This window comes from Chelonoidis abingdonii, chromosome 3 (assembly GCF_003597395.2).
Source record: "Chelonoidis abingdonii isolate Lonesome George chromosome 3, CheloAbing_2.0, whole genome shotgun sequence".
NCBI classification, from domain to species: domain Eukaryota; kingdom Metazoa; phylum Chordata; order Testudines; family Testudinidae; genus Chelonoidis; species Chelonoidis abingdonii.
The window spans coordinates 164,470,655-164,542,743 of NC_133771.1; the positions used below are offsets into that span (position 1 = coordinate 164,470,655).

The 72,089-nt window shown below is 45.6% G+C and overlaps 1 protein-coding gene across 1 annotated transcript in view; it reads left to right on the forward strand.

Moving 5' to 3' along the window:
- Positions 1-70,382: 70,382 nt before the first annotated feature.
- The window catches only part of PARP1 (poly(ADP-ribose) polymerase 1), a 57,947-nt gene continuing 56,240 nt past the window's right edge, over positions 70,383-72,089 (forward strand). Inside the window, exon 1 of the mRNA XM_032766505.2 lies at positions 70,383-70,678. Coding sequence (XP_032622396.1) covers positions 70,559-70,678 — 120 coding nt within the window. The 5' untranslated portion in view covers positions 70,383-70,558. The remainder of the gene's footprint in view (positions 70,679-72,089) is intronic.

Below are 72,089 nucleotides of genomic sequence, written 5' to 3' on the forward strand. Positions count from 1 at the left end.
GTTCTGAAACTCAAGAACCTGTGAAACTGAGCTGGAGAGTTTGGATGCTTAGTCAGGGGCAGATCTCAGAAGTTCTAATTGTTTAATATCTGTTTGGGGGTTCTGAGCTTTTCTGACCTAATTCACTATGAACATCAATCCAGCAAGGTACAAGGGTGGAGGCAGTTAATATCTTTCCATCTCTAAAGACAAAACCAAATTAGAAAAGTATAGGGGGAGTGGGTAGAGAAAACACCCAATCAATATATAAAATAATATGCTTGGAAGGAATAACCTTTGGTGTGTTTTAAATTTAACAGCCACTTTACTGTTTCCATAGAAACACTGAGACGATTTAATAACAATTTGCTATTCAGTCAATTAAATCCATGAAGCCCTAAATACAGGCCCCCTGATAGTTAGATTTGAAGGTAGAAGGTGATTTGACTTAGTTTAATTTGTGTCCAAGAGTAGAAGTTTGTACAGTTCTCACATGGAGCAGAGGTGCATTTAGCAGGAGCAGAAAAATGCATTTAGCAGAATGACTCTCGGTTTTTGTGTTAATAGGCCCTTCAGGATGGAATCATTTGCTACAGAGCTTGTCCCCCAATGTCTCCGCATGGCTCAATTAAGAGAAGCATGAAGTGTGTCCATTTGGAGCCCTGGATAATTTCCTTACCATTGCAGGCAGGTCATACTTAATCTAGAATATTTAGACCCTCCAAATTATTATTATTTTATTACTTGTATAGTGTCAAGGGCGAAAAGGGCTTTGACAGGCTTAATAATAAGATTGTTGCCCCCAGAACCTTGCAGTCTAGACAGATAACTCACAAATGCAGAAGAGAGGTGAGAAGCAACAAACACAATGAAGTTCTGCATGCATTTCTCTCTGTGTCATATCAGTCCTCGCCCTCTCTGCTGAGACTGTTGACAAGAGTGCCTATGTGTGATGGTGTTTTTTTGCGGTGTGGACATATGTCCACTAGGAACTGGACTGAGATCCCCAAACTATTTCATATTGACCATTGAATAGATGGTTATGACTTTCAGCCATTCTGTGATTTATAATGGTACTGCATAGTGACCGACTAAGATCAGGGCCTCATTGCACCACGCCCTGAGAGTGGTAGATAGTCCCTGCTGCTCAGAGTTTGTAATCTAAATAATTACTGACCTGGGATTGATTTAAACCAGTGATGTAGAAACAAAAAGGTTCTCCATCCCTTTATGGCATTGACAACTCCTTGAGTCCTCCAGTCCCCCACTTTTCACCCTACCTTCCCTGCCGCACTCTATTTAAGGGACAGCAGTCATGTCCCATGAGTAGAGAAGACAGTAAATATCCTTGGTGAGCAATTTAAAATGCTCAAGTGAAGCTGAGGAGCCCAGTACCACAAATATTATTCCTGACAGACAGCAAGATGGAGTCAACAAACAGTTAATATATAAAAAAGAAATAATATTTGCCCAGCCTCACCAGGTTTTGACCGTGCAGAGCTGCTGCTTTCTCTGGCTTTCCGTTCTCTGGTTTCGAGGGTTTGTAGGAAAAAAATGATAAATAAATAGTCACTTTTTCAGCTGTGTGTTTGATCATCACTATTTTCCAGGAAAGGCTTGTGCCATATCTCAGCACTGATAAACTATTCTACTAGCAATCAGCCAAACAGCTGTATAAATCCATGCCACAAGCCTATGTCCCCAGTGGGTAAGAAACAAACAAAACCCATTATGTTTGTGGATGAGAAGAGAAGCCAGGGTTGACTTTCATGGCTACAGTAATAGCCACGTAATGAAGCTGTTGTATATATTCTCTGAGCCATTGTTTTATCCTAATCCCACTGAAATATTACATTACAGGAGCCACAAGAGCAGGCTCCCTGGACAAAACTGTGTCATACATACAAATTAAAGAATAAATTATAAATGCACCATACAGGAGCAATATAATACTTCTCATCAAAGCATTGAATGAACAGAGGACTATATAACTCCTACGGCTTACACGGATACTTAAGAAATGAAGGTTAACATTTGTCTGGCTGAAGCAGTAACAAGGAAATATTTCTAATTGAATTAAGCTTTACTGGGTGACAAGAAGGAACAGCAACCTTGTCTCTTTACACTAGTAATGTGGAAAAATAGAAACGACTCTTACTTAAAATCCTGAATCCAAAAGCACCTGAACTTCAGATGGAAGCTTTTAGATCCAGCTGCAGACCCACCTATTTCAGCTTATTGGGAATCCTATGGGGCCAGATTTACAAAAGGACTCAACCCAGTTTCCAGAGGTGGGCATTTAGAAGTATGCAGCTGTATTTTTGTACACCCACTTTTGACATCTCTTATGTTCACTTTGGAGCTTGGCTGTGGGTATGGGACTTATTTGGCTGTGTGTTAGACGCCAAAGCCTACATTTAGGTGCCATAAAGTGAACACACAAACATAAGCGTACCTCTATATGTGTGCAAATTGGAAGGTCATTTCTGAGAATTAGTCCCACACCACGGGCCTGCTTCCAATCCTGCTGATCTCACTGCACTTATTGGGAGCAGAAGGTTCTGTAAATGTTGTAAGGGGCACTCGGCACCTTCCAATACTAGCTCACCTGTGGGCCAAATCAAACGGTGTGTTGGGCCTCTGTATCTCCCACTGGGTATTATGGAAGTGGCAGGAGCTCATCAGGTGTTCAGGATTTGGCCCTATGTTAATCGTTATAATTCGTGAATAACCGGGAGAAATGAAACCTTTAACAGTACACAACTGTTCCAGGCGGGCAGTGGACAAGAGTACTGTAGGCCTGTGAAACCACCCTCAGAATGTAATTAGTTAAATTGAGCTAATTACATGAGTAAGAGAGCAGAGTTAATACTCTTACTCTTGTGGGGGGGAAAAAACAAACCCACAGGCACTTGAATGACCACCAACCATAAGAGCTACAGCTTAACATCTTTTAAATGTTGGCCATTAGCAAAATGATCCTGAACATACAGCTAGGTCACCACTTCAGAAAGGATTTGGGAGAAAAGCGGGGATTCAATAGGCAAAAGTTTACATCATACAGCGTGTAGGCATTCTTCTAAGGCCTCCATCCAGGGATTGCCCTTGCCTAGCTATAAAATCTGGCAGCTGTAGGCTGTAAAAATAAATTAAAAGTATGGCATTCATTCACATTTGCCAGACCTCCCATTCCAAATAAAATATACTGGCAATATTCAGATTTCTTACTAACCCTTTGGCTTTTTCAACAATATAATGTAAGTAGGAGAGGTGGGGAATAAATCCAAACTGTATGTTAAAAGTACGCTTGAAAACATCCCCCAAAAATATAATTGCAGGGCAATTTTAGCAATACCTGAGTTTATTATCATAGTAATTAATAATTCATACTTCCATATATAGCATCCCCCATCTGAGAATGTCAATACACTTCACAAATTTTAGGTAAGCCTCCCAACCAACTCTTCTTTGAGACAGGTACAATGTATTACCCCCATTTTATGGATGGATAAACCAAACCACCAAGAGACAGAAGTGATTTGCCCAAGGTCACGCAGTTAGGAAGCAGCAGGGGCAGTAACAGAACCCAGGAGTCCTAACAGTCTTTGTGCAGCTGGTCATTTATGGAGAGATTTTTCTATGGTGTCTATTACCACTAATTCATTTAGCCTCACAATACCTTTGTGAGGTAGGGTTATATTATTATTCCCATTTTACAGTTGGGGAAATTGAGGTACACCAATTAAGCAACCTGCCCAGGATCACACAGCAAGTCAGTGGCAGAGGCAGGAATAGAAACCAGTCCACCTGAATGCAGGTCCAGCAGTTTAACGTAATCACAAGACTGTCCTTCCTTTCTGCAGATAAAGGTAGACATCACTATCTAAATACTATAGACAGACAAACTGATTCAGCTCTACTTTTTTTTCCCTACCAGTGAAGATTTCCCTCCATAATTACTGTAGGAAATCTCCAGGTGGGGTGACCCTCTTAACATTATGAAACAGAGGTTGTAGATGGACACAGCTGCCACCAGGTTATAATTTCATGATAACTCTGCTGTATCTAAACCCTTTCTTCCTAGCAACTGTCCGGTTAAAGCAAGCTGTTTTGGATAAACACTGTGGAAACCCACTTCCAGGAGATGAAAGTCTCTGATGGAAACACACAGCTTATAAATGAATGTACTTTTGTGGCACCAAGGGTGCCTATAGAAATTCTAACAGCAAGTTTTTAACAATCATTATGATACCAGTGTGCGAACAATTTAATTGCAATAGTAACAAGGTGATTTCTCAAAAGAACAAATTGTCTCTGCAGCAAGCTATGCCTTATACAAATAACATATTTGCAGAAACCTCAGAAACAATTACTTGGCACAGGAATAACCCCGTTAGCAAGTACATATGGAGCCCAATGACCAAAAAGCTGGGACATGCACAAATAGATTTCCTGTTCTTTCTAATTCCTACCTCAGTGACCTTTTCCTTTGGGGAAAAATATTGGCTCTGAGGAAATTGAGATGATTTGTGATTGGTTATTACACTGCAAAATGGATTTTCTCTGAACATCTGATCTAGTTCTCTTTCAAACTAACCATCTAATGGGGATTAGTAATGGGATTTGAATTCTTTCACTGCCAGCCCGCCAGCTAGGATGGCGGTCACTGAATGTTACCTTCTGAAGGTGGTTGGGTGGCTTGGGTGGTTGGAGTCTCTCAGCACAGCTGAGTGATGGGTCTATAACAAAATGATCCCCCTGATGTGTAGGCATAGAAAGGTAAAGCCTGCAGAGTCCTGTACTACACAGGTGCCAGGTACTGTACTGTAGCCCATGAAAGCTTATGCTCAAATAAATTTGTACAGACTAACACGGCTGCTACTCTAATGACAGGCACTCATGTACTTGGCTGATCTGTTTTAGCCCAGTGCTTGTCTTCTTAAAATGTATTAACCGTTAGCTGTGACTTTTGCCCAGATATGCAAAATGTGAGGGAGGGAAATAAGGGGACAAAACAATAAAATTGTGCAGTCTGCAAATACTCACATTTCTGCTCTCCTTTTCTCTCCCAGTGTTTATTGTGCAGCTCAATGAATTTTGATTGCAGTTGTAATTTTAAATAATAGAAAGCTATGGGTTGTAGTTGTGAGGTGACAGGTTGCTGGAAAACAAAGTTTAACTGAAGGATATACCAGTTCAGAGCTGATTATAGTATATAGTTATACCTTGTAATAAGACAGGTGTCACATTTTGGACCAAAATTTCTCTTTCCCTACACATAAGGCTGGTATTTTCTTCTTGTTTACTTCTGTAAACTATTGACATCCAGAATATTGTATTAGCAAGAACCAAGTAAATCACTGAAAGTGGATAATTTCTCTGATGATGTTTTGCCTCTTTTTTTATTTATGAATTGAACATGTTACCGAAATGTCAGGTCCGCCTAGCTGAGAGCCAGTGACAGCCAGACAGGGATAAGGAAAGGTTGCTTTATTCTGCAGAAGAAAGGAGAGTTTTGTACCTTGGTACAAAGACTCTACTCCATACAAAAACCAAGAATCTTTTATACACACACACACACACAGGCTTCGGTCGTGTTAGCATTTGATTGGTGGTTAGCAAACCTTGCACTTCTGCAATCTGTTCAGCAAAAACCGGCTTAGGACCAGCTTCAACTGCCTCAAGACCAATAAGGGAAGACTGTTCAAAAGTTCAGGCTACTGCGTCCGCGAGGTGTCCAATTTCCCCTAATGGTTGCCAGCTATTATAAGGCGACTAGTTGTTCGGGGGTCGCTGCTAACTGTCACAAACAACAAATACAATTGAGAAAAGTGAGGTGGGGGAGTAAAAGTGAGGGGGGGGTTGTTGCGACTTATTCACTGATTATTTCTTAGACTGATCCTTGGTGCAGAGATTGCTTGTAAGCAATTCTTAGCAAGTATTCAGTATTTGAAATTCAGATGAGCTAGTTAGCTCTGACAGGGTGCACAGGTCACATAGCATTTTTGTTCCCTGTCTAGATAAGCGTAACTCTCGGAATCAGGATTCAGGTGCAAGTTATTTCATTTACTGGGTCAAAATTCATTTACTGTGAATATTCTCTAATATTAATTTAAAATTTCTGTTTCCATGAAAACACCCAACAGGAAGCTTGTTTCCTAGAATATTTGTGGTAAAAGAATGAGTCATGAATGCAACCAAATCTAATTTACATTTGTATTCAAGCATATATTTAGGTGACGTTTCAAGCAATTCGCCAAGCGCTCAAATTAAGGATTTACACAGGGACTAATATTCATTGGCTATATTCCTAGGCTGTACAGTGCCTGGCACAATGTTGGTGCTCAATAATCAATGTCTGGGATTGGTACTGGATATATAATGAAAAGAGTATGACTGCAACTCTATCAGCCACTGCAGATGGCATCAGCAACAACTTTATGTGTTTACATAAGTGGGGAAAAGGCTTTCAGGCTCTAAAGCAAGATGGAGCAACTCATTTTGCTACCCCCACCACTGTAACAGTCCAACCAATTCTTCAGACCCAGATATCCCTAAAACTTTGGTGAAGTTTGGATTTTGATTCACATCTATCTCTGTCTCCAAACTTGAGCTTCTGTCTAGTTTAAATACACCAGTGTAAATCCATTGAGTTGCTCTGGTGTAAATGAAAGCAGAATTTGGCCCCATGGCATTACTGTACAATGTATAGAAATGAACTGTGATCTTTCACTTACTCTAATAGCAACCAAATGATTTCACAGCTTCATATTTGCCATTGTTTTACACTGCGAGTGTTAAATAGAAAGGGTAGGTAAGGGTTTATTTAGGGCACTAGTGTAGCACTTGGAAGACGTAGGTTCAAATTCTTGCTCAGGCATGAACTTCCTATGTGATCTTGAGTGAGTCACTTAGCCTCTCTGTGCCTCAGTTCCTCAGCTGTAGCACAGGGATAATAACTCTGCTCTACCTCATACGGTGATTTGAGGATAAATACATTTAAAAACTGTGAGGTGCTCCAATATTGTTATAATGGGTGCAATATAAGTACTTTAGGGCTTGTCTTCACTGCAGTGTTAACTCCAAGAAGAACTCACATTTTGCCTCAACATGACTCCTATCCACACACAAAAATCTCTGGTTTGAGTTATATGGTACTGCAAGCTCGAGCTGGCTGGCCTATCGGGTCGGGAGTGAGTTGAAGTGCAAGTGTTGCAAATAATGCAGTGGAGATTGTGACATTTTCTCAGGCCTGTGAGTCACCTTGTTACTCACCTGGCCTCCAGCAAGAATAAGACTTGCTGATGCTTAACTGGGTGTCAGCTCCCTGACACCATCAGTCTGTTTACTACCCAACCTCCTCAGGGCTCTGCCAGCCCTTACTTTGCCTTGCTGGTTAACAGTCGGTGCACCACAATCCTGCAGTCCTGTTGAAGTGTTCCCCTGCAGTGTCCAGTCACTGGACACTCACAAAAATTACCAGGTTCGCTACTCCTAAGGGGATGATGTACACACAAGTTTGTTTGATTCAACTCAGGGCAGCACCTATGTAAAAACATAACACTTGGGATATATTTATAGTGAAAACAATCAGAAGTTTATTATCCAAGATTAAGATTTAAAAGCTAATAAGTATAGTTACAGACAAAATGGTTACATAAAAATCAAAATATTAAAACACAAACCTGGGTCTGCACAAACCAGCAGTTACTTTTCTTATACAATAAAGTACATTTCCCACCGTCTCCCGATAAGTTCAGTCCTTTGCAGAGCTAGCTCGTTTCAGACACACCAGGATTCAAGCACTCATGAAGCATCTTCCTCCACCAGGTTATTCGTCAGTGAAGGATAAAGAAATGTCTCCTTGCATTCTTCTCTAAGTTCCTGTTTGCCCCCCCAGAGACAGGACAACCAGCTGTGGTTTAGTCTCAGGTGTTTTTCCATCTGCCTGTTGACTTCATAAGTTGGACTCCCATTGTGCTGACTTGCAATGCTCAATTTACCTGTGAATTGAGATAGATGGGTGACTATACCTCCTACTCCTGTCTGGAAGAAACCTGTTTTTCTCTTTGGTGATAGACTTTAAAACATATTTTCACTACATATACACAACTCCTTAAACATCATCCATATATACATCTTATGACAGTATTCGTAACCAGTGTGACACCAGCTTTCATTTAAGATCTCACATGATATTCTTTATGGATAAATACTGTGAAAGTGGTGTACTAGGTAGAGTGAGTTTGTCAGACCAGTTAGGAGCTGCTGTTGCAGAATAGTGAACCCTTTGCCAGCTGATGCAAGGATCTGTATGTCCTGAACCCAGGCCTGCAGACTACTGCTGCATCCCCAAGGCCACCTGATGGCTCTACTAGTGACTGAAGAACTGGGAGCCCTAAGGCCTTCCACTTCACCAAAGGTACCACCAGTGCATAGGGACCTGGTTGGAGGAATTCCAGAGTCCCTGATTGGGCTGAGGACTCTATTTAAGTCAGAAGGAGGTGCAGGAAGTTGTCTGTGAAATGTCTGGCTGCTACATTAGACCCTGCCTTCTCACCTGACCTCCTGAGCCCTGCCTTCCTGACTTGTCCCTGGTTCTCTGCCTTGCTCCTGGTTCTGGCTTTCCTGACCTGCTCATGGTTCTCACCTTCCTGCCTTGTTCCTGCCCCTAGTCTGTGACTCTGACCCTTCGCTTGACTCATGACGCTGACTGCTGCTCCAACCACTAGGTCTGACCACCCAAGCCCCCGTTGGTCATGACAGTTAGCACCAATGGGCCTCTGGGATCACAGGGATGCAGCAGTTTGAATGACAACAACCTGTCAAGTATCAGAGGGGCAGCCGTGTTAGTCTGGATCTGTAAAAGCAGCAAAGAATGCTGTGGCACCTTATAGACTAACAGACGTTTTGGAGCATGAGCTTTCGTGGGTGAATACCCACTTTGTTGGATGCATGTAGTGGAAATTTCCAGGGGCAGTATATAGTATGCATGCAAGAAGCCAAGCTAGAGATAACGAACGTTAGTTCAGTTCAGGTAGGATGAGGCCCTGTTCTAGCAGTTGAGGTTGAAAACCAAGGTGAGAAGAAACTGGTTTGTAGTTGGCAAGCCATTCACAGTCTTTGTTAACCCTGAGCCTGAGGTGTCAAATTTGCAGATGAACTGAAGCCTCCAGTTAGTTCTCTTTGAGTCTGGCCCTGAAGTTTTTTTTGCTGCAGGCATGCGCCCACTTAAGGTCTGCCTATTGTGTGGCCAGGGAGGTTGAAAAGTGTTTCTCCTTCAAAGAGAAACTGCTGAGCTTCAGTTCATCTGCAAATTTGAACACCATCAGTTCAGCGATTAAAGAAAGAACTGTGAAGGCTGCCCAACTACAAAACCAGTTTCTCCTCCCTTGGTTTTCACACCTCAACCTCTAGCACAGGACCTAATCCTCCCTGATTGAACTAATCTCGTTATCTCTAGCTTGCTTCTTGATTGCATATATATGTATACCTGCCCCTGGAAATTTCCACTACATGCATCCAATGAAGTGGGTATTCACCCACGAAAGCTCATGCTCCAAAACGTCTGTTAGTCTAACAACTTGTCAGCTGCTAATGCAATCACTGTGTGTAGCTGTAGTGCTGTTTTGCACAGTGATCATGCTGAGTATGTCTACGGTGCAGTTAGAGGTGTAGAGAACAATCCTCTCCTACCACAGCTACATTTGCTATTTTTACCCCTCTAACTCAATCAGAAACAGCATTTGTATATCTACCTAAGCTGGAAATTATATGTCCAGCTGCAGTGTAGATGTACCCTTAAACTCAACTAGGCTGAGATCAAGTGGAACAACACAAGTGTAGTAACATGAGCTTCAGAGCTAACAGTTTCACTGAAGACAAGCCCTAGACAGCAAAACTTAGCTTCCCCCTTTTGTCGTCCTTCTTACTCATGGAGTTAGTAAGTGAAGTATTATTCTTTATGTCCAAAGGGAATGGAACGTATAGTGCCTATCAATAGAAAGTGACAGAAAAGCCATTGAGGCAACTCAGTGCTGAGGGAGAGATTGATTTTCTGCCAGGGTTTTCATTGTTCTGTAAGAAATACAAAGGCCTTCTCACATTTAGTTCTGCTAGTTTCCCTCTGGATTGAATTAAGCACCCCATGATACTGGATTAGGTTTCAGGTACACCTCAGTTGGAATGATGGCTAGCAAGTCTTTGGGCTACAAACAGGAAGTTCATTTACCATCATAAATATACTGATCCTCTAAATTATGGCATTGATTCACTTACAAAAACGTTGTTAAGGTTGCTGCTGTGTGGGGCTTTCTGCCCCTGCATCCTTATGGTGCATGGGACTTCTAAATCACACCGTCAAACATTAGAAAATCAGGACATGCCAGATTAAAATCTTGCCACTTTAGCCCTGAAAGGGTGAGTGTTACAAGAAAAAACAACCTGCAAATTTATGAGAATAAAGAAATGGACAGAACCTTCACTCTGCATCGCTCTGCTTAGAAGTTAGCCAAGAAAAATTCATTGATGTTAAACATTTGTATTGCTTACCACCTAGAAGCCAACTACGTCAGGCCTCATTGTGCTAGGTGCTGCACAATCACATATAGGGCATGGCAGAGCATGCCTGTCATGGTACAATTCCCCACTCTGAACCTTAGCGTCCACAAGATGGGGTACCAGCGTGAATTCCTCTAAGCTCAATTACTAGCTTAGTACTGGTAGCGCTGCCACCAACCAGGAATTCCAGTGCCTGGTACACTCTGGTCCCCCCAAGACCTTGCCCGGGGAACCCCAAGACCCAGACCCTCTGGATCTTACCACAAGGAAAGTAAACCCTTTCCACGTTGCTCGCCAGGCTTCCTCCGGTTACCCTGGGATCCTCTGATTCACTCCTTGATCTTACCGAGATGAATGCACCTTCCCTCCTACTCTTTCCTCCAGATCTCTCTGAGACAGCAGTAACCATCAGAGAATTGCCTTCCCCTTCTCCTTCTCCCCACCTTCCTGTGATCACACCCAGTCCTGGGTCCCAGATAAAACTCAGGTTTTTAACAAGAACTTTTGATTAAAGAGAGAATCAGTAAATGATCTTTGTAAATTTAAGATGGAATAGGTACAGGGTCTTTCAGCTATAGACACTGGGAATACCCTCCCAGCGTAAGTATACAAGTACAAATTAAAATCCTTTCAGCAAAATACAAATTTGAACTCCTTCCAGCCAAATACACATTTGCAAATAAATAAAACAAACATAAGCCTAACTCGCCTGATCTACCTAGTACTCACTATTCTGAACTTATAAGAGCCTGTGCCGGAGAGATTGGAGAGAAAGCTGGTTGCACATCTGGTCCCTCTGAGCCCCCAAAGAGAACAACAACCAAATTCTAACAGCACACACAGAAACTTCCCTCCCTCAAGATTTGAAAGTATCCTGTCCCCTGATTGGTCCTCTGGTTGGGTGATGGTCAAGCTTACTGAACTTGTTCACCCTTTACAGTCAAAAGAGGTATAAAGTACTTCTGTTCTATTAACTCCTACTATCTATTTATGACAATGCCGCAAAGAGGTTGCAGTTTAAAAGAAAAGATGTGACAGGTGGATGAGACAAACAAGCAGGCTGAGGTTGGGAGTGGGGGAGATAGTTTACCAAAAATAATACTGTAGGATGTGCATAGTTCGTAGCAATTCCGCTTCAGTAAAGCTCAATATGGTGTTCCCTAAATGGCAGGGCGGCCAAGCTTAAGAATTAAAAAATCAGAACCATAAACTCACGAGCAGAGGCGGATCAGGGATTTGTGGGGCCATGGGCCAGAGCAAGTGGGGGCCCCTCCCCATTCCACCCCTGTAGGGGAAATGGAGTTGGGGCATGGGGGTTTTCTCTGCCCGCCTGGCACTCCAGGTGGAGAGCAGGGTCGGGGTGCAGGGGCTTCCCCTGCATCAAAAGTGCCAGGCAGGTGGGTGGAGTGAGGCAAGCCCCTGTACCCCAAACCCGCTCCCCGGCAGGAGCTCTGGACAGGCAGAATGGCTTGTGGTGTGGGGGCACCCATTTTTCCAGGGCCCCGAGGCATGGGCCCCATTAGCCCAGTGGCTAATCCGCCACTTCTCATGAGAGATCATTTCCACTCAGAATACCCATCCCTGGTGCATTCAGCCTTGCTCCATACCTCCGTTTTATATGTGACGCATTCAGTTCTTAGCCAGCGCTGGAGAAAGCAGAGCCATGTTATCCAGCCAGCTCCTTGGAACATCACTTCTTTTTTTTTGGTTTAACTTTCCAATGTTTTGCCCATCATTTCAAGCTTAAATAATTCCCTGCGGGCAATGTGAAAACCACAGCCCTTGCTTTTCTAGACCACCTAACAACCCCTTGGTAAAATGCTGAATTCTACAAAAGCCTTGATTCTCCCTATGTTAGTGCTGTGAATCACAGGAAGAAGCCAGAAGTATTTTAACTCCTGGCAGGCAATCCAGGCTTTTATTTACATATCCCATACTGTCCATACACGGTGAGAGCACACACTTGTTGGCATCTGTAGACATCATCGTTTTGTTTCAGCTAGCTTATATTTATACTGCTTGTTTCACATGTTCATCCTTTTGCGTTTCAGCCTCTTCTTAAATTAAATGTGTGGTGATCACAAGGGAGCACCAGGCTGTTAACAAGAGAGGCTAATGGAGCTAGTAGACCGAGGCCGAGTAAGCTTCCTCACACTGACTGTGAGGGATCCACTCACAGACGGCTGATTAGAGTGATATTTATGAGGTGGGCAGCAGTCTGACTGAAACCTATTGAAGCCACCAGCACCAGCTTTCCCGTGGGCCACCAAGTAGTCATCAGATCTGACTGGCCTCCACTCACTACTGACTTGGGATGGGCATGGGATTAAACAATTTTGTAGGCCATAGACTATTCCCCTGAGTCATCCACTTCCATAATCAGATGCATTCTATGAGTCTTACTTGTGGCATTCACTCACAGAATGAGCCAGTCCTCTTTGTTCAGACACTTCAAGGGAAAAAGCTTAGACAATACTCTGAACTCAGCCTGTGCCTAGCAATGTGGTTTATATGAATGGGAAGTACCCTGGGCTGGAATGACACTCCAACCCTTATACCAACCGTTGCCTTTGAAAACTTGGCATTCCACAGAGGGTGGACCACATAGGTGACACGTTTTTATTATCCTCCTAAATTATGCCAGGTTGGGAGAGGACATCCCTTCAAACCTGACAATGAATTGTCTCTTGAGGCAGCTTCCACCCTCACTGATTTATGTCACAGATTCACAGTAGCTAGAGTGTGTCTTCTAACAATACTCACTTCTTTTCATCTTTAAAGTGCTTTACGTGCATTAACTAAGTCCTACCGCTGCTACCCTGTAAGCGAAGTACTGACGCTAAGCATCATTCATTATCCCCATGTTAAAAAACTGAGAGAGGTTAAATAATTAGACTAAGCAGGAGATGGTTGTGAGAACTGGGATTAAAGCTCTGGGAGCCCAAGACAGTGCTCAGACTGTACATGGTGCCAGTTTGTACCACCATGTTATAATGTCTTTGTGAAAGGCAGAAGGCAACTAATCTTTGCACTGCTTCCCTTCTGTCTGCTTGACACACCAATTCTCTAGCAGATGACTGCTCACTACCTTAGTGGGAAGTACATAAACTGTGTGGAGAAGTGAGGAAATCTGGAATGAAGAATTTTGTTCACACATGCATCTTGAACAGGGGTTACATTTGGGCCTGACATAGTAACACGTCAGAAGACAGGAAGTTTTCATAACGTTTGATATGCAGGACAGCAAAGCACTGTAAAGAGAACACACGCATAGAGGGATGTCTGAGCTTCCATTCTGCTGAAGCTTAATTCCACTAGCACTCAAGCCGAAGGGAACTAAGGAATGTTATTCAGTTAGGGGTACATTTTCTCAAGTGATGCGCCATTCCCATTAAAGTCAATAGTATTTACACTGCTACAAAGTCCTAGCACTGCCTGGAAAATACATCCCTATTACTGTCTCAGAAAGTACCAATTGTTGTTCTTTCCTAACGTGAAATTGCATCTTTGCGAGCAAAAGATCAAGCCCTTTGGATCTTCAAAGATAAGCTCACTCAGAACAATATTTTTTTTGGTGTTTCTCTCAGTGTGATGCCCCCAAAGATCACATATTAAAAATCAGTAGGTAATGCTGGAAGCTGCTGCTGTGATGATGTTGGTGGGTTGTTTTTTATCTTTACCAAATTATTAACTGTCAATGACTGTTTTGTTTTCTTGTTGTGTATTGATTTGTGCTTGCCAGTAACTGAGCCAGAATAAAGCTACAGGAGCATAAATTCAGGCCAGGGAGGGCAGCCTCTTTCTGAAGTCTTTGTTTGACACTCTCTCTCCTTCTCTCTCTCTCATGCGCACGCACGCACAAACACACACAAAATACTCTGTTAAAAATATGTTAAGGTTCAAAGTCTATCACATAAAATTTTAAAAATGCTAGAATTAAGGTTGCCTGTGCAACCTTCATTCAGCCCCTTGTCAGGGATGAAAGTAACTTAAAGGACTTAGCAGTGTGCAGGAGTCCTGAGCAAGGGGGCGGGGCCTCAACCAAAAGAGGCAGGGCTTTTAAATCTCAGGGCCCTTTAAATCAAGAAAAGGCCTGGGGCTCTGGCTGTAGTAGCAGCAGCTGGGAGCCCCAGGCCCTTTAAATTACTGATGGCGCTACCAGCTGTGGAGGCAGCTGGGAGCCCTGGGGCTTGGGGGTGATTTAAAGGGCCTCGGGCTCTGGCCTCTGCCAGGATCCCCTAGCCCTTTACATCAACGCTGGAGCCCTGGGGCTCCCAGCTGCCACCACTACCCCGAGGCTCCAGCAGCGGGGCTCTGGAGTCAATTTAAAGACCCTGGGGCTCCGGAGCGGTAGCAGCAGTCGGGAGCACCGGGCCCTTTAAATCACCGCCAGAGCCCTGGGCCACCACTGCTACCCCAGGGCTCCAGCAGCAGAGCTCAGGAGGCAGTTTAAAGGGTCCAGGGCTCCGGCCACCACTACTGCAGTGCAGTCCCAGGCCCTTTAAATTGCCGACGGAGCCCCAGGAGCTCCTGGCTACCACCGCTACCCCAGGGCTCCAGCAGCGGGGCTCTGGTGGCAATTTAAAGGGCCTGGGGCTCCAGCCACTGCTGGGAGTCCCAGGCCCTTTAAATCACGGGCCTGGGAAAGCCAATCCAGTCCAGCATACCGGCTCTTGCCAGTACACCGTACCATACTGGCTTACTTTCACCTCTGCCCCTTGTGCGTATGCATTATAATGCAGTCTTTAATTACATGACCACTGTGATGGGGCAAGGCCAGATGGCTACAGTAAAGTACTGAGAAACAGGTATGTTAGGCCAAGGCTAAATAAATCCCTAGTACCCTGGTAACCAAATGGCAGTTGCTCCAGGTTAATCAAGGCACCTGGAGCCAATTAAGATCTTCCTAGAAGGCAGTAGAGATAGCTACTTTAATTAGAACACCTGCAGCCAATCAAGGCAGGCTAATCAGGGCACCTGGGTTTAAAAAGGAGCTCAGTCCAGTCCAGTGAGGAGGAACCAGAGGAGAAGGAGTGTGTGAGAGGAGCGAAGAGCAAGAGGCTGAGAGTGAGAGAGTGTGCTGCTGGAGGATTGAGGAGGACAAGCGTTATCAGACACCAGGAGGAAGGTCCTGTGGTGAGGATAAAGAAGGTGTTTGGAGGAGGCCATGGGGAAGTAGCCCAGGGAGTTGTAGCTGTCATGCAGCTGTTACAGGAGGCACTATAGACAGTGGTGATCCACAGGACCCTGGGCTGGAACCCAGAGTAGACGGTGAGCCTGGGTTCCCCCCAAGCCTCCCAACTCCTGATCAGACACAGGAGGAGCTGACCCAGACTGTGGGTTCCACAAGAGGGGAAGATCACTGAGGTGAACAAATCTGCCAATAAGTGCAGGACCCACCAAGGTAGAAGAGGAACTTTGTCACACCACATACTATTTTTCCACAGACCTGTACTCATTCAGTACCCAGGATGGACCTTGTCCCGGAGTGAATTAGGGGTGTTTAGTGAAGGAGGTTGTTGTCTGTAGGACCCTTGCCTCATTCATTGCAAAAGTTGGAAGGTGAGTAATAAATCAGGCAGGGGGCTGCAGGAAGAGAAAGGATGGTCTCAGAGTTAAAGCAGTTGAATGCCACCCTGGAGAATTAGACTGTACCCCTGCCTCTGCCAAAAAGTTCCTGTGTAATGCCAGAGAAGTCACTCACCCCATACTTTCAGGGATGGTCACTAATTGTGGGTTCCTCATTTTCTGAGTGTTCAACTGAATACCCTGTGGTCTGATTTGCAGATGTGTTGAGCACTCACAGTGGCACCTCATGTCAATGGGAGCTCTGCTTTGAACATATAAAATGTAATACTAAGGATTCTGGGGGGGGGGAGTCATGTCCTAGATGTCTCAGATTGGTAACCCAGAATTAGTGGATTCTTTGACCTTATTCTCTCTGTGCCTCAGTTCCTCAACTGTAAAATGAGGACTATATCACCCTTGCCCCTCATTCAGGTGTTGTGAAGATAAATTCATTTATGTTCGTGAAGCACTCAGATAGTATAGGGAGGAGCACCATAGAAAAGTCCACGAGGAAGTTAATAATCCTTTCTTCAGAGCTAGGTTTGAACAGTGTATGGTAAATAAGGCCTAGAGATTAAACAAAATATTAAATAGCTGCTCATTAAGTGAGCCCCATCTGTCCTGTGCACTGAATGAGGCAGGGGTCCTGTGGGAAAGTAGTATGGAATCATGTAATTAAAGACTCTCATAATGCGCGCACACACAGGAGCAAACTGGGGTTTCACAGGCAACCTTAACATCTGTTTCCTAACTTTTGAGTGATCAGCTTAACCCTAATGTTCTTTTTAACATAGGTTGCAGGAGAGGGGGGATGACAGTTGTGTGAATAATACAATAAATACAGGACCTGCTGGGCATATTGGCTGAAGATCACCTCTGCAGCTAGAGCTCATGGAAAGGCCCTCTCTACCATTCATGTTCCACAGCGTGGGGGCAGCAGGTGGATGCTTAGGGAGGCATCTGCACACAGGCAGGGATCCATGCTCTAGTACCACAGACAAGCTGTCTGGAGGTGCTGGGGACACTACTCCAGTCCACAGCTGCTGGGGGCTGTGCTGAAGGTCTGGGCGTCGGGATGGACCTTGCTCTCTAGCCTACACGCAGCCTCTGTCTTTTTTTTTTTTTTGCATTAAATGAATTCCACCTAAAAGCGCCAGCCACCTCAATAAACCCCATCCAGATGGTCAGTCAGGGAGCCATGACTGAGGAGGGAGGCTTGAGTGGTGTTTGTTTCAGCAATGAAACGGCAGAGAAGCCCAGCTGCCACACCAAGGTACTTCTCAGGGCTGGGGAGTGAAGCACAGGAGACAACCCTCAATGTACACAAGGGAACTTTATTAAAACCACCCCCTAAACCTGCCCTGTGATGTTCATGACAGGGAACAATCACAGGGCTCTGCCCTGCCCTTGCCCCTGGCACCTGAGTGGCTCAGGGTGCATAGAAATAAGGGAGCAAAAATTCACTAGTCCCCAGGGAGGCTTCTCCTAGCAACTCTGCTTATGGGTGCAGCCTTCTCTCTCCTCAGCCACTCATTCCTCAAGGCACATACATTCCATCTTGTCCCTTGTGCTCCCTTCTCCTCTTCTTCCAGTGCATGATCCTTTGCAGTTCCTCTTCCTCATCCTCCTTCATGTGATCCCTTGTGGGCTCTCCTCCTCCAGCCTACAATCCCTGCAGTCCCTCTTCCAGTGTATGGTCCATCATGGTCCCTCCTCCTCTGGTGTGTGGTCCCACACTGTTCCTTCTCATGCTTCTCTGGTGCATGGTCCTGGTGGTCCCTCCTCCTCCTCCTCTTTTCATTTGGCAAACAGTCCCATGTGGTCATTCCTCCTCCTGAGAATTATCCCTAGCAGTCCCTCTGCCTTTGTACAATTCTTTGTGGCACTTAACTTTATTCTTTCTATTTGCTACTTTTGCCTTCCTAGACCCACTCTTCTGTCTCCCATACCTGTCCCTGCAGACCCCCAGGCAGTTCTTGACTGAACTAACTCTGGTTTTCCCCAGGCTCGCCTGCCTCTGCTGCTCTCTGAGGCCAGAATGTTAGGGGGTTCCAGGCTGTAGCTGGGCACAAGCCACTGACACCACAGCATTGTTGCATCAGCTCCTAGGATGAAGTATGTCAGGGGTGCAGGATGGGCCCATATGATCCTGGTTTTCCCACATGATCCCTGCCTCAGTCAGAGCCTGGTTGGACGGGGCTCAGTAAATGAGGCAGACATCAATATTTCTTTTTATCTGTTGTATCACAGATAGAAACTGAATAGATTAGAACAGTGGTACCCAAACTTTTCCTCCCGCACCCCCTCCCCCTTACCAGTATTGGAATGTGTCCACTCCGGCCAGGCCAGGCCAGGAGCTGTGGCCAGGAGCGAGGGCTGAGAGTGGGGACCAGGGGCTGAGGCCAGAGCAGAGCAGGGGGCAGAGTGAGGCTGGGTGGCGTTCTCTCCCCCTCCCCCCCGATGGGGGCTGGTCCAGACCCCCCCCCCAGGTGTTCTTCCTTCTATGCCCCCCTTGGGGTGGGGAGGCGTGTGCCACAATTTGAGGACCACTGGATTAGAATGTGTGGACCCAGGCCTTGTTTACTTCACACCATCCAAACCCTGTCCTGAATGCAGAATTTTGGGAGCACTGTGCAGCTCAGAGAGACTCTTTTTCAGCTCTCCCTTCTCCCAGCTCAGGGGCAAATATTTCCCTCCCACCACAGGCTCTGAGACATTGGCAACCCAAAGCATCAGGTCTTCTGTTTAACTCTCAGCCAGTTGTGTTCCTGATGGAGCTGGTTCTGTCCTATAGAAATTGGTACCTTCCCCAGAGGGACTAGAGTCCTGATACAGACTTCACATGCCATCCCACGGAAACAGACCTGGTTAACTTTCACAGGCTTTGAAAGATTATTTTTCTGGCCATTTTCAACCAACGCTTTTTCAGCAAAAGCATCACCTTCCCTTGTAATCAGGGATCAGACTGGAAAACAAACCTGGTGATAGCTCTTGCAAATTCCACCCTTAAAGTAAGCTCCTCCCGTATGTGTTGCCAAAAGAATACACCACTCGGTCGATTGTGAAGATCCTCTCACTGGCTGTGTGCCCCTCTCCCCTAGGCAGGGCCAGTGCAAGGAAGTTTCACGCCCTAGGCGAAACTTCCATCTTGTGCCCCCCCAGCCCTGCAGCAGCTCCCCGCCCACCGCAGCAGCTCCCCACCCCCTGGCCCAGGGTGCCCTGTGGTACCTCCCTACCCCAGCTCACCTCTGTTCCATGTCCTCATGCTGTCCTGCTCTAATTCTCCTCCCAGGCTTGTGGTGCCAAGCAGCTGATTGGCGATGCAAGCCTGGGAGGCAGAAGAAGCGAAGCAGCGACTGCACGGTGGAACCCTCGGGCTGCCGACAGCGCGCTGACCCAGGGGAACCCCTGGGCTGCCGGCTGCCGTCAGCGGCGGGCTGACCCAGGGAATCCCTGGCTGCCGGTGGCAGCTCAGACTCCATCTCCCTCCCAGGGCAGCAGCCGCTCAAATACTTAAAAAAAAAAATTGGGGGCGCTGCTTTTTGGTGCCCTCAAATCTTTGCACCCTAGGCAACCGGCTAGTCCACCTAAGGTAGCACCAGCCCTGCCCCTAGGATTTGCCTTGGCCAGCTAACACAGATAACAACTGCACTGCCTTGGACTTTAACATGGGCTAGCATAAAACCTGTTAAAAATGCATCTTTCCTCCTAGTGAAGAAAAGGCCATAGGGATTGCCCATGCTAGAATGTTTTGCCTCAAGTGAATTGATTGCCAGTTAACTGGAAGGAGTTAACACATTTTAAAGACCCATCTGGACATGCCTCAAATGTCTGATCCGGAATACACACCTGTCTGGTTTACCCTAGCTTGAGCCTGTGACCTCACAAGGGGGATGAAAGAGGGAACAGGAAGGCCTGCTGAGGGGCAAAAGACAGAGTCGAGCTGTTTGCTCAGTTTCAGGAGAAGCAAGGGAGCCATGGTGGGAGTTAGCGGAGGAGCATATCAGGGGAGCAAAAGTTACTTATTGCGTAAGGGGGAAGAGCCCCAAATTGTTTCATTGGCTAAGTGGTTTTATTTGGGGGCTTGGAAATTATTAGTGGGAGAAGGAGGGAATCAAAGCCAATGTGTTTGGTTGCTGTTCTCTAATTGTGAACCCCACACACCCCACTTTTTTTAGGCACCAGCTGCCACTGTTGTAAAGTGTCCTGATTCCCTGTGCACAGGATTCTAGAGTCCCCTGATGAGTACTGTGTAAGGAATGGCATTAGTCCCTTTCATCTCCTCATAGTCTATTACATTTTAAAACCCCTATGTTAAAAGAACATTATTATGCTTGAAATGTCAAACACTCCAAGGTGTTGAAATGCCAGAATTAAGGTGTTGCTTGTGCAACTTTAATTTGGCCCCTTTGGCATCTGCATTATGGTACAGTCTTTAATTATATGATCACATACTCATTTCCTCCCCTCAGGAAAAGACTCTTGCACACTTATCTGGGTGTAGCATATAATCTGGCCTTGGATTTTTCATTATCTTCTTACCCTCAATGGTGCTAACAAAAAATGTACATGCATACTCCCCTTCTGCATCTAATCCTCGCTCTTGGCTCCTGCCACCTTCCCCCTGCCCCTTAGCTTACCCATCCCCTGGGCCTGGCTCTTGCCACCCTCCTACTTTGCTCCTGTCCCCTCCATATCCCTGCCTATACACCCACTGCCAGACCCTGCTCTACTCCTCCCTCTGATCCTGGCCCTGCCCCACAACCCCTCACTGCCCCTGCAGGTTCGCAGTAGGAGAGGACTATCAGGGCAGGCACTCTGGGTGCTAGCATTTGAGAGCACCAAATCCTCATTTTTGGTTTTGGTTTTTTGAGTGGGGCGGGGCATGGGGAGGGCAAAAATGGTTTTCTGCCCTGGGTGACAAAACCCATAGGGTCTGGACCTGTGTCAGCCTCTCTGCCCTACCCCCTACTGGATCTGGTCTGCCAATGCTTCTTACTCCTCTTCCAGCTACTGTCCCCCTCACCCTGGTTCTCCCACTCCTGACTGCTACAACCTCTTGTCTCCTCCTCCAGATCCAGACTAACACGGCTACCCCTCTGATACCTGATTAAGTGAGAGAGACCCAAATAATCCTGAAAAGTTACCTGAACCCATATGCTGCAGAGACAGGCCAAAAAAACCCCAAGGTCACTGCCAATCTGACCTGGGGAAAATTTCCTTCCCAGCTCAGCATATGGAGATCAGTTAGACCCTGAACATGTGAGCAAGAACCAGCCAAGCACCTGAGAGAGAGAATATTTGGTGCCACCTTAGAGCCCTGCCCCCCCCCACCCCCGCCCAATGTCCTATCTCCAGCTGTGGCCATCCTTGATGCTTCAGAGGAAGGAGATACAAAAAATCCTCCCAGAATAAAATGGGGGTGGCAGGAAAGAATCCCTTCCTAACCCCTGCTAGTGGCTGGTTGAAACCTTGAAGCATGAACTTTAGGAACATAAGACATAAATTGGAAATGAGTCCCAGGGCTATTGATCCCTGCCATCACAAGCAACCCCATCATACAATTACACTCATAAATGTGTCCAGCTGTCTCTTAAAACTAATTAAGTTGTTTGACCCCACAATTCCTATTGCAAGGATCTTCCAGAACCTGACTCCTCTGATAGTTAGAAATCTTCTTCTAATTTCCAGCCTGAATTTGTTCATGGCCAGTTCATTATACCCATGTGTTCTTGTGCCATCATTTAGCTTAACTAGTTCTTCATGGTATTTACCCCTTCAACGTATTTATAGTGAGCAATCATCTCTCCTCTCAGCCTTCTTTTTGTTAGACTAAACAAGCCAAGCTCTTCCAATCTCCTCTCATGAGACAGGTCCTCCATTCCCCCTGATCACCCGAGTAGCTCCTCTCTGCACCTGTTCCAGTTTAAATTCATCTGTCTTGAACCTGGCTATACACAATATTCTAAATGAGCTATACACAATATTCTAAATGAGGTCTCACCAGTGCCTTGTATAATGGGCATTAACATTTCTCTGTCTCTACTGGAAATGCCTCACCTAATACATCCAAGGATAGCATTTGCCTTTTTCATAGCTGCAACACACTGGTGGCTCAACACATTGGTGGCTCTGTGATCAACCCGTACACTCTGCTTCTCTGTCACTTCCAACTGATGAGGCTCAGCTTGTAGCAGAAATTCTTATTATTAGACCCTAAGGGCATGACCTTGCACTTTGTACTACTGAATTTCATCCCATTTCTCTCACTCCAGTCTTCCAGGTCATCCAGATCTTCCTGTGTAATATTCCCACCCTCCACTGTACTGATGATGCCTCCCAACCTTGTATCATCAGCAAATTTCATTAGCGCACTCCTACTTTTTCTGCCAAGGTCATTAATAAAAATCTTGAATAAGATTGGTCCCAAGACGACCGATCTTTGAGGAGCTGCACTAGTAACCTCCTTTCACCACAATCTGTTGCCTTCTCCTCTTTAGCCAATTCTTTATCTACTTTACAATGCTTTACTGATCTCCATCTTCTCTGATTTAACTAATAATTTCCCAGGTGGTAATGTATGAAATACTTTACTGAAGTCCAAGTATATTAGATCTATTGCGTTACATCCCATTCACCTCTATTAAATTATGGCATGTTGAGGTCATGTAGGGTGTTATTTAAAGGAAATTCTTGCATGTTCAGGTATATTATTTCATGGACTAAATATTTGTCTGTTTTGGAGAGATTTGTCTCAACCAATGCAGTCCAAAATCACACTGTCCCCACTGGTACCCCTGTTGGTGGTCTCTGCCAAGAGCAGAACGCCCTCAGAAGAGGTCAAAACACTGAACTAAAAACTCTGATGGCAACTGGAGCTTTGTCTACACTAAGGCCTCCATCATTTCTGCCACCTGGAGACCCACAACCGTGGGGATTGTTTTTGCAAAACATCCCTTGTATGGGCAAGGCTAAGGAGACTGGCCTACTCTCTCCCCACTAGAAGGGAGTGGAGAATGGGTGCAGGGCAGCTCAGGATTCCCCACAGTGCCTTGCCAATGTGCCTTAATCCTCATCTAGTGGATAGTTTCTAATTTAACAGCAGCCTCTGCATGGTCCATTCAATCCTTGGCCTTTCTTCAACAAAAAGCGTGCTGACGGCAGTAATGTGAGTGATGGCTACCCAGCCACTGGAATCCAGACCGAGATCATGCTCCCTTTTCACATCAGCCTGGAGGTGTCAACCTTCCAATCTGAGACAGATTCAGACACAGAGGTGAAAGATTTCATAGGGTACGTCTACACTACCACTTCTGTTGGTATAACTTCCATTGCCGCTCCTTGGGAGTGGATTCATTGAGTCAACGGGACAGCCCCCTCCAACTGGCATACAGCGGCTACAGTAGAGAGCTTATAGTGGCGCAGCTGCATTGGTACAGCTGTGCTGCTCTAAACTCTAGTGTAGCCATAGCCACGATCCATTCCCAGTTCCCTGTGAGCTGGCTAGGGCCCCGAGTATTATCATTTATCCTCAGCATTTAGGAGTTCTCTATCAAGAAAAATCTATTTTTTGCACATTATTCTGTTAGTCCAACCATAAGATACAAGAGCACTTGTGGTCTGGACATAAATGTCAAGTTAAATCTTAGATATGCCTTGGTTGCAGCTTTATCCAGCTCATATTAAAATAAAGACCACTTTTCCTTTCATGCTTCCTCAGATTAATGAATAAATAATCCTTCCATTTGCCTAGTTGCTAGTAACTTTCACTTAAGCAGCATGTTTAGGAATGTTCAGTTTTATTCTTAGTTAGGACTGGCCAAGAATAAATCAAACTGCATTATCATGCAGAATCAACCGGTAATGCAGCGTGAGATTGTGCCTTTCATCCAGGTGTTTCCCAGCATACCCTTCCATTTACTAAAACCACATAGCCACTTTAATAAATCAGAGTTTCACCTTGCTGAAGAGACTCACACTCTCCCAGCAGCAGGCTCTTGCATAGGTGTTTCAGCACATAAAAATCATACCTGGGGATTTTCTTGGCAGCCGCTCCAGGCTCAGTCCTTCAGGAGCCCTTATTACTCATGATCCAGTGAGGGAATACTAGTTGAAGGGAGCTGGCACTCCAGACTGAAGGTGCTGGCAAGAATGTGGTGCTCAGCATATGTCAGGCTGCACTGAGTAGCTGGCAGTGTGGGATGCTGTTTCACAGGGAGCATTTCTGTGTCTGGGGCAGCCTGTGCTGTCCTTTTCCCTGAAGGGCAGCATTTCCACACACACAGTAATAGCAGCCTGGAAGGTAGCAGGGAGTTATGTGTATCCTGCAGCAAGGGAACAGAGTGCTTGGGTGGCAGCAGGAATATCTTGCAGTGATGGACAGGGCAGCCATTTTAATGTCCAGGATTACAACCCATGTACCCTGACCATGCCCTACTTCTTCTCATCCAGCACCTTCCTACCTCATTCCCTCTGCTGCCCAGTCTGAGCTCAGTGTGGGCTGAGAGGCTGGCTCATACCCCTCAGCGCTGCACCGCGCAGCGGCATCTCTGTAGAGAAATGGCACATGCCTGGCGTTGTCTCTCCACACCTCCTTCCTCATTTCAGATGTGCTCAGCAGCAGCAGCTAGGGTTGGCCAGGAGCAGTGCTGAGCAGCTGAAAACAGTGCCAGTCATCAACCCAGACATATTTCTGAAGATGCTAAGAATATCAGGGTTGGAAGGGACCTCAGGAGATCATCTAGTCCACTCCCCTGCTCAAAGCAGGACCCATCCCCAGATAGATTTTTGCCCCAAATGGCCCCCTCAAGGGTTGAACTCACAACCCTGAGTTTAGTAAGCCAATACACAAACAACTGAGCTATCCCACCCCCCATTGAGTTATCCAAGGGGATCCTTCTTGCCACATGCTGGGCAGAGTGTTCCAGCCAGTCGGTCAGCCTGCAGTGCCCACTCCCTTCAGCTTGCTGTGACTTGACTGAGCGTAACAAATCTCGGCTCAGCAGCCTTCCTGCCGGCCATACTCCTGCAGGATTGAGGCCTCACATAAAAGTTTCACCCTCACTCCTGTGTTATCCTAGCAGAGACTGTGGAGATGTTTTCCTACTTGTGGAGCACTGAAGCAGGGATCGCCTGTTAGCCTAGGCTATCCTAAGTAGCTTATCACACAGTCAGTTTCCTCCAGTTGCAGTGTGTTAAGGGTGGGGCATAAGGTGGAGTTGACTCAGAAATACTGGAAGGATCGATCAGAGAGAAGCCTGACCGACCCCTCTTGATGACTACGAGCACTCCCAGACTTTGGGGAGGTTTGGATCTACATTCAGATCTGGAGCCGGACCTGCCTCTGAGTAAATCATGACAGGTCATCCAATTGCATAGGTGCTGGAACTAGGGGTACTGCCACACACCCTGGCTTGAAGGGGTTTCCATTATATACAGCATTTATAGTTTGGTTAAATGTCTCTCAGCTCCCACGCTATACAAATTGTTCCAGCGCCCCGTCCAATTCTGCCTTCTTTGTACTGATTATGTTCCTGGCAGCCCTGTGGTCGGAGTTTCTAACAATTATCTGGTGCCTGATCTCAGTGCTTTAGTGCTCATTCCGTGTTGTTTCTCTTTTCTCTCCTCCATGTACGTGGTGCAATATACATTCTAATAAAGTGATACTCAGACTGGGGCTGGGGAGCCGCAAGTGGCTTTTTAATATGTCTCCTGTGGCTCTTTGCAGCACATGATATTAAAACAGTGTGTGATTGCTTTTAGTATTTTATTAACCAATTGTAGTTGATAAAATAATACTTGGTCAGTCATTTTGCTGTGAGAAAAATATAAACTAAATATTTCCCCATCATACTGTTTAAATATAAAGATATAGTACTATAGTAAATGAAACAATGTATTCACACTACTGTGGTTCTTATAGGTAATGCCAATCACTAATTTGGTTCCTGAACCACTGAGGTCTGAGTATCACTGCTCTAATATCTGTTTAGCATGGCCCGTAATTCTCACTGGTAATAATGCCTGGTACCATCACATGCTTTCTCTCTCTTTGACCCCAGCACTCTGCAAAAAGTGACACAACAGCTCTGACTGCAGGTTCAAGATCTATGATCGTCAAGCACTAAAACTGAATCCTCTTTTTCCTACTGTATTTACTTATGTACGTCTACAAGGAGCTGTCTCATGTGTCACAGCCCAAAACAGCTACAGAAGATAATGATTTTCACATAAACAAGCGCATCTTTCCTGAGGAGCTTTGCCAAAAAAAAAAAAAAAAAAATCAAGCAAGCGTTTCTAGAAATTATAAAGCAGCAGAAAACTCACAGATATTAGAGATTAGCTCATAGGAAAGAAACTTTTGCCCAGATTTCTTAAGGTATTTCAATGTTGCTGCACATAGTGTCACAAGTCCTAACTGACTGAAAGTGAGATTTAGGCTCTTAAAAAGGGATTTAGGCACTTAAGAACCTAAATCCCATTGATAGTCCTTTAGTTTTAAAATCTCAGGACTGGCTTCCCTCAGAGTTTATCAGGAGCAACTCAGTAGGATTTAATAGTTACACTAGTGAAGACTCAAGCACCCATCTCCTCTGTGGCCCTGTCTCCTCTGCCCAAGACAGTTTGGAGGAATGGAGACTGGAAGAGGAGTCCGTTTGTTAGGCTGTTCCTTTCTGACTCACCAAGGCCGGTGGAAGTTTCATGTGTAGTATAACGGCAGAACACACAATAACAAGGCAGGTAAGAGAAGAGAATTTTGTCCTCAGCCCTAGGACACTGAGTACCTTGTGCCAAGTACCCTCTACTGCGGCTTTTCTCTTCAACATAAAAACCACATTCCTCTCCACTCCCTTTCCCTTCTGAGCACACAGAGGCTACTCATACCTCCACAGCCCCTTAGTCTAGCTCATCGTGTGAGCACAGGGACTTCTCTGGTTTTTGGAGCATCTTTAAATAATCAGGTTTGAAGAGCCAGTGTGAAGAGCACATCCCATGGGCTCCTACAAGCCCTCCCTGCTCCCTTGACAACTTACAGATATTCTTGGAATGTTCATTCAGCACCAAGGGAAAATTTAACCCACTTTTGTGGGTCAACATTAAATTAGTGGTACCCTTCAATAATTTCATTAAAACGAGAGCTGGATCTGAACCATACCAGAAAGGGGAAACCATGCTAGCCTGGAAAGGGGCATGACCAATACAGTTAGGACATGCTGAATCATGCACTCGGGTGGCCTGTGAACCCCAGTGGAACTTACAGCTGCCCCTCCTCACTTTGAAACATAAGGGAGAGCAGCAGTGGAAATATCATCTGTCTTCCCCAAGGACAGTTTCCTCCCTGGGGTATAGCAGCCCTTACTGGTGCAGGGACATGTAAACTGTACCAGTGAGGTGAGTCTGGCCTGTGGGTTTAACCTGGGAGATAAAAAGTATAGAAGGGCTGTGACTAAAAACCCTCTGTAGTTGTGAATGCCCATAGTAATTCCCAAACACCTGGCCAACCTATGTGAGCACACTGAACTGGCAGGCCAGCTGGCATCTGGCAGTGGGCAGTCCTCAACCCGCCTGTCTCCAACGAGACCTCACACTGGGATGCTTCTCCTCCTCTTCTAGCACAGAATTGATTCATTTGGCCTCTCAAATGCAGGTGAGCGCTGTAACCCCTGATTTCATTTTAATTAAAAAAAAAAAAAAGTGGCCTCCTCCTGACTTTGAACAAATCACCAAAAACAGAAGCATTAACGTGAGTCAGTTCCCTGCTTCGTATAACTATGCCACCTGCCTAGCAAGCCAGCAACTGCTCTCACCTTTAGTTTTGACCTTGTTCTTGAAATGCTGACTGGTGCCAACTTGTCTCTTTCTTCCCTAGATCTCATTCCCCTCTGGAAGATTCTTCCACACCCTCTTTGCATTGTTTTTCTTAGCTATGTAGGTACAGTCTGGGGGGTGTATTGCTTGAAACCCCCTCCCTTCCCAAACAGCCATAGATTTAAGGCCAGAAGGGTCTATTATGATCTTGTAGTCTGATATTCTGCATAACACAGGCCAAAGAGTCTCACCCAATAATTTCTGCATGGTGGCATTTTGAGTTGGCTTCTGTGACCGGTCTGGCAATTTTCCAATATCCAGGACAAACCTTATTTTATTAACCTTAAGTATCTTACGAGCTAATTGTATAAAAATGAAAATATTCATGTGGGATTGTATGTAATGTCTCGGGGGAGGGGAGGACATGACAGATGTAAACCCTGGGAAGTGGTATGAGCATCAAAGGACTATTTGAAACAATGGGCCAGACAACAAAGAACTTTTAAAGTTATGTGGGTTTCCCAGGAAATCTCTAAAAGAGGAATATGCAAAAGTACCCCTTCCAGTTATGCAAGAGCTCAGCCTTGGAAGCTTTGCCCTGAGGAGGGGCCTTTGTCTGATGATCCCGTGTCACAAGGACAAGATCAGAGGCCTAAAGGAACGAATCACGGATTCATGAGGAAGCTTGTTCTGAGTCAAGGATGTTATGAACTTGTGACCACAGAAAAACTCCTTGGTGGGGTTTGAAGGACTGATCACCTACCAGAGCCCTTGTTACAGTTGGGGATGATCTCTATTAAACTTATTAGCAAGTGTGTAGGGGTTCTTTCATTGTTTTAATATGTCTTCGCTGTTATGCTTAAGAATAAATGTTCTTGCTTAGGAAAAGAGGTATGGTACCTTACAGCTATAGGCACTTAGGCTGTTTACAGCCTCTGGAGAGAAAGCAAAGCAGGCCTGCAGAGATGGTCTGACTGGCTATGGAATTCACAGTGTGTGCAGAGAACTGTGCAGCCCATTAGGAGGGAGTGAGATGCATATCTCAGCCCAACAGAGGTGACGGCTGAGAGTTGGATGCCTGAGAGTGGATGCCCTTAGTGGACCATGAAGGGGCAGCAGAGGTACAATTGCTCTGAACCGTGACATCCTCTATGGCATTTACTCCAGTGTCCTCTCTATGGCCGAGGACTTTAGTCACAATATATCACAATAGAAATATAAATGTTTAATAATAATTCACAAAGTGGAATTTCATATCAGGCACCCCCTTACCTACAGCTAGAATAACAGCCTCAATTTATAATCCCTTTCTCCTGGACCCGCCCTTATAGACCAGTACTGCTCAGCCAATCGAGCTCCTGTTGGAACACACCCCCTGCTCTCTGAGGGCATCAAAATCCCTGGCCCTGTAGGAACAGGCTGGACAAGGGACAAGGAAGAAGCAGCAGCTTCCTTCCTCTTGCTGCTGCCTCTGCCCCTGTTCCACCCCCTTCAACCTCCCATCTAGGCCCAGAGTAGCTCCTCAGCACCCTCTCCCCTCACCACGGTGGTTCTGGGCAGAAGTGATGCTTAAAGGGTCTGTGAAGCTGGTTTCACAGCCCCTTCTAGTGACCCCTCCCAACCCTGGGAGCTGAGCACTGCATCAGCAGGAAGAAGCTCCTAACCCAGCCAGCATCAGACTCTGACAGGATGGTGGGATATTGTGAGTTAAAGGATCATTTTTTTGGCCATTTGTGGGTTGGGGATCAAAAAAGGTTGAAAACTGCAACTATAAACAACCATCCTGTACATAGTCCCGAACCAAACTCTTGGCTCCAGTTTGCCACTTCAGTCCCTGGGGGTGGGGAATTTAGATGCCAAATCCACATTTCACAGTGTTTGCGCTCTGTATCATTCTGAATCAGAACCCTTGCTCCTGACACCGTGGATTTTTTTCAAGGGGCCACATTCGGATCTGAAATTCATTTTTCTAGACCATTTCTAACAGATTTGTGTCCTTCTCATACAAGGCTTTGGTTTGCCTTTCCTTCCACTGCAGACATGTGGATTTTAGTATTTCTTCTTCTCCCATCATCTCAGGCCTTTCTCCTGGCTTCTCTGCTCTACGTGGTGCTCAAACTGCTGTCTTTCCCTCACGTTACTTTTCACCCTGAGTCATAGTACCTTACCCTTGGCATGTGGCATGTCCAATGAGATGAAATGTGGGTGCAGAGGGGAGTCCCAGTCCCACGGCAGAGGCCTACCACCCCATCTGAGATGCCATGCCATCATTTATCAATAGTGGCTTTATAGGATAGAACACATAGTACCTTGTTGCACTGTGTTTAGTTATTAGCAATATTTGGAACAAAATTTCATGGGGGAAGGAACTGATTAAAATGTACCAAACTGCATCATCTTTAGTCCTTCGCAAAATCCCTGATGTCAGTGGGTGGGTGGGTGTGGGGGAGGAAATGATTGATGTAAAATGTCCCCTCTCTCCAGGAAATCTTTCTCCCCCACACCCATAATAGTGTTATTTGGTACTTGATTAACAGTTTCATCTCTCAGTGTTCTAGGAGGAAGCACAACTAGAAATTAGACCAAGGGACTAGTAGTCAAAAGATCTGGGTTCTGCTCCCAGCTCTTCCACTGACACATCGCATGTCCCCAGGCAAGTTACTTAACTTCTCTGGGCTAAAGTTTTCTCCTCTGTAAAATGGTGATGTGAATGATTTTACTTAGTTCACTGGGCTGGTGTGAAACTGAATTAATGTTTGTAGTAAGTGCTTTGAGATCCCCTGACGAAAAGAGATCAATTATTAATGAAGTATTCTCTTCAAAGGCTTTTACAAACATTCCCTAATTAACCCATGCAACACATCTACAAGGGCATATGTTGACCTGTTTAACAGATGGAGCAACTGAAGTAGATTCACCCAGCATCACAGAAGGAGTCAGTGCTAAGGTGTAACAGGTCAGCAGGACTCTTCTCTTGACCCATGTGGTTAATACATGGGTGGAGGGATAGCTCAGTGGTTTGTGCATTGGCTTGCTAAGCCCAGGGTTATGAGTTTAATCCTTGAAGGAGTCATTTAGGGATCTGGGGCAAAAATCTGTCTGGGGATTGGTCCTGCTTTGAGCAGGGGGTTGGACTAGATGATCTCCTGAGGTCCCTTCCAACCCTGACATTCTATGTTCTAATTCAAATCCTGTGTAAAGCTAATGAAGCTTGCTGACTGGTCATGGCAGGTGCAACCTCTTAACTGTGGGTGTGGCCTGTGTTCCTGGGACATAAGGGAGGTTGGCCTACTGTGTAGGAACTAGGACAAAAGAGGCCTGGAGGAACCTAGAAACAACCAAGCTTAAGAGAAAACCTAGAGTGAGGCTTATGTTCTGTTGTACGATTATTATTTTACTTACCCATAAAGCCATTCCCTTGTATGTGAGAATACTGGTATACAACTGATGGGCCCACTCTTACAGTCCGTATTCAGACAACATTTATTTTGATTTTGGAAGTTTTTCCTGTGTAATGGCTGAGCAATGACTTCAGGCTTTGACCACATGATTCTGGATTTAGTGGCTCTAGACTTCTACCAGACCGTGATCCAATTGTTCTGTTATAAGCATGATCATTTAACTCCTGCATCTTTTCCAGACCCTCTGCCATCTCCTCTTTCTCTGTCCCCTGGAAGATATGCCCATGTCTCCGCGGCACTTAACCTGCAGCTCCTTGCAGGAATAACGAGACTATCCCATCTATATCTTCACATTCATCGGCCCCATCTACATTTGACATTTTGGCATACAAGACCCATTGCAACCCTCTGAAGTCAATGGGAGTTTTGTTGGTAACTTCAACAGGCCCATGATTCCACCCCTGGTGTTCACATACAACAGAAGTGCTCGCAATGGGAAGCACACAGGTGTTCACACAAGCAGTGGGATCCACAGAACTCTCTTGCCTCCTATAGATGCTGATTTGCAGGTACAGAATTCCTGATGCTTTATCTTTATTTACTACTTTAACCATCTTTTTACGACTCCTTTTAAATTATTCCCATGAACCTTAATCTCACTGGCAATGCAGTGCTACCTCTGCATTTAGAAACCCATACAGTTCACCACCAGACACATTTTTAGTCACCACACTTCTCAAAAACAATCTTACCCTTTGCATGTGAAAATACCTGGAGCATGACTTGATCATGGCACACAACTGTCTGTGTAACTTGCACCATACTGAATTTTTGAGGTTCAGAACTGATCTGAGAAGAATTTTATTTTGCAAGAAAGGCATGGGATTTCCCACACTCGGATCCCGCCCCCCCCAGCCTATGAGGTTTGGATAAGCTTTTATGGTGTATGGGACAGCATTGAAAGGGTTAAGCTTTGGAAATGGTGCCATACCCCTTGGGATATGATGAGCCAGAGAGAAGTTGGCCTGATGAAGTAACTCAATATCCTGCTGGAGAGCTGTGGACCAAGCCAGAACTAGGAAGAATTAATTCTGACCCTGAAATTGCACAGCAGGCAACAGAGTTGAATCAAGATCTGAGTCTTAATAACACTTAACACCAGAGGTGAAAGTAAGCTGGTATGGGCTGGTACGGAGGACCGGTAAGAAAAGGAGACTGGCTGAGGGAGGGAGAAGCTTGCCCCCTGCATAAGAATAGTTTAAACTCAGCTGTTCCCTGGGCGGTTCAGCTCTCGGGGTTAGGAGTGGTTTCTGGCATCCTTGTTAATTTCACCCACAGTAACTGGCGGGAGTGGGGAGGGTGTGTTTGACCATGGCAAGGGCAGTCCTTGTCTGCCCCCGGGATGAGGGGAATCTTGTCTCCAATACTAATATACACAACAAATACAAGCATTTGGCTCCACTGCTTAAATCCAGAGCTAATAAAAGCAGGTGGAAGGGGAAAACTCACTGTCACATTGGTTTCTCGTCTCCTCCCTCCCCATCCTCCAGACAAGGCTCTGCATTCCTCTCCCACCCCCAGCAGAGGTTCTCCTCTAGGCTCTAGCTTGCAGTAGGGACACTGACTGAGATGCCTGCTGCACCTGCCTGCATAAGAACAGTGTGTGAGTGTGACCATGGCAGGGGCAGTTCTTTTCTGCCTCCGGGATGAGGGGATCTCCTATACACAAAAAACACAATCAAAATCAGGAACCATTTCCAAGTTCAAATCTATCCCATTCCCTGCCCAGCAGAGGATCATGGTTGTGGTGTCCAAACTGCTTGCAGATCCTCTTTGAACTGTTACTGAACTGGGCAAGGAACAGCTGAATTTAAACAGACTTATGCAGGAGGCAGGGTTCTCCCTCCCTCAACCAGTCTCCCTGCTTCCTGCTGCAAACTAGAGGGAAGCCCCTGCAGCTGCTGCTCAGAGCCAGGCAGAGAGAAGCACAGAGCCTAGTGTCCGCAGCCTGGCTGGAGGAGGAGGGAGGACACGGAGAACAATGTGACAGTGAGTTTTCACTTTTTCAGGCTTATTCCAATAGTAAAGTTTTATTACAGACAGTCCTGGCAGTAGTAATAGTGGCTTTATTTTCTCTATCCATGTCGTGCAATGGGAGGGATCCAGGAAGTAAGCAGGAGAGGTGGGTTGCTTACGATTGGACCATGTGGGTAAGAAATGTAAATTACTTTCACCCCTGCCCAAACCCCAGGGCTCCCAGCCGCCTCTGCAGCTGGTAGCTCCGGGTGTGATTTAAAGGGCCCAGCTCCTAGCTTCAGCTGAATCCCCGAGCCCTTTAAATCCTGATTTAAAAGCTGTCATAGTATTAATCCTCACTTTGAACATTAGAGTTCAAATATGAAGTACTAGCATGAAGTTCTCTAAGCTTAATCTCCAGCTTAGATCTGATAGGCTGCCACCAGATCAGGAATTGCTAGGGCCTGATCCCCCCTTTCCTCTCTCTGGTGTCCCCAACCCTCCCGTTGGTGGGGCCACCAGATTCAAATCCCTTGGATGCTAAAAGCAGGGGAGAAAATCCCTTCCCCCTCTTCCAGGCTTGCCTCTTGGTCTAGCCTGCAAGTATCAAGAAACCGGTTTTCTCTGCTTCCAAGAGATAAGCGTTCTCTGCCCTCAGGACAATTGAGATGCAAATACCAACAGCTTGGCTTTGCCTTTCCCGTGCCTGCCTTCCCGTGAGGGAAGCAGGTACCTGATACAGAGGCTTCACTTTCTCTGCCTTACTAGAAAAAGACTTTCACAAGGTTAAAAAGAAAACTTTATAGAGAAAAAGAAGGAAAAGATAAACAATAATCTTGCATAAGAAACTCAATACAGGCTCTTGCTTATAAGAAAATATGAAGAAACAGTCTGATTTAAAAGATAGCCCGATTAAACAGTCCAACCAACCACATACATGTAAATACAACCCAAAGCCCTCATAGCCAAATTGCTTTGGGGTTCCTTTGTACTCACAGATGTTGTAGGAGCAACTGGAGATAAGATGCAGTTAGGAGAACTTGTTAACTCACAGCCGAGAAAACAACAAAAGACACAGCCATCCACATCTATTCGTACAACCCAAAGTTCCTCATAGCCGAATTGCTTTGGGGTTCCTTTGTACTCACAGATTTTGGTATAATATTTGAAATAAGAAGGAGTTAGGAGGAAAACTTGTTTACTCACAGCCGAGAAAACAAAAAAGACCCCGAGTATACAAATTCCCGCCCCTGACTTTAAACAATCCAATTCTCTGATTGGTCCTCTGGTCAGGTTACCCTTTCCAGGTAAAAGAAACTTAACCCTTACGTTACCTATCTATTTATGACAAAAGCCCCGGGATTTTCTGATAGAAGCCACACCTCTTCCGGTTGAGGTCCCTCCCCATCCCCAGGACTCTGGAGTGTAGGCAAGTCCTTTAAGTTACTTTCACCCCTGCTTAACACTTTATATTTCCATGGGTTAACTATGGAAGAAGTGATGCTTTGAGGTGGGGAGGGAGACTTACTTATTGTGTTGGCCTGATTATATCATTAGCTTTTGGCAGGCTGAAATAACTTTCTAGACATTTAAATTGTGTGTGTGATATTCTAATTGATGGAGCCTATTGGATTGGTTTTGGGGTTTTTTTAGAAATTGAAATGTTTAATTTTTCAAATCTACCTGTGAGGTAGATAGATTTACATTATCTCCATTTCATATAAGGGAAAAATGAGATACAACAAAGGTTAAGTGACTTGTCCAGTCACACACTGAATCAGTGGCAGAGGCAGAACTAGAACTGTCTTTTCTTGGCTCCCAGCACCATTCTAACTATGATGCCTTTCAACAAACAAACTTGTTTATTTTTCTAACTCCCCTCCAGACTTATTAGGGACTTTTACTTGTAATTCTTGTGGTGTTTATCTGCCTTAAATCCTTTAACATTCGCCCATTATTGCTGAAAATGCCATGTCCCCAAAGGTTCTATTAGTTTTCCAGCTGAAATCCTGCTCCAGATCAGTTCTTCCTTTCATTACAGCTGTAATTCCTCCAGTATCTTCATGCTAAGCATGTGCTGCAACTATGAAAACTAAGTCTACATCTTGTCAGACTGCCTGAGACAACAGCAATAGCAGCAGCTGCACACAAACGGTCCTCAATGAGAAAAGTGTCTATCCACCTTTCAGATACAATTTCTGGTCACCCTTTCATTCTAATCCTGTGCTGTAAATTGCATTGACCACATAAGTAACATTTTAATGGATTCATTTTATTTCTGTTTTTAGGTTTTGTAAATATAACTTAAAAAAAATAAAAAAAACAAAATACTCATTTTTGGCCCTAACCTATTTGACAGCATCTCTTCAAATCACGTATATGGAAACACTCAGTCTTTCCAATGTAATATGTAAGACAACTTGATTGGAATTTTTATTAGATACTAAGGATCAAGCTCATTTGAACAACTCCAGTGCACTTGCTTACACAAATAGGGAATTTGGGCCAGAGGTTGGTTTTTAAAAAGGAGAGACCCATTTGTTGGGCCATCTTGCGTTCTCTCCTAAAGAATGCTAAGCTTTCAAAAACAGATGTTTATGTCACTCTGATCTGCAAAATCTGATCACACAGACACAGCTGGGTGATAACTAAATGCAAATGAATGCACTTGTGTGTGCAGAATAGGTAATTGCACTGACAAGTGAGTGTTTTGTGCCTGAAGTTTCCTGTTTGCAGCTGTACATTTTATGAACACAACTTAGGTATCTGTTTTTGAAAATTAGGCCCCCAAAGTACTTCCTAGTGAACAGGCACCTCCTGGTCTTCTAGGCATGGTAGAGTACAAAGGATAAATCACTAGCTGGAATCCTGCTATACTTACACTGATGTGAGTCCATTGAAGGCCATGAAGTTACTCTAGATTTATTCCAGTTGCTGTACTCTAATCTGGCCCACTACAATCACATGGGTTTGGAAGGAGGATCTTGGGGCTCAGGGTGGGATGGAGATAGGGATTGTGTTGGGGTGAAAAGTCCCAAGGCAAGCTGACTCCTCTGCAGTGCTCACAGTATCACTGTCACCACAAGGTTTGGTCCCTCACAACAAATACACACAGGTGGCAGCCCTATGCTCGATTCACATTACAACAATGAGTTAACATGATTTAAAATAGAAGAACTGACAGCTCCTCTGCTGCTGGAAACTGAGCTATTTTGGGCAGGTGGCTGCATTAAAATGTTCTTTCCTGGAGTTACACGGAAAGCAACAACTTAATAAGTTCCCTAATGCTGAGAAAAATCTTCATGCTTCAGTGTAAACTGATCCCCAGCTAGGGTGAGGAAGAAATCTCTCCTCATTGTGTAGTATTAACCATACTTAGCTCTTTGTATAGCCAACAATGCTTAACAACTGATCTTGCACAATTCATAATATTTTTGCATTATTATATCATCTACCACCTTTCTCAAATAAGCCTCACAGCGCTCCTAAGAGATACTGCAGTGTAAACATCCCCATTTTACAGATGGGAAAACTGAACCCAAGACAAAGTCACTGTAAAATCTGGGACTACTAGAACCCAGCTTCGCTTAACTAACAGTGATATGCTTGAGCAGGCCACCCCAAATATATTAGACTGGCATCCATGCCTTCCTCTGAAACATCAGACATTAGCTGCTGTCAGAGAGGTTACTTATCTAGATGGACACTTGATCTCTTCCCATGTTGCAAGTTCTATGTAGCTTTCAGCTGAGTGTAGCTCTTTACAAAATCTATTTGCGTTTTCTGACAAACTGATGTTCTGTGCATTACTGTAAAACATTCAGTGTCCATTAATAATCAGCAATTATAGCCTTCAGGATGCACATATGTACAGTTTAGAAGAATTCCCAGGGAGGTGCAAGGCTGATATATCTGCTCCCTTCATCAGATTTGTTGTGTTTGGTTTCACACAGCAAATATTTTTGTGCAGTATCAGATTGTCACCTTAATTTGTTCCTGCATCGCAGTCGCCATTACTCCGTGCAGTTCAGCTTCTAGGGGAGCCCCCCGCATTTGTGATACCTTTCTACTTTTCTGAATAGAAGATGTAAAAGGGTTTCACCGAACACAAGAAAACATCTGTTGAGGAAAATTAAATAACTGGGAAATAAAAGCCAATCCCCGAGGGCCCCTTTGTGGTGGATGTTTCACTCTGCTGCAGCCTCTGGTTACACAGAGAGGTGCATTGATAGTTTATGGCAAACCAATTCAGAAAAGAATCCCAGAGCAGGCCCCGACTAACCAATGTGCAGCAGGCACATTTGCACTAGGTCTCCATCTCAAGGGGGTCCCGAAGCACCAGATTTTGGTTGGTGGCGTTGGACTGGCTGCATGGGGCCATTCAGGTTTGGTCCTGCCACCCCTCCATTATAATGGAGGCAGCTGGGCCAAATTTGAATGAAAGTGGGGAGAGGGCAAATTCCATAGTTCAGAGGGCCTCAGAATTCTTTATTCTCATACTGGGCAATAACTGGTTAGTTGTTAAAATGAGAAACAAGCTATTGCTGAGAATGCCTTCTTCATTACAGTTCTGAAGGCAGCACTGGATCTTCATGACTGGTTTATCTTATGCTGATGTGTTACTTAATCAAGGTTTTCAGTGGGCATGAGTGAAGACAGAGATCCTTCCCATAAGACACTTCCTAGCCTACATATCCGGGAGATGAATACAACATGGATTTGTTCATCAAAAGATATTAGAAACCTGAAACTGATCAATTCCAATTGAAAGCAGAGAGAACTGACCTACAAGAATCACTTCTTGTAAATACACCAGCTTTGTTTGTGCAAAAGGGAATAGTGTGATCATCAGCTGATTAACGTTACCAGAAAATCTTGAGTACAGCGATGTCTGCTGATGTCCTGACTGAGCAAGGAGACTTTGGATGTTGGTCTGTGCTTCCTGATAAGAAACAAAAAGATGCTTTGAACAAGTGAAAACAAAGAAGTTTATGCCTCCAGCTGAAGCATAGAGAGGATTTTCCTTTGGATGGTCTGCTCTTCTCAGTGCAGTTCATCAAGAGTCTCAGTGTGCGGAGCAGTTTCTGTGATGGCAACTATCTGTCTATGTATCGATACGACTTTGTGCTGCTATCATGCCTTTCAGCTAGAGATGTCAAAGTGTAAAACCTACCCAATTAAGCCTTCCAATACCCACCAGCTCCTTGTGAGGAGGGTAACTGTTATTCTTATTTAACAGATGAGCGAAATTGAGCCACAAAGAGATCAGGGACCAGATGATGCCTATTGGACATAGGCCCGCACCAGAGACAGTGTGGAGTGGTTTTGTGCTAGTGTGAGATCTAAGCGGCATTATTCCTCAAGGAGGCAACATGGAGAAGCAGCACACCCACTGTACAGTTCCTTAGAAAGTTGTAGCATGCCCTCCTCTCCGCTATGTATCAGCTCTGAAAGGTTAGTGGGCTGGCCCTACCTTCAGCCTGCCCCTCTTCATCTTTCTGAAGTGGGCTGCACCCTCAGGCACTACCAGGAGCAGAACCTGAGCTGATGAGAATGCAGAGACTGGAACTGTGCTGGCTCCCACACGGAGAACACATGAGGAAAGGCTCTTTGTGCAGTTGCAAAAGGGTTGGGCACAATCTAGCCCTGCAGCAAGTGAATTATCTAAATTGCATAGTGGGTCAATGGCAAACCTTGGAACAGAACTCAGAAATTCTAAATTCCAGCTCCCTGCTCTCATTGGTAGACAATAATCCCCTCAGATCAAATGACAGAGAGGACTTTTGGCCATATAAAAACATTGAGCCCAAATAATTTCTGTAGTAACTCCATTAACTTCAAGCACTTACTTACACCAGTGATGAGAGCAATAGAAATTCCTAAAATAGGGAGAGAGTTACCATAGGGATTAATTTGCCCTGTTATGTTTGATATCTTTGCTACAACAAGACCACAAAGCCCAAAAAATTGACACCTTTTTCTATGCTCCATACAAGTGGGATATTTTTGTTTTGTAAATTCCCCTAAAAACAGAGACTTCTGAACATAAGAGTGGCCATGCTGGGTCAGACCAATGGTCCATCTAGCCCAGTATCCTGTCTTCCAACCATGGCCACTGCCAGATGCTTCAGAGGGAATGAACAGAACAGAGCAATTTATCAGGTGATCCATCCCCCATCATTTAGTCCTAGTTTCTGGCAGTCAGAGGCTTAGGAACACCCACAGAGTGGTGTTGCATTCCTGACCATCTTGGCTAATAGCCATTGATGGACCTGTCCTCCATGAACTTATTTAATTCTTTTTTTAACTCATTTATACTTTTGGCCTTCACAATATTCCCTGACAACAAGATCCAGAGCCACAGGTTGACTGTGTGTTGTGTGAAAAAGTACTTCCTTATGTTTGTTTTAAACTGGTGGCCTATTAATTTCATGAGTGACCCCTGGTTCTTGTTATATAGAGGGGTAAATAACACTTCCTTATTCACTTTCTATTTACCACGCTTGATTTTATAGATCTCTATCATATTTCCCCACACCCCTGTCATCTTTTCCAAGCTAAACAGTCTCAGTCTTTTTAATGTCTCCTGACATGAAAACTGCTCCATACCCTTAATCATTTTTGTTGCCCATCTCTGTACCTTTTCAAATTCTAATATATCTTTTTTGAGATGGGGCAACCAAACGACATGCAGTATTCAAGGCGTGGGCATACCATGGATTTAGACAATGGCATTGTGATATTTACTGTCTTATTATCTATCTGTTTCCTAATGGTTCCTAACATTGTTAGCTTTTTAGATTGTCACTGCACAATGAGCAGATATTTTCAGAGAACTGTCTAGGAGGATTCCAAGATCTCTTTCTTGAATGGTAACTGCTAATTTAGAACCCATCATTTTGTATGTATAGTTGGGATTATGTTTTCCAATGTGAATTTATCAATCAACTTCTGCTTGAGATCAATGGGAAGTAGGCACTCAAGTACCTTTGAGGATTTGGGCTGCCTTGCTTAATGGCTTTCCTTCCCTGATCCACCATTAAGGTACCCAAACACTTGAAGGTGATGGAGTTACCTCATGCAACTGGTAGTCTTCACCCTGTGCTGTATTATCACTTCAGGCCATCATTATATCTAGTTGGTCAACATGCTGTCCATCTTGTTTAGAATTTATTGAGAGGAAGCAGAGATTAGCCTGAATAGGGAGTGAAGAGTCCAATGTTTTCTCTTCTGGCTCTGTGCATTCTGTGATTGAGAAGACAAGCTGGTGTTTGTGTCTTTCCTGTGGGAAGAATAATAAGACCAACTGCAATTTGAAACCTCACATGAGAACAATTTTGTGGAGAAAAGCCACAACGAATCAGAGGAACATCCTGAACAGCTGATGCCACTATAATTGCACTTGGAATGGAGGGAATAGAAGGGAAATGACAGTGATTTCAGCCTGTGTTCATAAAGCAACCTTCATCGTTGTCTTTTGCATGCATTCTTTTTCTCCCAGCAAAAAGATGTTGAGAAGTGCTTTGTCCAGTTCTTTGTTATATTCCTTTGTCTGTGACACTTATGCTAAGAGTGGAATATAACAGGCCCACTCCAACTCCCATTGAACTCAAGTGAGAGTTTTGCCTTTTAATTTAGTGAGAGCAGGATCATGAACAATTTCCATTTCTTAGGACACAATTGTACATAATGATGAATTAGTTCCCAATCTGAAGGTTGAAGGCAATTTAAGTGAAAGTGATCATGAAATGATTCAATTATTCCAAGGAAAGGAAAGAGTTGAGAGCAGGAGAATAAGGACAATGGACTTTAACAAACTCAGAGAATTGGTAGGAAAAGTCCCCTGCGAAGAAAATCTAAAGGAAACAGAAGGTCAGGAGAGCTGGTAATTCCTTCAAGAGACAATATTAAAAGCACAACTGTAAACTATCCAGATACAAAGGAAAATGAGGGAGAATAGTATGAGGCCAATATCAGGAGTGCTTGACCTGGAAAATAAAAAGGAGTCCTGCAGCAAGTAGAAGCATGGACAGTTTGCTGGAGATGAGTACAAAAGAATAGCACAAGCACGTAGGGACAAAGTCAGAAAGACCAAGGCACCAAAATGAGTTAAACCTAGCAAGTGATTGATGTAAAAGGCAATAAGAAAAGGCTCTTTAACTACATTTAAGAGCAAGAAAAAGATGAAGGAAAGTGTAGGTCCTCTACTTAGTGGGGAAGAAATGCTAATAACTTATGACATCAAGAAGGCAGAGGTGTTTAACACCTATTTTACTTCAGTCTTCACTGAAAAGGTAAATTGTGACCGGACACTTAACATGATCAACATTAGCAATTGGGGGAAGAAAGGGAAGCCAAAAGCGGGGGAGGACAGTTCAAGAATATTTAGGTAAGTTAGATGTATCCAAGTCAGCAAGGCATGATGAAATTCATCCTAAGGTACTTAAGGAACTAGATGAAGCAATTGTCTTTGAGAATTTATGAAGGACGAGTGCGTTCTCAGAGGACTGGAGAAGGGCAAACATTGTGCCTGTTTTTAATAAGGGGAATAAAGAAGACACAGTGAATTATGGACCTATCAGCCTAATTTCAATACTGGGAAAGATATTGGAACAAATTATTAAATAATGAGTTTGTAAGCATCTAGAGGATAATAGGGTGATAAGTAAGCTCTGTTCTTCAGGCACTATCAAGCATGCTCCTGTGGAGAAAACCAGTATAAAAAGAGCTCCAGGAGCAGCTCAGACTGTGGGGGGGCAGGGAAGGCAGTGATGATTTTTAGCTGATATCTCATTCCTGAGGATAACAAAGGCACAGAGAGCGCAGCCACTGCTGACCTCCCAAAGCTGCCCAGGCCTAAATGCTGCTAGACTGTGTACTGCAGATAAAAACTGAACCTCTCTTTGTTGTAATGATACCTCTTTTAGTATGAGGAAACTAATGAAAAGTCAAGAGCTGTGTCCTGCTCAGCGGAGGGTACCAACACTGTAATGGAAAATAAATTCATACACTTACCCAAGATTCCTTGCCCTGCACTGGGTTCACCTGTGCTCAACTGTCAGGGCTGACTAGACTGTGGTGGAATCTCAAAAAGGTCCTGGCTTATAGCATACCTGGACCCCCACAGTTGCATGTTCCCCATCCTCCTATTTTTCCTCCTCCAACTCCCCGTCATCCTTGCTGTTCATGTCAGGGTGTTACGGTGTGCCTCCATCACTACCTGGTGAACCTCACTCCCTAGCTAGGTCAGGTAGCTCCACACTCACACACACCCTGGGCGGTTTATCTTTCACCAAGATGTGTATTTATTCCTGTAGTGAGGTTGAGTGACCTCCCTCCAAGTGGGAGAGTGAGGGACCATTACATTCCACTTGGAGGGTGGAGCCTAGATTGCACCGCCCCCCTCGCTGGAAGTACCAGGGTGTGGCTGGAAGTATAAAAGGCAGGCCCTGCAGCACAGTTGGGGGGGAGAGCCTGAGGAGGAGGAGGCGGCGGCGGCGGCGGCGGCGGCGGCGGTGGTGGTGGTGGTGGTGGTGGCGGCGGCGGCAGCGGTGGAGGTGGAGGAGGAGGAGGCGGCGGCGGCGGCGGCGGCATGCTGCCTGTTCTGCAGCGTTGCAGAGGGGAACCTATGTTTTGGCTGTTCCTAATCCCTAGATACTCATGAGGACTGGCCCGGAGTGCATGCTGCCATATACCCTGAGGAGCTGGAAGAGGCTTGGAGGCGACAGGTACCAAACCCCAGGGAGGCAGGAAGTGGCCCAGGGGCAGCCACAGAACAGCTGGCTGCAGAGCCATGTGTGGCTCAGTCAGTGTGTTGTGGCTGGATCCACACTGACATAGGGACAGCCAATCCTGCCCCTGCCAGGGCCCTGGGCTGGAATGCGGTGGAGTAGGCAGGGTCTGTGTCCCCCTGCTACCCCACCCCAGGGTGGCTGACTCCCTACACTGTGCAGGAAAGCTCTAGCCCTGAAGAAGGAGCCTCCCTTACCAGCTCACCCATAGACTGTTTGCTTTGCTGGCTGCCTGAGCCCTGCCCAGGCTAAAGCCAGCCCTGAGACTGTTTGCTTGCTGGCCGCTTGAGCTTCCTCAAGCCCAGGTCCCAGCCCAGGTATGGACTCTGTTTAAGGGCTGGCAGATTGAACTGCCCCAAACCCAGGCTAAAGCCTGACTGTAACTGTTGGTCACCCCACCCTATTGTGGGCTCTGGACTATCCTGCGGACTCCTGTCCTGGCCAGGTGGGACCAGACTGAGTGGCCTCCCTCCCCAAGGGAGAGCGAGGGATCATTACAATTCCCCTCTTACATAGTGATACAGGGTTGACTTCCCTGCAGCCTTAACTTCCCAGCCCACACTCACCCTCTGAGCTTCCTCCTGAGCTGCTTCTGAGATGCCCCTTCCTTCCTGTTTCCTCCCCTTATATTCTCCCCAATTACTGCTAGTTCAGTATTGTCACCCTGGTGCTCACAGTCCCCCACCAGAAAATGTATACTTGCCCTTAGCTGGGCCTGCAGCCTTCCTTGCAGCAATGTCAGTGCACAGGGTGCTGCTGTCACTCAGGGGCCTGTCACTCAAGTTCCTCAGAGGTATCTATGGTGGTATGCGGAGCAGTAGCGGTGTCTCCGCCCAGTATGGCATGCAGCTTTTTGTAAAAGGTGCCAGGTCTGCGACTTGACTGTTGGCCTCCCTGGCCTTCTGATATACCTCCTGCAGTCCCTTCACTTTCATGAGGCACTGCTGATGATCCCTGCCATACCCCTTCTTCTGCTTCCCTGTGTAATCTGCTCATAGATGTCCACATTTCTATGGCTGGTCTATAGCTGTGCTTGTACAGTCTCTTCTCCACACAAACCCAGGAAATCCAGTATCTCCTGTAGACTTCAGGCCAGAGCGCATCTAGAGCATGTAGCCAGCATGGTCAGCTGGAAAGGGGCACACAACAGTGGAGAGCTGTGAGGCATGCGTGCCAATATGGACAATCAGGAAAAGGCATTTCAAAAATTCACTGGGTTTTAAGCGGCTGGATGCAGGGGTGAGGGGGCAAGGACAGCAGGGCTTCTGGTATGCATGACCCTTGGGCAGTGGAGTTAACAACTGTGACCAGAGCAGTCAGCGTCAAACATGGTCAGACAGGAGCTGGAGGACTGTAAGGGTGAACCCAGGTGATGCAATGCCTACACTCACGCTGTGTCGACCTTAATGCATCACCCGTGGCTCTCTGCTGCTTGGGGAGGTGCTGTTACTCTATCGGTGTAATGGAGAGCTTACATTGGTAGGAGACTAACTTAAATGGCAACACAAGTATAAACAGATCAACACAAGGCAGCTTACATCAACCTAACTTTGTTGTATAGATGAGGCCTTTTAGATTCAGGTTTAATGCTGTTAGAATGTTATTGAAATTAAATTGTTAAAACTGAAGTAAAATATGTAGTCTTTGGAGTTTCCTAAATGCTGGTGAGTGGATGAGTGTGATACTCAAATGCTAATTTTGTATTTCCCATATGAAGTGTATTAGCTGTGCATTTGTGTTACATAGCTGGGACAGACCCCATGATAACAAGCCATTAATCAATGCCGAGTCTCACCCACAGAAGTGGTTATACCCTTTTGGGGAGAGAATGGTCAATTAATACCCATTACAAAGCTACATGTCCAGAGAAAACTCTTTGACTCTCAGTACACCAGGCCTGTTTACACGACACTGGAGAAAGGGCAAACTCTCACCCAGGGATGAGTTATATAGGATGACTTCACTAAAGAACTACAGTAGAACATCAGAGTTATGAACTGACCAGTCAACCATGCACCTCATATTAGGCAGGAGAGACCCCCCCAAAAAAGGAAATACTGTACAGTATAGTACTGTGTTAAATGTAAACTACCAAAAAATGGGAAAAAAATTTTAAGCATTTTTTGTAAAGATAAGGAAACTGTTTTTATACCTGTTTCATTTAAATTAAGATGGTTAAAAACCATGTTTTTCTTCTGCATAGTGAAGTTTCAAAGCTATATTAAGGCAATGTTCAGTTGTAAACTTTTGAAAGAACAACCATAATGCCTTGTTCAGAGTTACAAACATTTCAGGGTTACGAACAACCTCCATTCCCGAGACCCCCCGCCAGCACCTTTGCATTTGTAGGCACTGGGGGTCAGAGTGCTCACATGGCTTGGGGTTTGGGATAAAAGCTGCCCTGTGAAAGGTAACAAGGTTCTTTTTGCTAGACTGGATTTAAGAGGCAAAGACTTTGTCTGCCAAGTAAAGGACCCCTAGCTTCCACAGTTGGGATAAACCTCAGAAGCTGAACCTATAAGACTCTTGTAACATTGAACAGAAGTTTTATAAGGTAATAACTGAAGTTTGACTGTCCATCTTCAGTATTCTTAGCATTGTGCAAATATCTCTTACTACATTTTCATTTAACTAACAAAGCCTACATAAGTTCATTGCAGGATCAGACTGAGCATTGCCTTATGGGATAAAAGAGGGAGATGTAAGGAGGAACTCACCTTTGGTATGTGTCTGGTCTTTTCAGAACAGAAGAACTTGGATTTTCTCAAAAAAAGAACAAGAGTACTTGTGGCACCTTAGAGACTAAAAAATGTATTCGACATACGCTTTTGTGGGCTACAGCCCACTTCATCAGATGCATAGAATGGAACATATAGTAAGAAGATATATATACATACAGAGAACATGAAAAGGTGGAAGTACCCATACCAACTGTAAGAGGATAATTAATTAAGATGAGCTATTATCAGCAGGGGAAAAAAAACTTAGATAGTGATAATCAAGATGTCACATCTTCTTGTCAACTGTCTAAAATGGGCTAATACTTAACCTGGGGAAATAGATTCAATATGTGTAATGACCCAGCCATTCCGTCTCTATTAAAACCCAAGTTAATGGTATCTAGTTTGCATATTAATTCAAGGTCACAAGTTTCTCGTTGGAGTCTGTTTTTAAAGCTTTTCTGTTGCAAAATTGCCACCTTTAAGTCTGTTACTGAGTGACCAGAGAGGTTGAAGTGCTTTCCTACTGGTTTTTGAATGTTATGATTCCTGACATCAGATTTGTGTCCATTTATTCTTTTGTGTAGAGACTGTCTGGTTTGGCCAATGTACATGGCAGAGGAACATTGCCATATCCAGGGATCCGCTTACTTAGTGTCAAGAAGGACTGGGCTTTCCAGGGGACTGTTTAAACTCTATACTGAGTCTGGCAAAAGCCTAGAGAGTTAATAAGCAGTGCAATTAGCTGGTGTGCCTAAGGGTTAGAGTCACAGATGGCACTGAGTTAACTTCACTGAACAGTCTGTCCTGAAATGGAACCCACATTTTTGAGATATCAAGGGGCATAACAGTGGGATTCCAAACAGATTGGCCAGATCTGGCCACTTTTCCTTTTCACGTGTGTGCCATTGCACTTCCTGGTCCTATTGGACTTGGCCATTTGGATTGGACAGCCCAGCACTGACTTCACTAGGAATAATCCTCAAAGGGAAAGCTGGAGAAAGATGCAATTCCACTGACCACAATAAATGTGCAACAATTTACATCAACTGTGAATTTGGCTTAATATGCTGGACTTTGAATCAAATGGCCACCTAATGGCAATGACCTTTGGTCACTGTGGACTTAGACAGGCCTGGAGCTGTTGGCCTATTTTTAAACAATCCGTTAGAATCACAAGGATAAACAACTTAAAGGCAGGACACATTTAAGAGATTCAGCTAATGGAAGAGTTGTCTTCTCAATTGTTCTTTTGAATATTTTCACCCTAATGGCAATAGTATCTTCCATTGTTTGAAGCTTTAGAATGTTGGAGTGTTTGTGCCAGTCTAATGACGTACTACAGGCTAATACTGAACTTAGAAAAAAGGAATGTGTTAGGGCCAATGCATAAGGTCCAAATTCAACAAAACATGTGAAGTGCATGCTTAACTCTAGTCACGGGCTTAAGTCCCACTGATAGGGCTTGAGTTTAAGTGTTTTGCTGTATCTGGGCTAAGAAAGGCAGAAATGTTAAGGGACGCTTTGCCACATTGATTTTTAAAACAATGGCAAAAGTTGACAATTAAAGATACCTTGATCAGGAAGCTCTTTACTTTCCTGTGAGTAGCTAGCAAAGTGCATTTCATCTTCCACATATGAGCTGGAGATTTCAGTGCCATTTTCAGCAGCACACCAATGATCATTCACCATCCAGTTTTGGTAAGGAATACAGCAGTGATTGACAATAGATAGCATTTAGCAGTGCCAGTAGCTGGAATTCTGAGCCCAGCCACATTGTGGTGACTCCTGGCCATGGCATCCCCACATTGTCTAGTAACTGAATAGCCCTTCTGCCTCCAAGTACACAATCTATTAATGCATTTTTATTATTGGGCCCAAGCTACAAAATCTGAATCTAAGCTCACTCAATGTTTGTTCAAATCTGGATTCTTGGTTCTCGTCATACAGAAAAGAGCCAGACATGAAGTGAAGCTCTGGACACAAACTTGCTCAAAATGTGGGCTGTTCAAATCCAGGGTTTGACTCTAGTCTCAAGCTATCCAAACAGAATTGTGACATTCAATAATTAAGATAAGTTGCAAAATCATTTAACTGGGCAACAAATTCCTTTGCGAGAGCCATGAACACTTACTTTATGACCTAGATCAGGGGTTTGCAACCTCTGGCACACGGCTCACCAGGGTAAGCACCCTGGTGGGCCGGGCCAGTTTGTTTACCTGCCATGTTGACAGGTTTGGCCGATCGCGGCTCCCACTGGCCGCAGTTCGCTGTCCCAGGCCAAATGGGAGCAACGCAGGTCGAGGGATGTGCTGGCCACGACTTCCCACTGCTCCCATTGGCCTGGGATGGTGAACTGTGGCCAATGGGAGCCGCAATCAGCCAAACCCTCTGGATATGGCAGGTAAACAAACCGGCCCGGCCTGCCAGGGTGCTTACCCTGGCAAGCCGCATGCCAGAGGTTGCCAACCCCTGACCTAGATAAAGCTCAATATGCTTTCTTTGGCTGGGAAATACAAGTTCCCTGCTGGTATGGGTCATTGTTAGATGTTAGAGAAGGAAGTAAAAGAAGTCACCATATACAATTTATTCCTGTGGAATCTCAGTTCAGCAGACAATCTGAGCATCGCTTCCTGTCAGCAATTACGATAATGGGTCCCACCTAATGAGCAGCCACTGAAATGAGCATAAGCATGACAGCAAATTAGCAATTACATAAATGACACTGTAAAGGAGGTGAAAACATGAAATCAAAACCTCTCTGGGGTCATTGATTTCCAGTCACAGAGTCCTTAATGAAACAGTGGGTTGGTGCTTATACTTTTCCAGCCTCATCATAGATCCTGAGGCTGCTCCATAGAATGAAACTTCAAAAAAGGAAAATTGTCACTTTTTTCAAATTTAGTTTCCCTGGTGTAATTGTGAATAAGGAGGTGAGGGTGATACAGCAGACTGGATGGCTCTACGGGTTAATAATGAGGTATGGAGCCTTCCCCCTGCAGGCTGATTGTTCAATCACCCAGAGTCAGTAGTGACTGAAATCCATTACCATCTGTGGTAACCTAAATTAAAAGAGTTGCTGGTCTCAGTCCAGTGCCTCAAGATCATGTATCTGTCGCCAGCACTACTGGTTCCAGTCTCAGCAAAGAGACTAAGCTCTGGATGAACACTAGAAGTGGACCTTCCAGATCAGGGATAAGGCACATTGGTGTGAGAAGCTGGCGTTTCACTGTCCTTATTGCACCAATTACACTGGGTGAAAGGAGGACTTCAGCCTCCAGGACTTCCAATCCACCATTAAAATCACTCTGGAAACAAAGACAGGGATGCAGCTCTATATAAATCCAAGGTGGTATTTGGCATATTGGTTGTCTTTGTCCAGAGCAGCAGTTCTCAACCTGCAGCCCAATTAGCAAGGCCTCTGGACTGCATGGCAGGGTCAGGGTCCAGGCTGCCCAGTGCCGCAGGGGCCCGGGGTCAGGGCTGCCAGCCAACCCCATGGGATCCAGGGGCAGGATGCCCAGCCCCACAGGGTCCAGGGCTGCCGGCCCTGAGGGGTCCGGGGTCCAGGACTGCTGACTGGCAGGGTCCAGAGTCATTGGCTGGCCCCACACGGTGGAGGACCAGGGCTGCTGGCCAGCCCCGTAGGGTCTGGGGTCCAGGGTCCGGGGCTTCTGGCCAGTCCTGCAAGGTCTCAGGTTGGTGATGCCAGCCCTGTGGGGTCTGGGTCAGTGTCGGGGACCTGCATGGGGTCAGGCAGGTTGGGGATCCTGCATAATGGGGTCCAATGTCCCTGCCACCTGACCCCACTCTGTGGAGGGGTCTCTGTGCAAAAGACACTGGGCATAGGGGTCCGTGGGATGGGGTTTGGGGGAGGGGAGAGCTATGGTTCTCGGCCTGCGGCCCAGGTAACACATTGTGGGCCCTGGGCCGCATATTTAGGTTGAGAACCACTGGTCCAGAAAAATTCATCCACCAAACAATGTATTTCCATAACCCTCTTCTCTAACTTATGCCATATATTTTCACTGTGTTGTATAATTTAGCTCTCTAAAATGCTTTATGTATCATTTATATGGAAAATAATTTTATATTGCATTTGTGTTGCACTGCATGTGCATTAATTACAGAGTGTAATAAACTCAGGACAGACAGCTACAAGGGAGGGGTAGAAATCAGTCTTAGAGGGTTAAAAGGCCCTCCTCCCTGTCAGCTGGGGGGTAACTATGGGTCAATCAGGTTCAGCTGAGAAGGGGTTGCCAAGGTCTCAATTAGAATCAGCTGAGAGGGAGCTACCTGAAGTTAATTAGGATCAGCTTATTCCAACTAAGGGCTGCCTGAGACCTTTTTTAATCCTCCCCTGGGGGGAGAAGAGAAGGATCTCTGCTGCCAGGAGGTTAGGAGCAGCAAGACAGTGAGCCTCACCAGGTGGAGAGGTAGTATCCTCTCCCACAAGGAAGAAATATACTCTAAAAAGGACTGGTGGAAGAAAGGAACAGACTTCCCCTGTGTCCCAAAGGGGACCAGATTACCCAAGCCTATCTCACCAGGGCTAAAAGCAGCAGAGGCTGGGGAGACCGAGAAGGTGCCTTGCCACAAGAGTTATGGGAGTATATATCTGGACAGGTATGTCTAGCAGTTAGAGCAGAAGAGGAGGGCTCAGGATTCCTGGGTTCTCTTTCCAATTTCCCCACTGTCCTATTGTGTATACTTGTGCAAATCACTCAAGAGTAAACTTTTTAAATGTGGGTGTCTAAAGTTAGGCTCTTTAAATAAGCGTCCTGTTTATTAACAGATTTCTGGACAGATGCAGCCAAGGCTAACCTCAGATGCCCTCGGACAACTATTTCTTATTTTTATTTGAATTTAGGACAAAATCCAATTAGTCTTTAAGCAAAGCCTTAGTAGTTATTAGTCACAGTGGAATGCTAAGATTTCTTATCCAGGATTCATAAATACAGGAACCCTGTAGAGATAGAAATATAGAGATTTGTTTAAAATGAATGGGGGTGGTATAATAACTAAGGCTGGGCAAATAACTCATAAAGCAAAATTTATCATTGCCCTTGGCAAGTTGCCTGCAAACAGATTGTGGTTTTCTGGAATGAAGGAAATGATTTCAATGGAGCTACACCAGTTTACACCAGCAGTGTGTATTTATCCTTTCTACACGCATGTTCATAATGGAAATCCTGGCTAAGCTTTTGATATTTACATAGACTCCTAGGTTTAAGAGGAAGCACCTTTTCATTTTGATAAGGAGAGTGGGGGGAGATAAGCCTCTAGGTTTCTGGATCCAAATCGTGGTCACTTTTAAAGGCAATTTAGAATGAAATAGCTTGGAAGTGAAGTGAGGAGAGTTATGCTGACTGCTGTATCACAAAGCTCTTCATCAGGAAAACAACTGGTATAAATGATGATGTAGTGGAGTGTAGTCTAATGAGACATTAAGCCACATACTAGGTGATTAGCCCAAGTCCTGAGGGAGCATCCCACTGTTTGCCTGGATAGAACTGCAGAGATTCATTAAACAAAATCATGTACAGCCTTCACCAGATAAAGAGCCAATGTACACAGAAACAAAGAGAGCTTGGTTTTGGCTGAGCTACTGAAGCAAGGTCCTGACCACTGGTGTTTGTTAAGCTCGGATGGCATCTATATTTGCAAAAGTAAGTGTGTTAGAATTTTGCCAGGACCCCAGGACTAACTTGCACAATGACTTTCTCCCTCCTTAAATTCCATCTGTAGCTTCACTGGTAACACATTGCTGAGCCCTGTTTAAAAAGTTGCCATGTCGCATCCTAAAGGTGGTTGCATTTCTGTGGCAGAAGTCTGTAGATATAAGCATCATGGTCCTTCATCCAAAGCACATTGTGGTCAATGGATGTTTTACCCTTCCCCACCCTCCCATGCGCTCATTGCCCATTATCAATAGTACCAGACAGTCTACTCTCTTTAGTGCACTACCTCATTCTTCTTGCCTCTTCTCATTCCACATTCAGAATGAGAAATGGAAGGTCTAACTAACTCTCCTTGCTTCATACCTTGTGCTCATGGAGGTCTGGCTGCCCCAGTACCTTTTGGTGGCCATGATGGGTAAATAAGAATGCCAAGACAGCCAGGGCGTACAAGTCAATTGTCTGGCACACTAGCAGCATCTGCTAGTTAAAGCAAATCAGTCATAGCGGATTGGGGCAGGGATGTGCCCATGACCATGATTCAGTGATTGCTTTTGGCTCATCTTGGCAAGAAGTCTGATCTGAGGATTAGGTTCAGGACAATCTCTAATGTTAACTCCCCTTCTCACCTTCTGATCCTGGCTACAGTTGGGTTTATGTATTTTTGAGAAACTGAATATTTCTTATTCTCTCTCCTCCCTTCTCCTGATTCAAGCCTGCAAATGTGTTTCCATGCTGCTGCTTCCTCATTCACATTGATTTTTTTTTTCACTAGTGGCATCCACGCAAGGGGTCATTAGAGGCCACATTGCAGGTGAAGAGGGGCACAGTCACCAATGCTTAAGGAGTGTCATGAGCAGAAAGAATTGGGTGAGCTTTGGTTTCCCGATGTTAAGGCTCACAGGACATTGCATAGAGTCCACACGCAACTTAAGGCATGCCTACGATAAAGTTCCTTTCCTTTTCTGTGGGTCTTAATGCTGTAGTTCTAACTGAAGGGTGGTATGGTGGCTAGCTTGGGAACTGGGAAAACCAGGTTCAATTCTCTGCTGTGCTACAGATTTCCTGTATGACCTTGGGCAAGTTATAGGAAACCAGACTGCATCAGACCTAAAATCTAGTATTCTATCTCTAACAGTGGCCAGCTTCAGAGGAGGATTTAAGAAAGCAGAGGTGGGACAATCTATTCCTCTATTAGGTCTCATCCTGATCTCTAATGGTTAGAGCTTCTTAAGCCTGAAGCACAAGGTGTAAATATCCCATTCATAATTTATGATAACTCCAGATAATCTTGATATACATGTGCAATTCCTTTCTGAATCTTAAATTCTTGGTCTCAATTGCTGCCTGTGGCAGTAAGTTTCAAGGGTTTATTATATATAGAAGGAAATATTATTTTTTCATTCAATCAGTTTTGAATGCCCCACCTTTTAATTTCATTGAACATCCCTCTGCCTTTGTGTGCCTCAGCTCCCAAACATGTACAATGAGGATAATAGCGCCTCCCTACTTCACTGGTGATTAAAGATCGAGGGGATTAGATACTATGATAGGGAGAGCTCAGAAGTGTGATAGTGTGACATTCTATACGTTGGGGGTATTTTCATATAATTGTGATCTTACCTATAAAGCATGCCTTGTAAGGTATCGGGGAAAGGTTATGATCTTCTGAAAGTCATTTCTCTATCCATATATGTGTATCATTAATGCATATGAAGTTATGAGAATTGTGTTGTATGGTGGTCACTAAAACATGCTATAAGTTGGGAAATCAGCTAGAAGTTAGCTCCCCAGAGGCAACAGCAAGAAAAGTAACCAATGCCTGGATGGAGTGTCAAAAAACCCATCAACAGCCCTTGTTGAGCAAGGGAGTTACAATGCAATGATTCACCTGCATGAGGCCACACCAGGGGAATTGCTCAGCCTTGCCTGGAGAGACTCAACAATGCCTCCCAGACATAACTAGACTTGTGCTCCCCCAGCACATGGACTGAGGGTATAAAACAGACAGAGTAGACACATACTGGGCCCTTCTCCTGCCCTCACCTTTGCTGCAAGCAACTAAGACACTGAGAAGAAAACAAGACGCCAAAAGAGGAGATTGGTCCAGGTTTAAGGAACAAATCTGTATATTAAAGACTGCAGTATCCAGTGGGGTGAGAAAAAAATGCTTAATCCAGTTGCTGCCCAGTCTAGTAGGACTGAGAGTTTAGATTGTGTGCTTATATTGTATTTCTTTTGGTAACTAACTGACTTTCTGCCTGTCACTTAATATCACTTAAAATCTATTTGTATAGTTAATAAATTTGTGTGTGTGTTCTACCTGAAGCAGTGTTTGGTTTGAAGAATGTCAGGGACTCCCCTTGGGATAACAAGCCTGGTACATATTAATTTATTTGTTAAACTGATAAACTCATAAGCTTTCAGCATCCAGGGGGAAAACTGGACACTGAAAGACATAGGTTCTTAGGTTTGTGTCTGGGGCTGGAGATATTGGCTAGTGTCACTTGGTTGCACAATCCAAGGAGCACCTTACATGTTAGGCTGTGCATGAACAGCCCAGGAGTGGGGGTTCTCACAGCAGAACAGGGTAAAGCTGGCTCCCAGAGTCAAGGATTGGAGTTACCTAGCAGATCACTGGTCCAGATAACACCAGAGGGGAAAGTCAGAGATAACTCTGCTTGAGCTGGTATTATTGACTGCAATGGAAGTTGCTTGTACTCAGAGTCTGCACAGTCATCCCCTGACCCTGGATGTGTAACTGATGCCACTGTTTACAGCAGTGGTTCTCAAATTGGGGCCACCACTTGTATAGGGAAAGCCCCTGGCAGGCTGGACTGGTTTGTTTACCTGCCCCGTCCGCAGGTCTGGCCCATTGCAGCTCCCACTGGCCGCAGTTCACTGCTCCAGGCCAATGGGGGCTGCGGGAAGCAGTGTTACAGTAATAAAATAATACCAACAGGATCTTATAAGGTGGACAAGGCAAAACACCACACTTATTGTAAATACAGAGAGAGCAAGAAATCGGGATATGCAATTTAATATTTCACTACCATTCCTTATTCATTCACACACTCATTCATACAAGTTCTGCAGAGTTGTTATAGTTAACCAGCCTAGCGGTTGCTCATGGCAGAGTACGGGCCAGGTAGTCTGCACATGAGGGCAGACTGAGTCCTTGTCAGATGCATATCCGATGCTCCTGGAGGGTGGTTGCAGAACCAGACTCAAAATTTTCAGTCTTTAGAGTCTGTTCTTACAGAATTTTGTCCTTATACAAGTCTATGGGAATTTCTTCATCCTGCTGATGTTTGTTTGAGGTGACTAACAATCAGCTGGTGGCACATCCCTGATGTCTGAGTGTTATCTTGTCCTTTGGAGTCTTCAGCCCTCCAGGGGGGTGGGCACTTGGGTGGATGGATTCTAGCCTGCCCTCCGGGGGTCGGCCAGTTATCTCTAGTCTGTTCATTCTTCAGCCAATTGAGACTGAAGTTGTAATTCTTAGGCTGGCACTTCCCTGACCATTCATTCTTTATCTAAATCCAGCATCCATTCACATACATCATCTATTTTAACATACATTTATCACTGATTACTTTACTGTTTCTTAACTTCTAGCAACTCAGGATGTTGCAAATCTACTTAACTTTAACATACATAGCAAACAAGTTAAAAGCTGTGTTCTGTTTTGAAGAACAATTAGTTGTTTTTGCAAAGCCTGATTCCTTTTTGAGAACAGACTTTCTGTTTTAGGATGTGTTAACACAATTAGCAGTTTGGCCTTGCATGTTTCTCACAGAGAGGGAGAAACACAGAAATGGAAAAAGCAAGAGGCCTAAGCTGTGGGGAATTCAATAGAATTCAATCTTACCCTTGTCTCTCTTGGCCTCAGACTTGTTTATTCACATACATTTTATGGTTCTAATATAGAAATTCCCTGATATGGTCCAACAGCGGCGGCCAGAAAATCCCTTGTTCCATGCCACTTCCAGCAGCTCCCATTGGCCTGGAGCAGCGAACCGTGGCCAGTGGGAGCCGCAATCCGCTGGATCTGTGGGTGGGGCAGGTAAACAAACCAGCCTGGCCTGCCAGGGGCTTTCCCTACACAAGTGGCAGCCCCAGTCTGAGAACCACTGGTTTACGTTATTAATGAGCCCATTCAACCCAGACTGCAGGGTTAAGCCTTCAGTCAAGAAACTTGAGATGCTTTTGCTTCCACACCACCCACCTCCAACTCCATCTTCTCCAACATCTTCTTCCCCTCACATCAGGAAGGCTGAAAGAAACAGGCTGCAGGCAGGAGGAGCTGTTTCTTGGAGCTTTCTGAGCTGGTCTATAATGTAGAATTTCCAGTGATTGAGGAGGATGGAATCTATTCTTAAGGGTCAACAAAAAGCCTGAGCATCATGTAAGTCGGATTTACATTCTTTCAGGTCTGTATATATTAATTATTGCAGGAAGGAGAGGCTACCAGAAGAGTGTATTTTTTATCAGAGTTTTAGAGTTAAGGTCCTCCCAGAGCGAGGACAGGTGCACCAGTTTATTATCGGTACAAATCAAACAAAATATAGACATTTAAGTGTGGCAGTGCACACCCAGCCCCAGTTCACCACCAGTAGATTAAAGGCCCCAATTATACAACTCTTACTCACAGGAGTAGTCCCACTGAGATCATTCAGACTAAGTCAGGATCAGGCTTTAGGTGGCTGCTATCTACTGTTAAATGCCTAATTGGTGGCACTGCCTGCAAAATCCATGGCACTGCGAGGGCTGAGAGAGAGAATGAGGCAGCAGTGAAGGGAGGATAACTTGTCAGTGAATTGTTTGATCCTCCCACTAAAGTGAGTTTATATTTTAAAAAAATCTCAACCAGGGACCTGTCAAGCTACCTAAGATGAAAGGGTAAGTAAGGGAAACTCTTCTCCAGTGAATCATCCAGGCATGAGAGAGAACAGTTCTGACTCTCCTTCAGGCTACAAGCAGTAATGTCTCACTTCTATCAGCTGCTCAGCTGGGTGGAAATGCTGGAGGAAGGCCTCTTTCCCCACATCATAACTTGAGCCCCAAAGCAACCTGGCAGAGCCTGGTTGCTATGACTCTGAAGACACTGCCAGTATAGCACAAGTGGAAGGGCTGAGCTTTGTGTCATCAAGAAAAGCCACTGTTCTTTAGTATTGGCCTGTTAGGGCCTGATTCTCCTCTCATTCAAACCAATAGGAGGAATTATGGGAGTTTGGCCCTTGTCCCATAATTCCCTTGGCCTCCAGGAGGTATCCCGCAATCCAATGAAAAAATTGCCCAGAATGCTGTTATACCAGTATAAAATCTGGTCTACAATTAAAACTTAAGTCGAAGTAGCTATGATTCTCAGGGGTATGAAAAATCTACACTCCTAAGCACTGTACATATGTTGATTTAAATCCTGGTGTAGACACAGCAAGGCTGATGGAACAATGCTTCCAGTGACCTAGCTACTGTCACTTGGGGAGTTGGAGTTCCTACAGAGATAGAAAAATCCCATCTGTCACTGTGGACTGCATCTATACCACAGGTGCCCTAGCCATGCCTCTGTAGCACCCCTTGTATAGACATGGGTGTGAATTTAAAGTGCTATAGTTATACTGCTGTAACTCCCTATGTGGACAGTCTTGTTCCAGGATAAAAGGGCCCTTTCCCAGTTCAGTTTGTCACTTTGAAAGTGACTTATTCCAGAATAAGTGTGTCCAAACAGGGAGTTATACTGGTATAACTATAGCAGGGTAACTGTACTGGTGCTAGTGTAACTAAGGACATGTCTTCACTAGCAATGTTAAAGCAAGGGGCATGGCTCCCAGTGCTGGTGCATTGTCTACAGTGGCACTTTACAGCGCTGAAACTTGCAGCACTCAGGGGTGTGTGTTTTCACACCACTGAGGGCTTGGCTGCACTCACACTTTACAGCATTGGAACTTTCACTCTCAGGAGTGTGAAGCTGTAAAGTGTCAGTGTAATCAGGGCGGCAGCGCTGGGAGCACAGCTCCCAGCACTGCACGCTACACCTGTAAAGGATGTGGTTTACGTGCAGCGCTGGGAAAGCTCTCTCCTAGCGCTGCCTCTCTAACCACACACACACTTCAAAGCGCTGCCGCAGCAGCGCTTTGAAATTCCAAGTGTAGCCATACCCTGAGTGAGAAACTTGCAGTGCTGTAAAGTGCCAGTGTAGACAAGCCCTTATACTGTGTAGACAAGCCATGAGCATCAGCCGGTATAGCTACGCTGCAATTACAGGTGTGAATGCAGCATGTGTACACATACCCAAGCTAGATTTGAGCTAATTAGCTTGAATAACAATAGAATGAGAACCTGGCTGCTTGTTCTGTGCTCAGTCCTTTAAATAATACTGCAAGTCTTCAGAGAGACAATGACCACGGGGTTGGGGGAAGCACTATTATAGCAATGAGCTTCTCACTGAGGATTTGGCTACACTTGCAGTTGTGCAGCGCTGGGAGTTACAGCTGTCTTCGTACAGCTGTGTAGGGAAAGCGCTGGAGTGTGGCCACACTGACAGCTACCAGCGCTGCAGTGTGGCCACATTTGCAGCAGTGTTGGGAGTGGTGCATTATGGGCAGCTATCCCACAGAGCACCTCATCCCATTTTGGTGTTGTGGGAAGGGGGCGGAGGGTGCAGGTCATTCTGCTTCCTGTCCCAACGCCCCGTGATACATCGCTTCACATCCCAGCAATCCCTGTTTTTCCGTCCACGTTTGGCTCCATCTTGACTCTCTCAATGGTTTCTGTGCAGCGCGATTTCTGTGGGAAATGGAGCTCGAACTACTGAGGAGTATGCTGACGAGTCTCGTCAGCGCATCACGTTTGGCAGCTGAGCTATTTCTTAAGATCCAAAGTGATGAGGAGTCTGACGATGATAGCGAGTTGCCTGACGCCTATGACACTAAATTGCTTCTGGCATTCACGGAAATGCTCAGCACCATGGAACGCCGCTTTTGGGCTCGGGAAACACAGCACTGAGTGGTGGGATCACATCTGTCATGGAAGTCTGGGATGACGAGCAGTGGCTGCAGAACTTTCAGATGAGAAAAGCCACTTTCATGGGACTGTGGCTGAGCTCGCCCATCCTGTGGCACAAGGACACGAGACTGAGAGCTGCCGTGACGGTGGAGAAGTGAGTAGCTATTGCAGTCTGGAAGCTGGCAACTCCAGACAGCTACCGATCAGTAGGGAACCATGTTTGAGTTGGAAAGTCGACGTTAAAATCGTGTTGATTCACATTTGCAGGGCCATTAATCGCATCTCTGCTAAGACAACCGTGACTCTGGGCAATGTGCAGGACATTGTGGATGGCTTTGCACAAATGGGTTTCCCTAATTGTGGAAGGCGATAGATGGGACGCATATTCCTATTCTGGCACCACCCCACCTAGCATCCGAGTACGTTAATCGGGAAGGGGTATTTCTCTATAGTTTCCAGGCGCTTGTGGATCACCGTGGGCGTTTCATTGACATTACACAGGCTGGCCTGAAAGGTGCATGATGCACGCATCTTTCGGAACACTGGCCTGTTCAGGGAAGCAGCAGGCGGACTTTTTCCAGACCAGAAGATCTCAGTAGGGAGTTTGAAATGCCCATTGTGATGGAGACCCCTGCTCACCTATTAATGCCTGGCTCGTGAAACTGTATACAGGGAGCTTGACGGAGCAAAGGACCGAGCTAATCAACTACAGGCTGAGCCGATGCCGATGACTGTGGAGTGTGCTTTTGGCCATTTAAAGGGGCACTGGCGATCTGCTGTATGGGAAACTAGACTTGGGGGAAAGCAACATCCCCATGGTTATATCCGCATGCTGTACCCTCCATAATATTTGTGAAGGAAGGGTTAAAGATTCACGTATCAGTCATATGGACCCTCTGAGGTTCAATGCCGGGAGGCTGGATATGTGCACAGCCAGATAGCAAGGCACTAGGACGCCCAGCAGCAGGGCTGCAAAAGGACTAAGGGATGCCTTGAGGAGGATTTGAGTGAAAACCAACAGTAATGTTTGGTGCCTTGCACGGGAGTGAAGCTGCAGTGGGTTCAATTCTAGTAGGAATCTGTGTTCCCTAAGTGTTTGCAGTGCCTGTTTCTTTGCTCGGGCTAAGGATTTGACTTTCTGCAATAAAAAGACTGTTTCAATAGCCAAGAATTCATGTTCTTGAAAAGAAAATAACTTTACGGACAAGACACAACAAACATGTTGGGAACTAAAAGGGACAAGGGGAGTAGGGGGTGGGGAACCCATACAGGTCACAGGTTTGATTGTCCTGCTCTGGAGGCTGTGCATGATGTGCCAATCAGGGATGCCTTATAACTGCATGGTGATGGGGGTTGAGTGCAGAGGTGTAAGGGTTGTAGTTTCTCAGGGCGGTTGGTGAATGTACAGGTGTTGGCGAACAGCTGGTTGGTGGTAAGACTTTGGATGCTGGGGCGAGGGGGTTTTTTGAGCTGACTTAGGGCCACAAGGAAAAAAGCTTTGGGACGTGGGATGAGGGCCGGCATGGTAGTGCCTCTGCCTGGCATGGCTACGAGCACCTGGATAGAATTCTGACTTTGCGCCCCAGGATCTTTATCAGGCTCTTTGTGCTTTCTTCCGTGGCTTCGCTGCATTTTTCTGGCGCTGCCTGCTTTTCCCTTTCCTCCATCCTGCGCACTTTTTGATTCTCTGTGGCAGAGTGATCCATAACTGCTACATCAAGTCAGTCTTTTCTTTGCTTTTTCGCAGCTTCTTCAAGGTTTTAGAGTCTCTTGAGCTGTTTGATAACATGGACGCAGCCGAGAACTCAAAGCTCGCTGTGGAAAGGCAAAAACGGCAACACTTAGGCAGGGCAGCATTGTTATATATCAGACTGAGTTATCCCACCAGTTAAAGGGTTTACAGTCTTTCAGTATAGCATAAATTTTCCCATATAACCTCAAACAGAGCGTCAAGATACAACCCCACAAGAGCCCTGAATATGGTGAGTTAAAGGGCGGCTGATGCTTTCAGGCTGTACTGTCTGGGGTTCCGTGCATTGGGGAAAGCAAGCAGCTGCAGGGGCATCTACACTGAACACTCTCCCAACAGTTTCCACAAGCATTTATCCTGGAGATATCTCGCTGCTGCGGGTCACCTGGGAAGAGTGGGGGGTCTTCTACAACAATGCAGATTCCGCCCTGGCCCTATGCAGCTTGCCGTGTCTTGCAATGGTTCCCCCACCCCTCGTGGCACAGTGGCGCGGACGCTGTTAGCCTGACTGGTACAAGGACCACAGTGGCTCTCCCAATAAACTTGCGCAAGCGCATCGCCACGCTCTGGCTGAAACTTTTGAAGAGATTCACGAGGCCGATTACTGCGACGTGATAGACCACATCAATGCCTATTTCACATCTAGGCTGCATGCATGCAGCCCTAACTTCCCTCCTCTCCCGAAAAATTTCCATCCTGAAAATAAAAGCCGCTTCTGGACCCGTCCTCTATTTGTCCTCCACCAAGTACCGGCTGCTGCGATGACTACCTTCCTCTTGGCTTGAGAAGAGCTCCTGGCTGCATGCTTCCAGGGACTCTGGGGTGTCTCCCCCATACAGTACCCTCACGGTTTCCTCCGCCTCTCCCTCTTCTCCTCCCCTGCTCTGAAGTGTCCATTGTGGTCCTCGGATTGGCGTGGGGTCACCCCAAGTATCACGTCCAGCTCTTTGTAAAAACGGCAGGTCTGAGGCAGGCCGGAGCAGCGGTTTTCCCTCCGGCTTTGCATAGTACTCCGCAGCTCTTCACTTTAACCTTGCACTGCAGTGCGTCCCGGTCATGCCCTCTTTCCAGATGGCCCTGATATCTGCCCATAGTATCTTAATTCCACAGCTGGAGTGCAGCTGGACTGCACAGCTTCCTCCCCCCAAACACTGATGAGATCCAGCAAATGACATTGCTCCATGCTTGGGCTCGTTTGGTGAGTGGAGGCATGGTCACCTGGAAAGATTCACTGATTGCACTCCACACCTGGCTGAGCAAACAGGAAGGGGATTTTTAAATCCTGGGCATTTAAAGGCGGGTCACCTGAGGCCGGGCAGTAGAGTTCGAATGATGAGCAGAGTGGCTGAACAGCATTCTGGACAGGGCCGATCTACCATTTCGCCGTCCCAGCACGGCGCATGCCATGGGGGCCACTCTGCCACTTGCTGGTCCTGCGGCTCTGGTGGATCTCCTGCGACATGGCTGCAGAGGGTCTTGCTGGTCCTGCAGCTCCGATGGACCTCCGCAGGTGTGCCTGCGGATGCTCCACCAGAGCCGCAGGGACCAGCGGACCCTCCACAGGCACACCTGCGGAGGTCACCGGAGCCGCCTGCCACCCTCCCGGCAACCGTCAGAGCACCCCCAGCGTGCCAGGCGTGCTGGGGCCTGGAGCCGGCCCTGTCCGCAGGCAAGCTGCTGAAAGGAGCCTGCCTGTCGCCCTCGCAGTGACCGGCAGAGCGCCCCCAGCAGCTTGCCGCCCCAAGCACAAGCTTGGCGTGCTGGGGCCTGGAGCCGCCCCTGATTCTGGGATACCTCTGGAGGCTAATAACAGCACTTTTGGTGGCCACACTGGTGGAGCAACGCTTCATCACCAGCGCTGTAGTTGTTATTCCCCAGGCCGAGGTGGAGTACAGCCAGCGCTATAGCCAGGGAGATACAGCGCTGTATGTGCCTTGCAAGTGTGGACAGTGAGTGAGTTGCAGCGCTGTAAAGCCACCACCAGTGCTGCAACTCTCCAGTGTAGCCAAGCCCTGACTGGCAGCCCTAAGAGGTCTAGAGAAGAAACAACAGGGTATTTTCAGAGGATTAAAACCTTATTCTTTTCTGGTTTACTTCTCTGTTTGAAGTGCCTCAGGAGTGAGATGGTGCCTTCTTGCAATTTCAAGAAATGTGTCACCATTAAACTATGGAATAATCTCCCAAAGGATGTGGTGAAAGCCTCAATGCTTGACACATTTAAAGCTAGATAAGACAAAAGCCATGGGGAATAAACTGTAGGGGACAATCCTGCTCTGGCTCCTGGTGCGTCTTCTCCATCTCTCTTTTCTATGAGTCTACTGTATCATACACATGAATGAGACTTAGTTTGTGTGTAGATAGGGCCATCTAGTGCATAACAATGCAATTTTTTCCTACCTAAATATAGCATATTCAAAATATGCTAGCATCAAAAATTATCTTTTCTTTTGGGTTCTGTGCTAATGAATACAGTTGAACACTGATTTTTATGAACTAACTGCGGAGTGAGGAGTCCGTAAAAGTTAACATCTCCAAATTGCAACAGGCACAGTGCATAAGTTAATTTGTTAATCTTTCAATGGTAATGTACATAATGAATGATAACAAATGTTCAGTGTGCCTCTTCTAGTCTTGTCTGTTTGTGTGTACATAGTGTTCCTGTAACCACCCATGTTTTGAGTGTGTATGCCCTCTGTTCAAGTATACCCGCATACATCTTGTTGATTGAGGGATAAGATTTTTTTTTTTCCCCCATCAGGAAAAATGATTCATATAACCATTCACTCATCAGAGCAGGGATCTGCGTAAATCTAATAAAATTAAATGATATTTTGTGTTAGATCCTGTTCTTAAGACTCTGTCTGTATTCCTGTTGAACGTCTGAATTCCTCAGAGAAGGAGGATACAAAGTTTGGAGGTACATTTTAAACTATATGTTCTTCCTCTGATCCCACTGTGTTACTCGCATTGATAGCTGTGACCTGCACGAAACACACAGTGGACTAAACATAATGCTTTATCTCTGGACCAATAACATCTGGTTCAAGAATCACTGAAGAAGTAATTTTAAAATGCTTGTCAGTGTTTTAGAATAAATTTAACTGTCACTTCTCCCTTTTCCCAAGCAGATACTGACCCATTTCCCTAAGCTGATATTAGGTTGTGCTGCCTGCTGGTAGAGATGTGAACCTAACATTCTGACTGTTTGTGATTATCAAAGACTTTAGGCACTTTTTTCAAGAGCTGTATTGTTAGCCCTGGTGTCCTGCTAAGATGGAGGGTCAGATCATCTGGCAAGCATGTAAATGCCTTAAGATATAGGGCTTGCCTACACTAGAGGTTACATTTGCATAACTTCTGTTGCTCAGGTGTGTGTCTAAGCCATCCCTGAGTGATGTAAGTTACACCAACATAAGCGCCGGTGTGGACAGTGCTATGTCAGCAGGAGAGCTCCCACTGACATAGCTACCGCCTCTCATGGAGGTGGTTTTATTATGTCGACGGGAGAGCTCTCTCAGTGCAGCTGCACCACTATAGCACTTCTAACATAGACTAGCCCATAGATTTCCCCTTACTCAAGAGAAGACAGCAAACCACACCCTGAAATTTTCTATTTTTCCTCCCACTCATCCCACCATCTAAACCTCCATCTCATGGGTGTTTACACAGCAGGGGTTAGCGTGCGTGCGGGTGACTACATTCTCACCATACGTACCATTTCAACTGCAAATCATAGTCTTCACTTCCTGCCCTGTTGTTAGATAGTATTGCCATGTGCAACTAATCAGCTTTTAAATTTCACCAGTAGGTGATGCCATTCTTTTCTATATAATACTTTCAGCATTTATACATCTTCAGAGCACCGTACAGACACCAACTAACTAACCCGTACTGTACTCCAAAGTGGCAGGCAAGTATCATCATCCCCATTTGATGATGTGGAAATTTAGATGGATAGATTAAGTGACTTGCAGAAGGCTATGGAGGGAGTCAATTAAGGTGACTAGATAGCAAGTATGAAAAATTGGGATGGGGGTGGGGAGTAATAGGCATCTATATAAGACAAAACCCAGAATATTGGGACTGTCCCTATAAAATCAGGAACTCTGGTCAACCTAGAGTCAATGTCAGTCACTAGTTCCTTGTTCAAGCTATGTGACTACACTGCCTGTGTCTGTACAGAGCTTCTGAAGTTGTTGAGGATCCTTTTGAATAAAAGGTGTTACAAAGATGGGAAAAAATGTCACAGAACTTGGCATTAAACTATAGGCGTTAAACTGAGCCCCACCTTAGCAAGTCAATGATGAATTTTATCAGAGTTTACAAGCAAGAATTTACCAAAATTTACATACCTACATTTTTAGGTTTCTTACAGAAATTGTAACATGTCCCTTGTTTAGAGCATCCCAGACTTTTAGAGAGGAAAAAGATCACATTGCTCAGACATGGCAGTACCAATGGCCTTTGCAGGACTGCACCAACATTGCATATGAAAATGTACATAAAATTCTATCAAAACAAGGTCCTGGTGCTGCACCATTAAAGTCAGTGGGTGCTTTGCCATTGACTTCAATGAGCCACAGTTACAGTGGGATGAAATTCCTCAAAGTTTTAAATTCAAAATTTGAAACATCATCTGGAAAAAAATCAGTAACATTTCCACAAATTATTTCCTTATTGCTTCTATACCTCAGTAACCTATTTTGAATTTTCAAAATTTTGAAAAGGAGTGAAACATCTACAAAATTGTTTTGAAATTTTCCCTCCCACAAACACACACACTCTCCCTCCGCTTCCCAACTAGCTCTCCCCCTGACCCTAATATTTGCTTGTATCATATCTTCCTTGATAGAGGACTAGACTTGCTTCCTCGCTGAGGTCATCAACACTAAACTTGTTGATCATATGACCCTGCAGTTATAAGAAGAGGATTTTCAGACTGGGGGGAAAGTGTTGGGGCCACAGTTTGGGCACTTCTAGTGGAAGTTTGTGTAATTAATCTCCAAATGTTAACAGATGAAAGGTAGCAGCTTGAGGTTAGCTATTCTCAAATACCATTGTTACTAATCATCCATACATACCGTATATAGAACACCAACAGAACTCAAACAGCTTGGCCAGCAACAAATGTGTCAACGGAGACTCTGGTTTTATGGCTCATTACAATAATTCATAACACATCCCACTGCCTGCTAACCCTGAATTGACCACTTAATCTTAAGTGGTCTCCCACACCACGTGTTAACCCCTTTAACAGTCTGTCTCAATTTGTATTTTGCTCAAACACTCTGGTTTCCCCAGACCTGAACAAGAGCTCTGTGAAGTTTGAAAGCTTGTTCCTTCCATCACTCGTCTATCTTGTCTTGCTCATATCCTGGGACCAACACGGCCACGACAACACAGCAAACAAATGTATTATTGTCATGTAATGACATTTCCCAGAGTAAAGTCCTGCTTATGGACTCATCAAGGTCTGAAATGTCTGGCTTTACAAGCTAATATGTCCAGAATCTCCTTCTATTGTTTCTAGTCTGTATTTGTTTCTGATCAGAAGCTGGGATAAAGACAGTTGTTCTTTTGGATTTGTGTATGTATTGATTAGTCTTTTTATTTTTCTTCCAGCACTTGAACACAAATAATGCATAAAGGTTATGAGCAAAATTCACTATTGCTGTAAGCAGACAAACCTGTGAAATAATGGATTTCTCCAGTTTACTGTAACAGTATTTTTGGCTTGGTTACTGAAACTTGGTCTACACTAGAAAATTAAGTCAGATTAACTAAATCCCTTGGGGTATGAAAATCCACAACCCTGAGCAGTATAGTTAAGCCAACCTAACCCCCAGTGTAGACACTACTAAATTGACAGAAGAATTCTTCTGTTGACCTAGCTATTGCCTCTCAGAGAGATAGACTATCTACAGCCATGGAAGAACCCCGCCCATTGGCGTAGGCAGCATCTACAATGAAGTGGTGCAGCATTGCTGCAGTAGCATTTCAAGTGTAGACAAGCTCTAAGAAATCCACAGCTACCACATAAAATTTTCACTCATGTTGCAGCTGCCATTGTCAGACCATATTCCTAGAGAGGTCTTAATGATGCATAACACACAAATGGCTGTCTGAATGAGTTGGCAGCATATGTCTTCTTGGTAGAGGGAACTGCTCCCCTCCAAATTTGACTTTGCCTCTCCTTCCCCCGTGCCATGAATAAACAGGAAAAAATAAGTATCTTGTTCTTCCTGGGTGGCTGTTTCTCCTTTCTGCTGCCTGCCTACAGCACCACTGCTGTTTCCAGAGCTCCCACTCCCCAGAACCTCCATCTGTTGTCTGCCTACTGCATCAGTGATGTCCCTAGAGTGCTTGCACCTCAGATCTTCCATCCACAGAACCACTAATGTCCCCAGAGCTGCCGTTCTCTATAGAGCTTTCATCTGTTGCCTGCCATGCTCCCACGGATGCTTCTAGAGCACCTGCTCACTAGCATTCCCATCCACTAGGCGACTGTACCTTTCCTGTCCTCAGAGATTTATTCTGCCTGCTCTTGGCCCATTGCACCACAAATATCTCTTGACCTCCAAGTCCCCACTGCATCTATTCATCTATCTCGACCCTTCTGTTCAAGCTGTGACAGATATTGCAACCATATGCAATATCTTTGGAGACCATATTGTATTAAATACAATAAATGTATCATTGTAGCCTAGGGATTGTATGTAACTCCAGGAAGGAGAGTTATCACAGCTCCTTCAGTAACCAAAAACAGTGTGGGGACAATTACGGTGGATTGCTTAGGTTGTAAACACCTCTAGAGAGGTTCCACACCCTGGGGAGGTTTGCATGTACTGGTTCAAGCTGGGTTTTCCTGAGGCCAACAGACAAAGTAAGGGCTTTTGATATCAAAAGGCTAGGTTTAACTGGCTCAGGGCCTTCTTTCTCATCCACCAAGTGGGCAGGACCTTCTGTCCCAGGGGGCCCCACCTCTTACAGAAGGTTTGGAAAGACTTTGGCCTACTGAGGGCCTCGTAAGATTGATGAGTGACCTCTGGGAAGCTTTTAGCATTAATATAGAATATTTTATTATATTTTTATATGTAACTGGTTTATATGTTTTATCTGTAATGCTTTTACCTTAGGAATACAGGTGCTTGTTAAGAAGGAGCTGTGTTAACTTGTAACTGCTGGCAATATGCAGTTCACAGCCCTTGGAGAGAAAGCAAAGCACAGGTGCTAGCTTTTAGGCAGACTGGCTTGTTGGGAATATCATAATGTAGGCAGGGAACTGTGCAGCCTTAAAACCCCTTGTGAGAAGGGAAAAAGACATGGGTCTCCACCCAAGACAGGTGACAACTGGGAGCTGGAAACATTAAGTAGGTGCCCTCAAGGAATCACGGACTGGGGAATACAGGTATAGATACTCTGACATTGTGACACAAACTACTTACAGAGGGGGTCCTTCTCAAGTTGGTCCCTGAACATTTGTATGTTATTTGCCATTGTGCTTCAAGAGAAGAGTTAGGATCTGTTCTTCTTTAAAGGAAGAGTGCCATGATTTATGAGACACACTTAGCATCTGATGAACACCCAGCTGCAAGTAACTAGGCAAATCTGTGTTTGTGTTAGAGACTGGAGAATGAGAGCTGATAACTGCTGATGACCCAAAGGATGGAAACTGCTGACTTGTACAGTTTTGCACACAACTTGAAGTAATGGCCAATTTGGCAGCTACCAGATTTTATGGCTATGCCTGCAGCTTTACAAACTATGTTATCATCTTCTCAGATCACAAAGCAATCAGTGCTTGGATAGGTGCCTTTGAAACCTTGTATCTTTTTTTATTTTGTTACTGAAGCATTTTAGAGCACTCAAAGCACTTTGACTCTGCAGAAGTCCTGTATAGCTCCTGGGTGTTGGATGAATACCAAATGACAATGTTTCCTCTCTTCCATAATATATGTATTCTGGAATTTGCTTCTTGTGTAAAGTTCTTGGTAAATAGGTCAATATCTACTGACTATAGGTCACCTTATCAGCTAAATCATGTTTCTGCACGTTTGGCAACTGAATCCCTTCCCAGAAGTATATGGAACATACAGTGTCATATGAGGTTTCTGTAACGTAAAGCTTAGGAACATTCAGTAAAATAATGCTGTAGTGTACTGTGAAGGGCAGAAATCATGTTTAACTTTAGCAGCAAAGTACTGCAGTAGAACCCCGATTTTACGAGCATTGATGTTATGAACAACCAGTTACATAAATCATTTTGCCTGGTGGAAAAAAACCTGTATCCTTCAAACAAGAAGCTACACATATGTACTTGGCAGTGAGCAAAGGCATGTACACTCAGAGCAGAGGTGTATTACTTCACCAGTGGCTACAGGTACATTATATTCATATGATACACTGCACACATTTGTTACCATTCAATATGTACATTGTCATTGACTGATTAGCACATTAAGTTATGCACTGTACTTACTGCAATTTTGAAATGTTCAATTTTATGAACTTTTTTATTTTGAACACTGCTCCGCCATCCCCAATTAGTCTGTGACATTGGATTCTTCTGTAATGATCTCACTCATGATGGAATTTACAGCAAGTTATATACTGACCTAATTAACATTGACTGTACGTACCGGTGTCAACAACAGATATCAAACCTGAGAGCTTCAGCAACCTTGCTAATTAGGGAGAATGCTAAAATTCTAATCTGTGCCCAGAAGGCTAAGGATGACCTGTGCGTCCACTACAGAGCCACTATATTACAAGTTGATGTTACCTGAGCTAAACTGAAAGACCTATCATACAAAGCAGCTGAGACTACAGGATTTTGTCCATTCACATCTGCATTCTGTGACTTTCTGTGATCTAGTCTGGCATTTACACACACAGAGAGATCACACGGTCAGATTATGCTCCTGAGATATATGGACAGAAGTGGCTCACATCCTGCAGATCTCCCCTGAATTCTGTGGAGGTTAAAGTTAACATCAACACATCACCACCCGGGGCAGATCAGAGAGGGCTCTCTGCAGGTTTAGGATCCATATGGGAAACAGGGGCAGCTCTAGGTATTTTGCCGCCCCAAGCACCGCAGGCAGGCTGCCTTTGGCAGCTTGCCTGCGGGAGGTCCCTGGTCCCTTGGATTCAGCGGCATGCCTGCGGGAGGTCCGCTGAAGCTGTGGGACCACTGGAACCTCTGCAGGCATGCCGCTGAAGGCAACCTGCCTGCCGCCCTCATGGCGACAGGCAGAGCGCCCCCAATGGCTTGCCGCCCCAAGCACGCACTTGGCATGCTGGTGCCTGGAGCCTCCCCTGATGGGAAAAGGAAGCTAAGAACATGCGGATGCCGCATGGGTCATGCCTGATTCCAGGACACACATACTCCATCCAACTTGCTGTTTGGCTCTGATGAGTTTCACAGACTTTTCTGTGGTCCCCTCAGCAGTGCAGAACTCCCCTTTTAAGAAGAATGGGGGAACATGCTGGCAGGAGCTGGGAGAGGGGCTTTGGTTCCCTAAAGCCACCAATGCCCATGTAGAGGCACAAGGCTGTGATGTGGATGCTACTGGTCTCCTGTGGGATCATGTGGACAATGGAGACTGGTAAGATGTGGGAAACCTTGGGAACCCAGTGGAATTTTCCTCCTCCTGTATGTTTTACCCCGGGGAGGGGCTTTCTTGGCCAGTTATAATGGCACAACTATGCAGTGGTCTAGAAGATAAGGATAGAAACAGCCTCAGCAGCCTCTAACTTCAAGGTTAAACCTCTCTAGAGCCTGGAAGTGAGCAGGCGGGCAACGGGCTGACCTGACAGCTGTCCCACTAGATGCGGTCAGACGTTCCCCACCCTTGAGTGCCCCTGGGCTGCAGCGACTCTCTGAGCAGCGCTGTCCGTGGGGACTGTCAGCAGCAGCCCCGCCAATGGGCGGTATATGCAAGGAATCGTCTTCCTCCCCCTCCCCCCCGCACTATATTGCGCGTCTAGAGCAGGGAACGCCACGTGACACCCTCTCTTCCTCGCGCGCCTCTGGGTACGTCCTTCCTCCCATTGATACACTGTAGCGAGCCTGAACGTCCAGAGCCCTGCCAGGCAGCCTCAGTCGATCGCCGAACGGCGGCTCGGGCGGCTGGCCTGAGGCCGGGTGGATCGCGCGGCACTCGGCTAGCGCGCCGGGCGGGAGGCGCGGAGGCGGCTGTGGGGTGGTCGGTCGGTGTCTCGGCGCTGCTGTTGCTGCCGGCTTCCCGCGAGTCCCCTGCCCGCGCCCCCGGCCGCCATGGCGGAGCCGGCGGACAAGCTGTACCGGGCCGAGTACGCCAAGAGCGGCCGGGCCTCGTGCAAGAAATGCGGGGAGAGCATCGCCAAGGACTCGCTGCGCCTGGCCATCATGGTGCAGGTACCGCGTGGGCTCGGGACCCGGCCCCGCCCACGGGCCCCGCGGCTGCCGCGCCGCCTTCCTTGCAACCCCCGGTGGCCGTGCGGAGCGGCCCCGGCAGCTAGGCCGGCGGCCACGTGTTGCTTTCAGCCGGTGGCCGGGGCCAAGTGTCCGCCCCAGTCCTTCCCCTCTGGGCAGCGCAGGTTGCAAAGCGGCCCGGGTGCGGCACGCGCCGGGCTAGCGCAGCTCGTGGCGGCACGCGCTGCGCTGCGTTGCGTTTCGCGGCGCTGCTGCAGCCCGTGGGGCTGGCCCTTTCCTGCACGGCGCTGTGCAGCTCTGGCGCCGGGGATCGGGTGGGGGGATTTGGGCGGGTTCTGAGTCCGTTCGTTCGCCCCGACTTGTTCTTAGACGTCATCGTGGCAGGGATTTGTGCCCACGGGCCAGATGGCGGCTCCCTGGGATTTTGGGGGGGTGCTGGAGATAATTTGGACTCGAATCTGAAGGAGTTGCGGCAGGGTGGGGTTTGCTCGAGTGCGGGGAGTCGGTAGCGTGTGTGCGGGCCTGCTTTTGCAAGCTAGTTGCAGTGGAGCACATCTGCTCCTAAGAAGGGAACGCTGATGTGGTATGTGATCTTGCACTGCAGACAGAAAAAATGACTTGATCGCCCACTACCGTTACTTGGGTGCATTCGAAGTGCATCGGCTGAAATGAGCAAGAATGCAATATGAAAGACAGACAACTTATTAAAATCTCGCAAATGATTGCATTGTCACAGCTTTATCTTACTGTGGTTGTTTGATGGAAGAAAACAAGGAAAACCTTAAGTTATGTTCTAGATGGCTTCCGTTTTAATTTCATCGTCTTGTTTGTTTGAATTTAATTACTTGAATTGAATTTGTTAGCAGATTTCGCAGGAAGATGCGATTTCTTGAGTTGGGGGAAAGCAATAGAAATTCTATCTCGTTCTCACAGTCCATGTGATCCTGGACTCTAACTGTTCATTAACTTCCTGTCTGGGGAATATTAGTCGATTTCTCCTCACTATATTGTTTTGTGAGTTGCTTATCATTTGCTGAACACATTACAATGCTGTTTACCTCAGTCTGCAGGTTGGAGACCTTTATGTGGAGACAAATAATTGGAGATGGGGAGGGCTGGAGATCAAAACAATGCATTCAGTTGAAGTGTAAGCTCAGTCTCCATTATTGCTGAAGAGCTGTGAAGGCTTTTTCACTTAAATTCTTTAGTTTTCCTGGGCAGCTTAATGTGTGTGTTTGACAATGCTATTTGTTACTGGCCTAAATCTTCCCTCCTGTGAGTTTAACTTATTTATAGTGGCAACTTGCATGCACCCCTTCCCCCTCCATCTCTGCATTTTTAATAAAGTCTGCATCACCACCCTAGCAGTGCATTCTCACACCTTGCTCTGCTT